The sequence below is a fragment of the Mustelus asterias genome, chromosome 15 (genome assembly GCF_964213995.1).
Source record: "Mustelus asterias chromosome 15, sMusAst1.hap1.1, whole genome shotgun sequence".
In the NCBI taxonomy this organism is placed as follows: Eukaryota; Metazoa; Chordata; class Chondrichthyes; order Carcharhiniformes; family Triakidae; genus Mustelus; species Mustelus asterias.
In genome coordinates, this window is record NC_135815.1 from 323,577 (window position 1) to 395,665 (window position 72,089).

Genomic DNA, 72,089 nt, shown 5'->3' on the forward strand with positions numbered 1-72,089 from the left:
ATTGATGACGCAAAGATCATCGCCAGAGGCTCAGCAATCTCTTCCCTCGCCTCCCACAGTAACCTGGGGTACATCCCATCCGGTCCCGGCGATTTATCTAACTTGATGCTTTTCAAAAGCTCCAACACATCCTCTTTCCTAATGTCCACATGCTCAATCTTCTCAGTCCACTGCAAGTCTGCACTGCAACTACCAAGATTCTTTTCCACTGTGAATACTGAAGTAAAGTATTCATTGAGTACCTCTGCCATTTCTGCCGGTTCTATACAGACTTTCCCACCATCACATTTGATAGGTCTTACTCCTTCACATCTTATCTTCTTGCTCTTAACATACTTGTAGAATGCCTTGGGGTTTTCCTTTATCCTGTCTGCCAAGGCCTTCTCATGTCCCCTTCTTGCTCTTCTAATTTCCCTCTTAAGTTCCTTCCTACTAGTCGTACACTCTTCTAGATTTCTAACATTACCTAGCTCCCTGAACCTTTTGCAGGCTTTTCTTTTCTTCTTGACTAAATTCGTTACAGCTTTCGTGCACCATGGTTCCTGTAACCTACCATAACTCCCCTGTCTCATTGGAACGTTGGTGTGCAGTGCTCCAGACAAATTTTCCTTGAAAATTTGCCACATTCCTTCTGTACATTTCCCTGAGAAAACCTCCTTCCAATTTATGCCTCTAATTTCCTGCCTAATAGCCTCATAATTGCCCTTACTCCAAATAAACACTTTCCTAGCTTGACTGATCCTATCTCTCTCCAATGCTAATGTAAAGGAGATAGAGTTATGATCACTATCCCCAAAATGCTCTCCCACTGAGAGATCTGACACCTGCCCAGGTTCATTCCCTAATACCAAATCAAGTACAGCCTCTCCTTTTGTAGGCTTATCCACATACTGTGTCAGGAAGCCCTCCTGAACACACCTAACAAACTCCTCCCCATCTAAACCCCTTACCCTAGGGATATTCCAATCGATATTTGGGAAATTAAAATCTCCCATCACGACCACTGTTATTATCACATCTTGAGAAAGAATATACTGGCACTGGAGGGGGTGCAGAGGAGATTCACTAGGTTGATTCTGGAGTTGAGAGGGTTGGCTTATGAGGAGGGACTGAATAGACTAGGGCTATAATCATTGGAATTCAGAAGAATGAGGGGAGATCCTATAGAACCATATCAGATTATGATGGGAAAAGATAAGATAGAAGCAGGGAAGTTGTTCCCACTGGCAGGTGAAACTAGAACTAGGGGGCATGGCCTCAAAATAAGGGAGAGCAGATTTAGGACTGAGTTGAGGAGGAACTTCTTCACACAACAGGTTGTGAATCTGTTTAATTCCCTGCCCAGAGAAGCAGTTGAGGCTACCTCATTGAATGTTTCGAAGGCAAGGATAGATACATTTTTGAACAGTAAAGGAATTAAGGGCTTTGGTGAGTGGGCAGGTAAGTGGAGCTGAGTCCACGAAAAGATCAGCCATGATCTTATTGATGGCGCAGCAGGCTCGAGGGGCCAGATGGCCTACTCCTGCTCCTAGTTCTTATGTTTTTATGATCTTATATAATGGGAACAGTTGGGGTCCTAACACAGATTCCTGTGAAACCCCACTAGTCACTGACTGCCAATCAGGAAAAGACCCATTTATGCCAATGCTTTGCTTCCTATCTGCTAACCAACTTTCTATTCATCTCAAGACATTAGCTGCAATCCTATGTGCTTTAACTTTACATAGTAGGCTGTTATGTGAGACCTTGCCAAAAGCCTTCTGAAAGTCTAAATAAACCACATCCACTGGTTCTCTTCGGTCAACTCTGTTAGTTACATCCTCAAAAATTTCTGATAGATTCGTCAAGCTTGTTTTCTCTTTTTAAGTACCAGAAGACTGGAGAATTTTAAATGTTGCACATTGTTCAGAAAAAGGTGTAAAGATAAGCCCAGCAACTACAGGTCAATCAGTTCAATCCCAGTGATTCAGAGAAACCCTACACTACAGAAGGAGGCCATTGGGCCTGCACTGGCAACAATCCCACCCTATCCCCGTAATCCCACATTTGTACCCTGCTAATTCCCCCAAAACTAGGATCAATTTGGCATGGCCAATCAACCTAACCAGCACATCTTTGGATTGTGGGAGGAAACCAGAGCACCCGGAGGAAACCCACGCAGACACAGGGAGAATGTACAGACTCCACACAGACAATGACCCAAGCCAGGAATCGAACCCGGGACCCTGGCACTGTGAGGCAGCATTGGTGACCACTGTGCCATCATGCCGCCCTGTGGGAAATTACTGGAAAAAAAAATTCTGGACAAAAGCAATAGTTACATGGACAAATATAGGTTAATTAAATAATTCTAACATGGATTAGTTAAGGACAAATTGTGTTTAACTTGTTGAATGTTTTTGATGAGGTAACAGAGAGGGTTGATGAGGGTAATGCTGTTGATGTGATGTGCAGAGACTTCCAAAAGGTTTTTGATACAGTGCCACACAACAGAATAGTGAAGAAAGCTATAGCTCATGCTATAAAAGGGAAATTAGCAACATGCATGCAATATTGGCTGAGTGACAGGAAACAGGGAATAGTACTGGATGGATGTTTTTTGGGCTGGAGGAAGGTTTGTAGTGGTGTTCTTCAGGGGTTATTTTGGACCCTTGCTTTTCCTGATATTTTTTATGATTTAGACCTTGGTGTGCAGGGAACAATTTCAAAATTTACGGATGATACGAAACATAGAAGTATTGTGAACTGTGAGGAGTATTGTGTGGAACTACAGAAAAACATATACAAGTTGACAGAGTGGATAGATAGGTGGCAAATGAAGTTCAATGCAGACAAGTGTGAAATGATTCTAATCATAGAATCTACAGTGCATAAGAAGGCCATTTGGCCCAAAGAGCCTGCACCAACAACAATCCCTTCCAGGTCCTATCCTCATAACTCCCAGTCCCCCTGACACGAAGGAGCAATTCATCATGGCCAATCAACCTAACCTACACATCTTTGGAATGTGGGAGGAAACTGGAGCACCCGGAGGAAACCAACGCAGACACGGGGAGAAAATGCAAAATCCACACAGACAGTGACCCAAGGCCGGAATTGAGCCTGGGTCCCTGGCGCTGTGAAGCAGCAGTGCTAACCACTGTGCCACCATGCCACCCACGATTCATTTTGGTATGAAGACCATGGAGAGACAATATAACGGGTACAATTCTAAAGGGGCTGCAATACGTAAGTCATTAAAAGTGGCAGGATAGGTTAAAAGAGTGGTTAATAAACAGTATCCTAGGCTTTATTAATAGGGACATCAATTACAAGAGTAAAGAGGTTATACTGACCTTGTATAGGACACTGGTCCAGCCTCAACTGGAGTATTGTGTCCCTGTTCTGGGTGCCACACTTTAAGAAAGATGTGAAGACATTAGAAGAGAATGCAGAAAAGATTCACAAGAATAGTTCAAGGGATTGAGTGTTTGAGAAGTTGGAACTGTTTGTCTTGGACAAAGTTGAGAGGAGTGATAGAGATGTTCAAAATTATTTGGGGTCTTGTCAGAGTAGATAGAGAGAAACTGTTCCCATTGGTGGAAGGGTCAAGAACCACAAGACACAGATTTAAAGTAACTTGCTAAGCAAACAATGATGACATGAGGGAAAACCTTTCCATTCAGTGAGTGAGCCAGGTCTGGAATGCACTGCCAGAGAGTATGGTGAACAGGTTCAGTCAAGGATTTCAAACGGGAATTGTACTGTCTGAAAAGAAAGACTGCAGGGTTACAGGGAGAAGGCGGGGAGTGGCACGAGGTAAATTTCTCCTTCAATGTTTTACACTATTCTCCTCACAGTTCACAATGTTTCTAAGTTGTATATCATTCAATATATTTTGAAACTGTGCCCTGTACACCAAGGTCGAGCTTCTTAATATATATAAGGAAAGGCAAAGATGCAATGGGCTGAATGGCCTCCTCCTGCTTCAGCTAAACATAACTGTAAAAATGCACTTTCGGAGAGTCCATTAGTGAACACAAAAGATTTTATTAATAAGAAATATGCAGCAGGCACACTGCTGCAGCTCCTAAACTGTCTCTTTACTCAAGAGGACTCCACCTCCTGGGATGATCCCCTATTCTGAGTCCCCATTGGTCACCCAGGCCAGGTGACCCATACTCTGTTGTCCCTTAAAGGGACAATTACCACAATAAACTGAGTGAGACCAAATGTGTGTACTATGTGCAGTTCAAGACACTGTGGGAAGGATTTGGAGGCAGTGCAGCAATGATAACTGGGCTCCAAGGATTGTATTACAGGAAGAGGGCTGCATTCTCTGGAATTTAGAAGGTTAATAGACATAGAACATAGAACAGTACAGCACAGAACAGGCCCTTCGGCCCACGATGTTGTGCCGAGCTTTATCTGAAACCAAAATCAAGCTATCCCACTCCCTATCATCCTGGTGTGCTCCATGTGCCTATCCAATAATGCTTAAATGTTCCTAAAGTGTCTGACTCCACTATCACTGCAGGCAGTCCATCCCACACCCCAACCACTCTCTGCGCAAAGAACCTACCTCTGATATCCTTCCTATATCTCCGTTAAGGACGGACAGAGCAAACCTTCCAAGATAATAATGGAATAACTATGATCGATAGAGAGAAACTATTTCTGCAGGGTGAGAGTCTAGCACTGGGGAAAATTACATAACGCTCTCAGGAGTGTAATTAGGAAGATTTCTACAAACAAGAGGGTGCTAGAAGTTTGGGACACTCTTCTGCAAACAACAGTTAATGATGGATCCATTGGATGGCTGTTGATTGGGAGAGGCTGTTCGAGGGTAAATCCACATCTGGCATGTGGGAGTCTTTTAAGGAGCAGCTGATAGGACTACAGTACAGGCATGTGCCTGTAAAGAGGAAGGATAGGAAAGGTAGGATTCAGGAGCCATGGATAACCAGTGAAAGTGTGGGTCTAATCAAAAAGAAAAAAGAGGCATACATGAGGTCCAGGCAGCTAAAAACAGATGGAGCACTGGAGGAATACAGAGAAAGTAGAAAAGAACTCAAACAGGGACACAGAAGGGCAAAAAGGGGTCACGAAATGTCCTTGGCAGACAGGATTAAGGAGAATCCTAAGGCATTTTATACGTACGTTAGGAACAAAAGGGTTGTTAGGGAAAGAATCGGACCTCTCAGGGACAAAGGAGGGGAATTATGCTTAGAACCAAAGGAAGTAAATTCTTGGAAGTGCAGGGTCGGATTAAGACAAGTCAGCATGGATTTAGTAAGGGGAGGTCGTGCCTGACAAACCTGTTAGAGTTCTTTGAAGAGATAACAAATAGGTTAGACCAAGGAGAGCCAATGGATGTTATCTATCTTGACTTCCAAAAGGCCTTTGACAAGGTGCCTCACGGGAGACTGCTGAGTAAAATAAGGGCCCATGGTATTCGAGGCAAGGTACTAACATGGATTGACGATTGGCTGTCAGACAGAAGGCAGAGAGTTGGGATAAAAGGTTCTTTCTCAGAATGGCAACCGGTGACAAGTGGTGTCCCGCAGGGTTCAGTGTTGGGGCCACAGCTGTTCTCTTTATATATTAACGATCTAGATGACGGGACTGGGAGCATTCTGGCCAAGTTTGCCGATGATACAAAGATAGGTGGAGGGGCAGGTAGTATTGAGGAGGTGGGGAGGCTGCAGAAAGATTTAGACAGTTTAGGAGAGTGGTCCAAGAAGTGGCTGATGAAATTCAACGTGGGCAAGTGCGAGGTTGTACACTTTGGAAAAAAGAATAGAGGCATGGACTATTTTCTAAACGGTGACAAAATTCATAATGCTAAAGTGCAAAGGGACTTGGGAGTCCTAGTCCAGGATTCTCTAAAGGTAAACTTGCAGGTTGAGTCCGTAATTAAGAAAGCAAATGTAATGTTGTCATTTATCTCAAGAGGCTTGGAATACAAAAGCAGGGATGTACTTCTGAGGCTTTATAAAGCACTGGTTAGGCCCCATTTGGAGTACTGTGAGCAATTTTGGGCCCCACACCTCAGGAAGGACATACTGGCACTGGAGCGGGTCCAGCGGAGATTCACACGGATGATCCCAGGAATGGTAGGCCTGACATACGATGAACGTCTGAGGATCGTGGGATTATATTCATTGGAGTTTAGGAGGTTGAGGGGAGATCTGATAGAAACTTACAAGATAATGAACGGCTTAGATAGGATGGACGTAGGGAAGTTGTTTCCATTAACAGGGGAGACTAGGACGCGGGGGCACAGCCTTAGAATAAAAGGGAGTCACTTTAGAACAGAGATGAGGAGAAATTTCTTCAGCCAGAGAGTGGTGGGTCTGTGGAATTCATTGCCACAGAGGGCTGTGGAGGCCGAGACGTTGAGCGTCTTCAAGACAGAAATTGATAAATTCTTGATTTCTCGAGGAATTAAGGGCTATGGGGAGAGAGCGGGTAAATGGAGTTGAAATCAACCATGATTGAATGGTGGAGTGGACTCGATGGGCCGAATGGCCTTACTTCCGCTCCTATGTCTTATGGTCTTATGGTCTAAGTAGGTGAGATCCTAAACGAATACTTTGCATCAGTATTCACAAAGGAGAGGGACATGTTGACTGGTAGTGTCTCAGAGAGATGTGTTGACCCGTTAGAAAAAATCTCAATTACAAGGGAGGAAGTGTTAGGTTGTTTAGAAAACATTAAGACACACAAATCCCCAGGGCCAGATGGCATCTATCCTAGACCCTCAGGGAGGCGAGAGATGCAATTGCTGGGCCTCTAACAGAAATCTTTGTCTCTTCACTGGACACAGGTGAGGTCCCAGAGGATTGGAGGATAGCAAATGTGGTCCCGTTATTTAAGAAGGGTAGCAAGGATAACCCGGGTAATTATAGGCCGGTGAGCTTGATGTCTGTGGTAGGGAAGTTGATGGAGAAGATTCTTAGAGATAGGATATATGCACATTTAGAACTGAATAATCTCATGATTATTGACAGGGATACAGCTGGCCAGGAACGATTCCATGCCCTGACAACTCATTATTTTCGAGGCTCAAATGGCCTTATGCTTGTCTATGATATTACAAATTTAAAGACCTTCATTAATATCACATATTGGATTAAAGATACTGATGAGGTGAGCTTTTTCATTGGTATGTTATTCCTCCCTTTTAGAACATAGATATAGAACAGTACAGCACAGAACAGGCCCTTCGGCCCACGATGTTGTGCTGAGCTTTATCTGAAACCAAGATCAAGCTATCCCACTCCCTATCATCCTGGTATGCTCCATGTGCCTGTCCAATAACCGCTTAAATGTTCCTAAAGTGTCTGACTCCACTATCACTGCAGGCAGTCCATTCCACACCCCAACCACTCTCTGCGTAAAGAACCTACCTCTGATATCCTTCCTGTATCTCCCACCACGAACCCTATAGTTATGCCCCCTTGTAATAGCTCCATCCACCCGAGGAAATAATCTTTGAACGTTCACTCTATCTATCCCCTTCACCATTTTATAAACCTCTATTAAGTCTTCCCTCAGCCTCCTCCGCTCCAGAGAGAACAGCCCTAGCTCCCTCAACCTTTCCTCATAAGACCTACCCTCCAAACCAGGCAGCATCCTGGTAAATCTCCTCTGCACTCTTTCCAGCGCTTCCACATCCTTCTTATAGTGAGGTGACCAGAACTGCACACAATATTCCAAATGTGGTCTCACCAAGGTCCTGTACAGTTGCAGCATAACCCCACGACTCTTAAACTCCAACCCCCTGTTAATAAAAGCTAACACACTATAGGCCTTCTTCACAGCTCTATCCACTTGAGTGGCAACCTTTAGAGATCTGTGGATATGAACCCCAAGATCTCTCTGTTCCTCCACAGTCTTCAGAACCTTACCTTTGACCCTGTAATCCACATTTAAATTTGTCCTACCAAAATGAATCACCTCACATTTATCAGGGTTAAACTCCATTTGCCATTTTTCAGCCCAGCTTTGCATCCTATCTATGTCTATCTTTTTCTGTTGCTTTTAAATTTCCCTCTGTTATGATTATCTTTTCATGCGGTAGACAGCATGGTTTTGTACGAGGGAGGCCATGCCTCACAAATTTGGTTGAGTTTTTTGAGGAGGTGACAAAAATGATTGACGAAGGAAGGGCCGTGGATGTAGTCTATATGGATTTTAGTAAAGCGTTTGACAAGGTCCCTCATGGCAGGCTGGTGCAAAAGGTTAAATCTCACGGGATAAAAGGTGAGCTAGCTAGATGGGTGGAGAACTGGCTTAGCCATAGAAGACAGAGGGTAGCAGTGGAGGTGTCTTTTTCCGGTTGGAGGTCTGTGACTAGTGGTGTTCCGCAGGGCTCTGTACTGGGACCTCTGCTGTTTGTGATATATATAAATGATTTGGAGGAAAATGTAGCTGGTGCGATCAGTAAGTTTGCGGACGACATGAAGATTGCTGGAGTTGCGGATAGTGATGAACATTGTCAGAGAATACAGCAGGATATAGATAGGCTGGAACGTTGGGCGGAGAAATGGCAGATGGAATTTAATCCAGATAAATGCGAAGTGATGCATTTTGGTAGATCTAATGTAAGGGGGAGCTATACAATAAATGGCAGAACCATCAAGAGTATAGACACACAGAGGGACCTGGGTGTACAAGTCCACAGATCCTTAAAGGTGGCAGCACAGGTGGAGAGGGTGGTGAAGAAGGCATATGGCATTCTTGCCTTTATTGGATGGGGCATAGAATATAAAAGTTAGGTATATGATGTTGCGGCTGTATAGAACGTTGGTTAGGCCACATTTGGAATACTGCGTCCAGTTCTGGTCGCCACACTATCAGAAGGACGTGGAGGCTTTGGAGAGAGTACAGAGAAGGTTTACCAGGATGTTGCCTGGTATGGAGGGTCTTAGCTATGAGGAGAGATTGGGTAAACTGGGGTTGTTCTCCCTGGAAAGACAGAGGATGAGGGGCGACCTAATAGAGGTGTATAAAATTATGAAGGGCATAGATAGAGTGAACAGTGGGAAGCGTTTTCCCAGGTCAGAGGTGACGAACACAAGGGGTCATGGGTTCAAGGTGAGGGGGGCAAGGTTCAACACAGATGTCAGGGGGACGTATTTTACACAGAGGGTGGTGGGGGCCTGGAATGCACTGCCAAGCACGGTGATTGAGGCGGACACACTGGGATCGTTTAAGACTTATCTAGATAGCCACATGAACAGACTGGGAATAGAGGGATACAAAAGAATGGTCTAGTGGGCACATGAGCGGCGCGGGCTTGTAGGGCCGAAGGGCCTGTTCCTGTGCTGTATTGTTCTTTGTTCTTTGTTCATTGTTAATTTTCATATTCGTTATCCAAAGGTATGAAGAGATTAGGAACAAAGGTAGGTAGATGGAATTTGTCACCTATCATGCACAATCTTATTGAGTAGCAGAACAGGATGAAGGGCTGAATGGTCGAGTACTGTTGTATGTCCCTTTGACAAGCACCTTATAATTGGGATCAGTTCTGGGTAAACCCAGTTTGAGCAGAAACTTTCTTTAAATGAACAGTGGGAGATATTGGTAAAAATGGACAATTACGTATGTGAATTACTGAGATGGGAACAGAGTAGATGCTCTTGGTAATGGAATGGAATAAAGTCAGAAGATAGCTGAGAGTCAGATAGGATACCAACATTATGAATGGTTTGGCTCAGTCAGAGGGGGATGTAATTTGTACTGGGACAAGAGATAATGGCTCCAGTTATCCTGGAGATATTTATCCAGTAAGAAGTCTCACACCAGGTTAAAGTCCAACAGGTTTATTTGGTAGCAAATACCATAAGCTTTCGGAGCGCTGCTCCTTCGTCAGATGGAGTGGAAGTGTGCTCTCAAACAGTGCACAGAGACACAAAATCAAGTTACAGAATACTGATTAGAATGCGAATCCCTACAGCCAGCCAGGTCTTAAAGGTACAGGCAATGTGGGTGGAGGGAGCATTAAACACAAGTTAAAGAGATGTGTATTGTCTCCAGACAGAACAGCCTGCAAGTCCAGGAGGCAAGCTGTGGGGGTTACTGATAATGTGACATAAATCCAACATCCCGTTTTAGGCCGTCCTCATGTGTGCGGAACTTGGCTATCAGTTTCTGCTCAGCGACTCTGCGCTAGCGTGTGTCGTGAAGGCTGCCTTGGAGAACGCTTACCTGAAGATCCAAGGCTGAATGCCCGTGACTGCTGAAGTGCTCCCCCACAGGAAGAGAACAGTCTTGCCTGGTGATTGTCGAGCGGTGTTCATTCATCCGTGGTCGTAGCGTCTGCATGGTTTCCCCAGTGTACCATGCCTCGGGACATCCTTTCCTGCAGCGTATCAGGTAGACAATGTTGGCCGAGTTGCAAGAGTAGGTACCGTGTAGATGGTGTACCGTGTACCTGGTAGATGGTGTTCTCACCATCTACCAGGTACACGGTACCTACTCTTGCAACTCGGCCAACATTGTCTACCTGATAGGCTGCAGGAAAGGATGTCCCGAGGCAGGAAAGGATGTCCCGAGGCATGGTACATTGGGGAAACCATGCAGACGCTACGACAACGGATGAATGAACACCGCTCGACAATCACCAGGCAAGACTGTTCTCTTCCTGTGGGGGAGCACTTCAGCAGTCACGGGCATTCAGCCTCGGATCTTCAGGTAAGCGTTCTCCAAGCCGGCTTCACGACACACGACAGCGCAGAGTCGCTGAGCAGAAACTGATAGCCAAGTTCCGCACACATGAGGACGGCCTAAACCGGGATGTTGGATTTATGTCACATTATCAGTAACCCCCACAGCTTGCCTCCTGAACTTGCAGGCTGTCCTGTCTGGAGACAATACACATCTCTTTAACTTGTGTTTAATGCTCCCTCCACCCACATTGTCTGTACCTTTAAGACCTGGTTGGCTGTAGGGATTCGCATTCCATTCAGTATTCTGTAACTTGATTTTGTGTCTCTGTGCACTGTTTGAGAGCACATTTCCACTCCAACTGACGAAGGAGCAGCACTCCGAAAGCTGATGGTATTTGCTACCAAATAAACCTGTTGGACTTTAACCTGGTGTTGTGAGACTTCTTCCTGTGTTCACCCCAGTCCAACGCCGGCATCTCCACATCATGATATTTATCCAGAGCAGGGGTTGGGGGAGGTGGGAGGAAGTGCAGATGGGAGGAAAGTAGGAGGTTAGGGAATGTGGGCAGTGGGGAGGGGAGGAGGGGGCTAGCATGGGGAAATGGGATCCAGGAGTTGGGAATGTGCAATGGGCCAGAGGGGAGATTGACAGATAAAGAAGCAGGGCACCAGGAAACGGGTAGATCAGGGAATTAGGGAATGGGTGCAGTGTGTGACTGTGGGAGCAGGGGTCCTGGTTGTGGCTATGCAGACTGGGAAATAGGAAGTGCAGAGTTGGGGAGTGGGAATGGAGCTGGGGAGTGGGAATGAGGCTGGGGAGTGGGAAAGGGGCTGGGGAGTGGGAAAGGGGCTGGGGAGTGGGAATGAGGCTGGGGAGTGGGAATGGGGCTGAGGAGTGGGAATGGGGCTGGGGAGTGGGAATGGGGCTGAGGAGTGGGAATGGGGCTGGGGAGTGGGAATGGAGCTGGGGAGTGGGAATGCGGCTGGGGAATGGGAATGCGGCTGGGGAGTGGGAATGGAGCTGGGGAGTGGGAATGGGGCTGGGGAGTGGGAATAGAACATAGAACATAGAACATTACAGCGCAGAACAGGCCCTTCGGCCCACGATGTTGCACCGACCAGTTAAAAAAAAACTGTGACCCTCCAACCTAAACCAATTTCTTTTCGTCCATGAACCTATCTACGGATCTCTTAAACGTCCCCAAACTAGGCGCATTTACTACTGATGCTGGCAGGGCATTCCAATCCCTCACCACCCTCTGGGTAAAGAACCTACCCCTGACATCGGTTCTATAACTACCCCCCCTCAATTTAAAGCCATGCCCCCTCGTGCTGGATTTCTCCATCAGAGGAAAAAGGCTATCACTATCCACCCTATCTAAACCTCTAATCATCTTATATGTTTCAATAAGATCCCCTCTTAGCCGCCGCCTTTCCAGCGAAAACAATCCCAAATCCCTCAGCCTCTCCTCATAGGATCTCCCCTCCATACCAGGCAACATCCTGGTAAACCTCCTCTGCACCCTCTCCAAAGCCTCCACATCCTTCCTGTAATGTGGGGACCAGAACTGCACACAGTACTCCAAGTGCGGCCGCACCAGAGTTGTGTACAGTTGCAACATAACGCTACGACTCCTAAATTCAATCCCCCTACCAATAAACGCCAAGACACCATATGCCTTCTTAACAACCTTATCTACTTGATTCCCAACTTTCAGGGATCTATGCACACATACACCTAGATCCCTCTGCTCCTCCACACTATTCAAAGTCCTCCCGTTAGCCCTATACTCAACACATCTGTTATTCCTACCAAAGTGAATTACCTCACACTTCTCCGCATTAAACTCCATCCGCCACCTCTCGGCCCAACTTTGCAACCTGTCTAAGTCTTCCTGCAAACTACGACACCCTTCCTCACTGTCTACCACACCACCGACTTTGGTGTCATCAGCAAATTTGCTAATCCACCCAACTATACCCTCATCCAGATCATTAATAAAGGAGGAGTGGGAATGGGGCTGGGGAGTGGGAATGGGGCTGGGGAGTGGGAATGGGGCTGGGGAGTGGGAATGGGGCTGAGGAGTGGGAATGGGGCTGGGGAGTGGGAATGGGGCTGAGGAGTGGGAATGGGGCTGGGGAGTGGGAATGGACTTGGGGAGTGGGAATGCGGCTGGGGAATGGGAATGCGGCTGGGGAGTGGGAATGGAGCTGGGGAGTGGGAATGGGGTTGGGGAGTGGGAATGGAGCTGGGGAGTGGGAATGGGGCTGAGGAGTGGGAATGGGGCTGAGGAGTGGGAATGGGGCTGGGGAGTGGGAATGGGGCTGGGGAGTGGGAATGGGGCTGGGGAGTGGGAATGGGGCTGAGGAGTGGGAATGGGGCTGGGGAGTGGGAATGGGGCTGAGGAGTGGGAATGGGGCTGGGGAGTGGGAATGGACTTGGGGAGTGGGAATGCGGCTGGAGAGTGGGAATGCGGCTGGGGAGTGAGAATGGAGCTGGGGAAGAGCAGGGATGAGGGATGAGAGGTGGGGGAGGGGAAACTGGCTGTTAGGAGTGTGAATCCCTGAATCTATCTCTTTCAGTTGTTCCGCATGTTCAGGAGCCTCCCACATCAATTCCAGACTGTTTTCCTTTTTTGGTTCTGTTTTGAAAGATTCCTGGAGATTGGAATTAAATTCTGGGAGCTGTGCTGACATCATCAACATTTTGACAGTCACACAGACCAGGCACAGATCCGAGGCCCCCCTCAGCCTCTCCCACCGCAAGCCACGCAGGGGCTCACTGAGTGAGTTCAACACAAGGGGGTTGAGAAAGTTACCAGCCTCTAAGCAGCTGTCAGGCAGGAAGTGAAGCCACAGCTTCTGGCTGGAGTGGGATTTAACTCTTTAACTACTGATTCAGCCCTGATCAGAAATTCTGAATATTAGTGGGACAGATTTTACATTTGGCGATAGTACATAATACAAAATGCATGTCCACCTGTCACCTCCCATTGCCAAGCCCTGCCATCAACTCCCCTTCCCAATGAACCTACAAAAATGCCCAAATCATCACCTCCCCATCAAACACTCTCGCTAATCAACCACCATCAAACACCCTAACTAATCACCTCCCCTCACTTTCTCCATCAACATTCTCCCCATCACCCATCCCCCACTCTCTCTTATTCCACAGAGACAAACTGAATGAAACTGGGTCCTGAGGCAAGGTTCAGCGAGATAATAGAGGATCTGGGATAAATGAAGTGGCCACAGTAAGAAGTCTCACAACACCAGATGAAATGACTCACCTGATGAAGGAGCAGCGCTCCGAAAGCTCGTGATACCAAATAAACCTGTTGCAATTTAATGTGGTGTTGTGAGACTTCTTACTGTGCCCACCCCAGTCCAACACCGGCAACTCCACATCATAAATGAAGTGGGCAGTAGGTCAACAATTAATAAACATTGCAGCAAGGTGTGGGACGATGGGTTGGACAACGAGGAAGGAAATACTAGCTTAAATCGAAGTGTGCAAATTTGTCTAAGGATGATACAAGGTAGGTAGAAGTTGACTGTTTCCAGTTGTTGAAGGTCTCAAAGGCAAGGCATCACAGATACAAGACTAACTATCAGGGAATTCATACAGAGAGCAGGAGAAACTTCTTCACAGAGAGCTGTGAGGCTGTGGGTTTCATTTCCAGGGTGAGTGGTTGAGGAAGAAACAATGTGAACATTCAGGAATAAATTTAAAATGTATTTATTTATTAGTGTCACAAGTAGGCTTTCATTAACACTGCAATTAAGTTACTGTGAAAATCCCCTAGTCGCCACACTCCAGCACCTGTTCAGGTACATGGAGGGAGAATTTAGCATGGCCAATGCACCTAATCAACATGTCTTTCAGACTGTGGGAGCAAACCAGAGCACCCGCAGGAAACCCATTCAGACATGGGGGGAACATGCAGACTCCACACAGACAGTGACCCAAGCTGGGAATCAAACCCGGGTCCCTGGCACTGTGAGGTAGCAGAGCTAACCACTGTGTCACCGTGCTACCTGTAAAGGAGATTAGATTGGAGAAGGGAATGGAGGAAAAAGGGGGTTTTGAGCGATATGGAACAAATGTGCCTGAGGTACAGAGTCCTGGGGAAATGGGTGTTTTTGACAGTAATGATTAATGAAAAGGCTTCACAGGTCAAGCGCTGCACAGTTTGATGATTCTGCTAACTGCGCAAATACAAATCTATAATGAATTGTTTATTGGTGTGGTAATTCTGGAATATGTTAGCTCCAGAGTTCAGAGTGCAGACAGGCAGCAAGCACTCCTGCTGCCTGCAACACTCTGCTTCAGCAGCCTTAGGTATTTAATCAAAGGCTAGATACAGTTCCCATCACACACTTGGCTCCTGCACTTAATGGGTGCAATTATCAAGTTTCCTGCTCTGCCCCAGGGCCTTGGGTCATGCGATTAGTAACACACTCAACTCATTTTATACACAGGCCGCTGGACAACAGCCAGGTATGAAAGAGAGCAGTTCCACACTGGACACAGCGCCAAGCCTTGGGTGGGGTGAATTCCAAACTGTGAAGGGGAGGGGCAGAAAAAAGAAACAGAGACAGAAAGCAGGAGAGAGAGAGAGATATATCAAGGGAGGTACAGAGAAAGAAAGAGAGAAGGTGGAGGTTGGGGAGAAATAATATGAATAGCAGCAGCAGTATATCATCCTACTCCTAGGGTCTGCTCTGCCCTTTAATGTAATCATGGCTAATCTCTGGCTTCAACTCCACTTTCCTGCCTCATTCTCATATCCCTGGATTCTCTGAGAATCCAAAAATCTATTAATCACAGTCTTGAATATACTTAATTATGGAGCAACTGCAACTCTTTAGGTTAGAGAACGCCAAACATTCGGAAACCTCTGAGTGAAGAAATTTCTTCTTATAAATTGAAACGATCAACCCCTTATCCATCAGCCTCTCACATCTACCTGGTCAAAACCGCTTCAGAATCTTGGGTTTCAATGAAATCACCTCTCATTCTTCTAAATTCCAGAGAATATAAATCCTTTCTGCTCAATCTCTCCTCAAAGGACATCCCCCTTGCCAAACAAACAAAGTTGGATACAAATGCATGCAATCTCTGCATCTTAGTCATTGATACAGAATGTAAATAACTGAGGCCCCAGCTCTGAAGCTCCAGCCAATCCAGCTCTAACTGCAAATCTAAGGATGACAGTTCTGAATGAAAGGTCACAGATCTGAAATGTTAACTCTGTTTCTCTCAAACCCGCTGGAGTGTGAACCTCAAAGCTTCAGGAAAAAGGGGAATCGGAACACCGAATGGCGCTGTGAGACGTAATCTCACATGGAGACTGGAGACATGTTGCAGATTAAAACCTACTTTTGTTGCCTCTCATTAAAATTCCAGCAGTTAAGCATGATTGCGTTTAGCAAACAACTCAATCACTCAGTTACAAACATCGCACATCCTCCTTCTACATCACGGACACATCCCTCAGGACACAAGAACAAAAGGTGCTTTCATTTCAGATCAATAAAATTCAACACAGCAGAGCTCAGAACTCCTGACAGGAACCTGTTCCTCCCATCCCCAGAGAGATGGACAGTAAGATGCGGAATACTGTCACACTGGGAATGTAGTCACACACTGTCCACTGTCACACTGGGAATGTAGTCACACACTGTCCACTGTCACACTGGGAATGTAGTCACACACTATCCACTGTCACACTGGGTACAGGGGCATGTCACACACTGCCCACTGTCACACTCGGTACAGGGGCATGTCACACACTGTCACACTGGGAATGTAGTCACACACTGTCACACTGGGTACAGGGGTGTGTCATGCACAGTCACACTGTCACAGTGGGCAGTGTGTGACCGCACTCCTTTACCCAGTGTGACAGTGGGCAGTGTGTGACCGCACTCCTTTACCCAGTGTGACAGTGGGCAGTGTGTGACCGCACTCCTTTACCCAGTGTGACAGTGGGCAGTGTGTGACTATACACCTTATGACTGCTCCAGTTCCAAGTAAGCCACAGACATGCATAAATCACAATCACTTTCAAATCAATAAAGTTAGCACACCCAGGCATACTCGCTTTCAGAAAGGGATAGAGGTCCAGAAGCACGCAATATCCTTCCAACTTCAACCAGGCTTCAGCTGCAACTAACTATTTTCTGCAAAAGTTTTTTTTCTCTCTGTTACAAACCCAACTCTGCACATAAACCACATCATCACATGGCCCTGTCAATCACTATAATCCGAAATCCCAGGGAAACTTAAGTAAAAAAAGTCAATGAGCTCTATTTAAACTAAACACTTGCAAGGCTGAAGTGAGTAATTATTCTGTTCAACAAAATCTGAACTGCATTCCTCCCAGACATACTGACTGCCTGTAGAATAAAACTGAATTTTTAAACATTCCCCTCAAATATAAAAAAGTAAAAATATATATATCACTTGCACTAGTATCATTATAAGGGGTTTAGTCACACACTGCCAGTGTCACACTGAGTACAGGGGGGTACACACACACTGCCAGTGTCACATTGGGTAGAGGTTTGTAGATGCATTGCCCAGTGTTGCACTGCCCAAGACTTCACAAGATTTCACTTTTTAAGACTTACACTACAACAAAATAGAATCAATACTGACCAAATCTTAATTAATATCAACTAATACATCAAACTAATGAAAAATATACGTTTCACATTTACCAACTAACACAATCAAAATATGATTTGCAAAATACTTTTGGGCAATGCATTGCTTCTGTCAGACATGTAGCATTACCAGATCAGTCCCCAGTTCTCCGGCAGAGATTCACTTCCCCTGGTGAGGTTGATTCTGAGATGTGGAGATATTGGCGTTGGACTGGGGTAAGCACAGTAAGAAGTCTCACAACACCAGGTTAAAGGCCAACAGGTTTATTTGGCAGCACAAGTTTTCGGAGTCTCAAGCTCCTTCATCAGGTGAGTGAGGACTTGTGTTCACAAACAGGTCATATACAGACACAAACTCAATTTATAAGATCATGGTTGGAATACGAGTCTTTACAGGTAATCAAGTCTTAAAGGTACAGACAATGTGAGTGGAGAGAGGGCCAAGCACAGGTTAAAGAGATGTGTGTTGTCTCCAGCTGGAGCCCCATCTGCTCTGACCCCTTTTGAACAGAAATTAAACTCTCACAAGCATCCTGCTTGATTGTTTATACAATAAAGTTCACTCTTCTTTTATAGCAATGACTCCTTTGTTTTGCAGTCATACATAACAGCTACCCTTTATTTTGAGATGCTCAACACTTTCTCCTTCGATATTTTGGCATTCTCTAGAGCATTCACACACCTTTCCCTGTCCTCAACATCCCTCATGCCCTTCTCCTTGGTGAATATCGATACAAAGTACTCATCAAGGATCTCACCTACTTCCTGTGGCTCCACGCATAACTTCCCTCCATTGTCCTTGAGTGGGCCTACTCCTTCTCTTGCTACCCTCTTGCTCCTAACATATGCATAAAAAGCCTTGGGATTCTCCTGGACCCTGTTTGCTAAAGACATCTCATTGCCTCTTTTGCCCTCCTAATCCCGTGTTTAAATTCCTTCTGACTTTTTCTATATTCCTCAAGGGCTTTGTCAGTTTTTAGATAGAAACATAGAAACATAGAAAACTACAGCACAAAACAGGACCTTCGGCCCCACAAGTTATGCCAAACATATCCCTACCTACAAGGCCTACCTATAACCCTCCATCCTTTTAAGCTCCATGTACTCATCCAGGAGTCTCTTAAAAGACCCTATTGAGTTCGCCTCCACCACCACTGACGGCAGCCGATTCCACTCGCTCACCACCCTTTGAAGGTGACGTCACAGGTGGAGAAGGTGGTGAAGAAGGCATATGGCATGCTTGCCTTTATAGGACGGGGCATAGAGTATAACAGTTGGGGTCTGATGTTGCAGATGTATAGAACGTTGGTTCGGCCGCATTTAGAATACTGCGTCCAGTTCTGGTCGCCACACTACCAGAAGGACGTGGAGGCTTTGGAGAGAGTACAGAGGAGGTTTACCAGGATGTTGCCTGGTATGGAGGGGCTTGGTTATGAGGAGAGATTGGGGAAACTGGGGTTGTTCTCCTTGGAAAGATGGAGGATGAGGGGAGACTTAACAGAGGTGTATAAAATTATGAAAGGCGTAGATAGGGTGAACGGTGGGAAGCTTTTCCCCGGGTCGGTGGTGACGTTCACGAGGGGTCATAGGTTCAAGGTGAAGGGGGGGAGGTTTAACACAGATATCAGAAGGACATATTTTACACAGAGGGTCGTGGGGGCCTGGAATGTGTTGCTGGGCAAGGTGGTGGAGGCGGACACACTGGGAACGTTTAAGACTTACCAAGACAGCTATATGAACGGAGTGGGAATGGAGGGATACAAAAGAGTGGTCTAGTTTGGACCAGGGAGCGGCGCGGGCTAATTGTTCTTTGTTGCTCGTTTCAAGGCTTCATTCTATGATCATCTTGCTGGTGCCAGTACAGAGCGAGACTGCAGATAGTTGGGAACCTGTCTCGGGGGCAGGGAATTCATATGGTGTTCGTGGAAGTGGAAATGAATAGGGTTGGGAAGCATTTTCCGATCAGGGCCAGTGTGATCTCCTGGACTCGTTTCGATCGCCTCAGGGGGTCGGAGAGGAATTTCCCAGATTTTTTTTCCCCATATTGGCCCTGGGGTTTTCACTCTGGGTTTTCGCCTCTCCCTGGAGATCACATGGTCTGGAATGGGGGGGTGGGGGTGAGTTACTAGGTTGTGATGAACAAAGCATCGTAGCTGTGAGGGACAGCACGGTGGATAGGATATTAGTATGTAGATAGGCTGGAAAATTGGGCGGGGATCCTGGATTCAGGATTCAATCCTGGACCGGGGAGCGGCGCGGGCTTGGAGGGCCGAAGGGCCTGTTCCTGTGCTGTATTGTTCTTTGTTGTTGTTGTTCTCTGTGTGAAAAACTTCCCCCTAACATCTCCCCTATACCTACCCCCCAGCACCTTAAACCTGTGTCCTCTCGTAGCAGCCATTTCCACCCTGGGAAAAAGCCTCTGAGAGTCCACCCGATCTATGCCTCTCAACATCTTATATACCTCTATTAGGTCTCCTCTCATCCTACGTCTCTCCAAGGAGAAAAGACCGAGCTCCCTCAGCCTATCCTCATAAGGCATGCCACTCAATCCAGGCAACATCCTTGTAAATCTCCTCTGCACCCTTTCAATCTTTTCCACATCCTGCCTGTAATGAGGCAACCAGAACTGAGCACAGTACTCCAAGTGGGGTCTGCCGAGGGTCTTATATAGCTGCATCATTATCCCCGGACTCCTAAACTCAATCCCTCGATTGATAAAGGCCAGCACACCATACGCCTTCTTAACCACCTCCTCCACCTGCGGGGCCGATTTTAGAGTCCTATGGACCCGGACCCCAAGGTCCTTCTGATCCTCCACAGTACTAAGAGTCTTTCCCTTTATATTGTACTCCTCCATCCCATTTGACCTGCCAAAATGGACCACTACGCATTTATCTGGTTTGAAGTCCATCTGCCACTTCTGCGCCCAGTCTTGCATCCTATCAATGTCCCTCTGTAACTTCTGACATCCCTCCAGATTATCTACAACCCCACCAACCTTCGTGTCATCGGCAAACTTACCAACCCATCCCTCCACTTCCTCATCCAGGTCATTTATGAAAATGACAAACAGCAAGGGTCCCAAAACAGATCCCTGGGGCACATCACTGGTGACCGACCTCCATTTAGAAAAAGACCCATCTGTATCCACTCTCTGTCTCCGTTGGGCAAGCCAGTTCTGGATCCACAGGGCAGCAGCCCCTTGGATCCCATGCCCTCTCACTTTTTCTAGAAGCCTTGCATGGGGGACCTTATCGAACACCTTGCTAAAATCCATATAAACCACATTCACCGCTTTCCCTTCATCAATGTGTTTAATCACATTTTCGAAGAACTCCACCAGGCTCGTAAGGCACGATCCGCCTTTGACAAAGCCATGCTGAGTATTCTTGAGCATACTAAACCTCTCTAAATGCTCATAAATCTTGTCCCTCAGGATCTTCTCCATCAGTTTACCAACCACTGAGGTTAGACTCACCGGTCAGTAATTTCCTGGGCTATCCCTATTCCTCTTCTTGAAAATAGGAACCACATCCGCAATCCTCCAATCCTCCGGCACCTCTCCCGTCTCCATCGATGACGCAAAGATCATCGCCAGAGGCTCTGCAATCTCTTCCCTCGCCTCCCACAGTAACCTGGGGTACATCCCATCCAGACCCGGCGACTTATCTATCTTGATGCCATTCAAAGATTCCAGCACAACCTCTTTGTTAAAGTCCACATACTCAATCTTTTCAGTCCACCGCAAGCCCACAGTACATCCACCCATGTCCTTCTCCTCTTTGAAAACCGAGGCATAATACTCATTAAGCACCTCTGCCATTTCTACTGGTTCCGTACTGATTTTCCCGCCTTCACCTTTTATAGGCCCTATTCCTTCATGTCTCATCCTTTTACTCTTCACATATTTATAGAACGCCTTAGGGTTTTCCTTAATTCTACTTGCCAAGGCCTTCTCGTGACCCCTTCTGGCTCTCCTAATTTCCTTCTTTAGTCCCTTCCTACAAGCCGTATACTCATCTAGATCCCTATCTTCGCCAAGCTCTCTGAACCTTTTGTATGATTTCCTTTTCTTCTCGACTAGGTCCCGCACAGCTTTCATGCACCACGGTTCCTTTAACCTACCAACTCCTCCCTGTCTGCTCGGAACATTGTCCTGTAGAACTCTAGACGGACATTCCTTGAAAAACTGCCACCTCTCTTCAGTACATTTCCCCGAGAATACCTCCTTCCAATTCACTCCTCTAATTTGCTGCCTTATGTCTTCATATTTCCCCTTACTCCATCTAAACGCTTTCCTAGCTTGCCTGATCCTCTCTTTTTCCAAATCAAGCATCAAGGAGATAGAGTTATGATCGCTATCCCCAAGATGCTCTCCCACTGAGAGATCTGACACCTGTCCAGGCTCATTGGTCAGTATGAGATCAAGTACAGCCTCTCCTCTTGTAGGCTTGTCCACATGCTGTGTCAGGAAACCCTCCTGAACACACCTGACGAACTCCTCCCCATCCAATACCCTTACCCTTGGGATATTCCAATCTATGTTTGTGAAATTAAAGTCTCCCATCACAGTAACTCTGCTATTATTGCAACTCTCCAGGATCTGTTTCCCTATCTGCTCCTCCACCTCTCTGTCACTATTGGGCAGCCTATAGAAAACTCCCAGCAAAGTGATCGACCCCTTCCCACTCCGAACTTCCACCCACAGAGACTCTGTAGACAATCCCTCCACAGCATACACCTTCTCTACAGCTGTGACACTATTCCTGATCAGCAGTGCCACTCCACCCCCTCTCTTGCCTCCCTCCCTGTCCTTCCTGAAACATCTGAATCCCGGCACCTGTAGTATCCAGTCCTGTCCCTGAGACATCCAAGTCTCCGTAATGGCCACCACATCACACTTCCAGGCATCGATCCACGCTCTGAGCTCATCCCCTTTATTCACTATACTCCTGGCATTAAAGTAAACACATCTCAATCCTTTGGTCTGAGCTCTCCCCTTCTCTATCCCCCGTCCATCTTCCCTCTTGCACCGTCTATAACCCTTCTCTGTTTGCGAGCTAACTTCCTCGCTCCCAGTCACCTTGTCTCGATCCCCTCCCCCCAACCTATCTAGTTTAACCTCTCCCCTGTAGCCTTAGACAACCTTCCTGCCAGGATATTGGTCCCCCTGGGATTCAAGATGCCTAAACCTATCGTAAGTTTCCTTTTTTCGTTTGACTCAGCTTACAATTTCCCTTGTCATCCATGGTTCCCGAATCCCGCCATTTCTATCGTTTGTTTTTGCGGGAACATGCCTGTCCTGCACTTCAATCAACCGGCAATTAAAAGCCTCCCACATGCCAGACGTGGATTTGTCCTCAAATAGCCGCTCCCAATCCACATTCCCCAGTTCATGTCTAATTTGGATGTAATTGGTCCTCGCCCTCAGCACCCTCACTCAAGGGCCCCTCTTGTCCTTATCCATGACCACCTGAAATCTTATGGGATTATGGTCGCTGAGCCCAAAATGCTCCCCCACTGAAACATCGAGAACCTGATCCGGCTCATTCCCCAATACTTAAGGTGAGGGGGGAAAAGTTCAAAGGAGATGTGAGGGGCAAGATTTTTACACAGAGAGTGGTGGGTGTCTGGAACGCGTTGCCAGCGTGGCGGTGCAGACAAATACAGTCGGGGCATTTAAGGAGCTTTTAGATAAGCACATGAATGTGCAAGGAATAGAGGATATGGACCAAGCGGAGGCAGAAGGGATTAGTTTAATTTGACATCATGTTTGGCACAACATGGTGGGCCAAAGGGCCTGGTCCTGTGCTGTACTGTTCTATATTCTCTCCCCATGGCAATGGATCACAATGGCATTTTTCTGAGCTGAGGTGTGTTTATCCATAATTCTCTGTCTTACTTTGAGTGAATGATACATTTCAGAACATGACCATCATATAAAATTCAGCATTCATGATAGAATGTACCCACACATCGCCCACTAGAGAACTGGGTATATGATTGCAGCCTTACATTGACCCACTATACAGTAAATGGCAGAACCCTTAAGAGTATTGATAGGCAAAGGGATCTGGGTGTACAGGTACACAGGTCACTGAAAATGGCAATGCAAGTGGAGAAGGTAGTCAAGAAGGCATACGGCATGCTTGCCTTCATCGGCCAGAGTATTGAGTTTAAAAATTGGCAAGTCATGTTGCAGCTTTATAGAACCTTAGTGAGGCCGCACTTGGAATATAGTGTTCAATTCTGGTCGCCACATTACCAGAAGGATGTGGAGGCTTTGGAGAGGCTACAGAAAAGATTTACCAGGATGTTACCTGGTATGGAGGGCATTAGCTATGAGGAGAGGTTGGAGAAACTTGGTTCTTTCTCACTGGAACGATGGAGGTTGAGGGGAGACCTGATAGAAGTCTACAAGATTATGAACGGCATGGACAGAGTGGATAGTCAGAAGCTTTTTCCCAGGGTGGAAGAGTCAATTACTAGGGGGCATCGGTTTAAGGTGTGAGGGGCAAGGTTTAAAGGAGGTGTATGAGGCAGATTTTTTACACAGAGAGTGGTGGGTGCCTGGAACTCGTTGCTGGGGGAGGTAGTGGAAGCGGATACGATAGTGACTTTTAAGGGGCATGAATAGGATGGGAATAGAGGGTTATGGTCCCCGGAAGGGTCGGGGGTTTTAGTTAAGTCGGGCAGCATGGTCGGTGCAGGCTTGGAGGGCCGAAGGGCCTGTTCCTGTGCTGTAATTTTCTTTGTTCTTTGTTGACCAGTAGAGAGGGTTGTCTTTCAAACTGGAGGCCTGTGACCAACGGTGTGCCTCAGGGATCGGTGCTGGGTTCCCTATTATTTGTCATTTATATTAATGATTTGGATGAGAATTTAGTAGGCATGATTAATAAGTTTGCAGATGACACCAAGATTGGTGGCATAGTGGACAGTGAAGAAGGTTATCTAGGATTACAACGGGATCTTGATCAATTGGGCCAGTGGGCTGATGAATGGCAGATGAAGTTTAATTTAGATAAATGCGAGGTGATGCATTTTGGTAGATCGAACCAGGGTAGGACTTTCTCAATTAATGGTAGGGCATTGGGGACAGTTATAGAACAAACAGATCTAGAGGTACAGGTACAGGTCCTTGGAATTGGAATCACAGGTGGACAGGGTGGTGAAGAAGGCATTCAACATGCTTCGTTTCATTGGTCATAACATTGAATACAGGAGTTGGGATCTCTTGTTGAAGTTGTACAAGACATTGGTAAGGCCACACTTGGAATACTGTGTACAGTTCAGATCACCCTATTTTAGAAAGGATATTATTAAACCAGAAAGAGTGCAGAAAAGATTTGCTAGGATTCTACAGGGACTTGATGGTTTGAGTGATAAGGAGAGGCTGGATAGACTAGGACTTTTTACCCTGGAGCTTAAGAGGCTTAGGGGTGATCTCATAGAGGGCTATAAAATAATGAGAGGCATAGATCAGCGAGATGGTCAATATCTTTTCCCAAAGAGAGGGGAGTCTAAAACTAGAGGTCACGAGATATTCTTGGCAGGCAGGATTAAGGAGAATCCTAAGGCATTCTATTCATACGTTAGGAACAAAAGAGTTGTCAGGGAGAAAATCGGACCTCTCAGGGACAAAGGAGGGGAATTATGCTTAGAACCCAAGGGAATAGGGGAGATCCTAAATGAATACTTTGCATCAGTATTCACGAAGGAGAGGGACGTGTTAACCGGGAGTGTCTCGGAGGGAGGTGTTGACCCGTTAGAGAAAATCTCCATGACAAGGGAGGAAGTGTTAGGTTTTTTAGGGAACATTAAAACTGACAAAGCCCCAAGGCCTGATGGCATCTATCCTAGACGGCTCAGGGAGACGAGAGATGAAATTGCTGGGCCTCTGACGGAAATCTTTGTCACTTCTTTGGACACAGGTGAGGTCCCTGAGGATTGGAGGATAGCGAATGTGGTCCCGTTGTTTAAGAAGGGTAGCAGGGATAACCCGGGTAATTATAGGCCAGAGAGCTTGACGTCCGTGGTAGGGACGTTGTTGGAGAGGATTCTTAGAGACAGGATGTATGTGCATTTAGAACGGAACAATCTCATTAGTGACAGATAGTATGGTTTTGTAAGAGGGAGGTCGTGCCTTACAAATTTGGTGGAGTTTTTTGAGGAAGTGACAAAAACGGTTGACGAAGGAAGGGCCGTGGATGTCATCTATATGGATTTCAGTAAGGCATTTGACAAAGTCCCACATGGCAGGTTAGTTAAGAAGGTTAAGGCTCATGGGATACAAGGAGAAGTGGCTAGATGGGTGGAGAACTGGCTTGGCCATAGGAGACAGAGGGTAGCGGTCGAAGGGTCTTTTTCCGGCTGGAGGTCTGTGACCAGTGGTGTTCCGCAGGGCTCTGTACTGGGACCTCTGATATTTGTGATATATAAAAATGATTTGGAAGAAGGTGTAACTGGTGTTATCAGCAAGTTTGCGGATGACACGAAGATGGCTGGACTTGCGGATAGCGAAGAGCATTGTCGGGCAATACAGCAGGATATAGATAGGCGCTGGAGAATTGGGCGAAGAGGTGGCAGATGGAATTTAATCCGGATAAATGCGAAGTGGTGCATTTTGGAAGAAGTAATGTAGGGAAGAGTTATACAATAAATGGCAGAGTCATCAAGAGTACAGAAACACAGAGGGACCTAGGTGTGCAAGTCCACAAATCCTTGAAGGTGGCAACACAGGTGGAGAAGGTGGTGAAGAAGGCATATGGTATGCTTGCCTTTATAGGACAGGGTATAGAGTATAAAAGCTGGAGTCTGATGATGCAGCTGTATAGAACGCTGGTTAGGCCACATTTGGAATACTGCGTCCAGTTCTGGTCGCCGCACTACCAAAAGGACGTGGAGGCATTAGAGAGAATGCAGAGAAGGTTTACCAGGATGTTGTCTGGTATGGAGGGTCTTAGCTATGAGGAGAGATTGGGTAAACTGGGGTTGTTCTCCCTGGAAAGACGGAGAATGAGTGGAGATCTAATAGAGGTATACAAGATTATGAAGGGGATAGATAGGGTGAACGGTGGGAAGCTTTTTCCCAGATTAGAAGTGACGATCACGAGGGGTCACGGGCTTAAGGTGAGAGGGACGAAGTATAACTCAGATATTAGAGGGATGTTTTTTACACAGAGGGTGGTGGGGGCCTGGAATGCGCTGCCAAGTAGGGTGGTGGAGGCAGACACGCTGACATCGTTTAAGACTTACCTGGATAGTCACATGAGCAGCCTGGGAATGGAGGGATACAAATGATTGGTCCAGTTGGACCAAGGAGCGGCACAGGCTTGGAGGGCCGAAGGGCCTGTTTCCTGTGCTGTACTGTTCTTTGTTCTTTAGAGGGCATAGGTTTAAGCTGAGAGGGGAGCGATACAAAAGGGTCCAGGGAAGCAATTGTTTCACACAGAGGGTGGTGAGTGTCTGGAACGAGCTGCTAGAGGTAGTAGTAGAGGCGGGTACAATTTTTTAAAAAGCATTTAGACAGTTACATGGGTAAGATGGGTATGGAGGGATATGGGCCAAATGCAGGCAACTGGGACTAGCTTAATGGCAAAAACTGGGCGGCATGGGCAAGTTGGGCTGAAGGGGTTGTTTCCATGATGCAAACCTTGATGACTCTATGGCTAGGTGCAGATACTAGCAACATACTGTTCACTGTTGTGCTGGTTAGAAGAATGTAGCCACACACTGCACATTGTAGCACTCGGTGTGGGGTGTGAGTGATTACACAAAGTAACAACACTCCGGATTTATTGTTCTCAGGAGTTGATCTGAACTTTTAGAAGGTCTGAGTTCATGGATGAGGTGAAAGTCAGTGTTTCATAGTTTTCCAGCTATCTAACTCTTACTCTGGGATGGTTTGTGCCCAATTAAGAGGCAATGAACGTCCAGAAAGAATGCAAGACATTTGTGAGATAGAAAGTGACTGAAAGGTCTTCAACCTCAGTTGGATCAGTAATGGTGCAATGACCTCAACATCCAATCAAGGCTGAACAGAATAATTGAGACGTGCTCACCCAAATTTTAATGCCATGTGCTCAAAGGAACAGAGACATAGTTGGTTAAAGTGATGGCAACTCTCAAATTAATATAATGTGAAGTTAAATCTTTGTCTAATAAATGTTTAGACCTAATCCTTTCACCCATGTTCCGAATCTGTCTCACTGCAAGTCCCAATTTGGACTTGGTCCAGCCTTGGCACTTCATCTGTATGTTTTGATTTGATTTGATTTATTATTGTCACATGTATTAACATAGTGAAAAGTATTGTTTCTTGCATGCTACACAGACAAAAGATACCATTCATAGAACCATAGAACATTACAGCACAGAAATAGGCCTTTTGGCCCTTCTTGGCTGTGCCGAACCATTTTTCTGCCGAGTCCCACTGACCTGCACCTGGACCATATCCCTCCACACCCCTCTCATCCATGTACCTGTCCAAGTTTTTCTTAAATGTTAAAAGTGAGCCCGCATTCACCACTTCATCTGGCAGCTCATTCCACACTCCCACCACTCTCTGTGTGAAGAAGCCCCCCCTAATATTCCCTTTAAACTTTTCCCCCTTCACCCTTAACCCATGTCCTCTAGTTTTTTTCTCCCCTAGCCTCAGTGGAAAAAGCCTGCTTGCATTCACTCTATCTATACCCATCATAATTTTATACACCTCTATCAAATCTCCCCTCATTCTTCTACACTCCAGGGAATAAAGTCCTAACCTATTCAACCTTTCTCTGTAACTCAGTTTCTCAAGTCCTGGCAACTTCCTTGTAAACCTTCTCTGCACTCTTTCAACCTTATTAATATCCTTCCTGTAATTAGGTGACCAAAACTGCACACAATACTCTAAATTCGGCCTCATCAATGTCTTATACAACCTCACCATAACATTCCAACTCTTATACTCAATACTTTGATTTATAAAGGCCAATGTACCAAAAGCACTCTTTATGACCCTATCTACCTGTGACGCCACTTTTAGGGAATTCTGTATCTGTATTCCCAGATCCCTCTGTTCTACTGCACTCTTCAGTGTCCTACCATTTACCTTGTATGTTCTACCTTGGTTTGTCCTTCCAAAGTGCAATACCTCACACTTGTCTGCATTAAACTCCATCTGCCATTTTTCAGCCCATTTTTCTAGCTGGTCCAAATCCCTCTGCAAGCTTTGAAAACCTTCCTCACTGTCCACTACACCTCCAATCTTTGTATCATCAGCAAATTTGCTGATCCAATTTACCACATTATCATCCAGATCATTGATATAGATGACAAACAACAATGGACCCAGCAGTGATCCCTGTGGCACACCACTAGTCACAGGCCTCCACTCAGAGAAGCAATCCTCCACTACCACTCTCTGGCTTCTTCCATTGATGTGGAGATGCCGGCGTTGGACTAGGGTAAACACAGTAAGAAGTTTCACAACACCAGGTTAAAGTCCAACAGGTTTATTTGGTAGCAAAAGCCACAAAAGCTTTCGGAGCTCCAAGCCCCTCTAACCTACTTGGAGCTTAGAGCTCCGAAAGCTTGTGTGGCTTTTGCTACCAAATAAACCTGTTGGACTTTAACATGGTGTTGTTTAACTTCTTACTGTGTTCTTCCATTGAGTCAATGTCTAATCCAATTTACTACCTCTCCATGTATACCTAGTGACTGAAACTTCCTAACTAACCACCCATGCGGGACCTTGTCAAAGGCCTTACTGAAGTCCATGTAGAAACATAGAAAAACTACAGCACAAAACAGGCCCTTCGGCCCCACAAGTTATGCCGAACATATCCCTACCTTCGAGGCCTACCTATAACCTTCCATCCTATTAAGACCCATGTACTCATCCAGGATTCTCTTAAAAGACCCTATTGAGTTTGCCTCCACCACCACTGACGGCAGCCGATTCCACTCGCCCACCACCCTCTGTGTGAAATACTTCCCCCTAACATTTCCACTGTACCTACCCCCCAGCACCTTAAACCTGTGTCCTCTCGTAGCAGACATTTCCATCCTGGGAAAAAGCCTCTGAGAGTCCATCTGATCTATGCCTCTCAACATCTTATATACCTCTATTAGGTCTCCTCTCATCCTACGTCTCTCCAAGGAGAAAAGACCGAGCTCCCTCAGCCTATCCTCATAAGGCATGCCACTCAATCCAGGCAACATCCTTGTAAATCTCCGCTGCACCCTTTCAATCTTTTCCACATCCTTCCTGTAATGAGGCGCCCAGAACTGAGCACAGTACTCCAAGTGGGGTCTGACGAGGGTCTTATATAGCTGCATCATTATCCCCGGACTCCTAAACTCAATCCTTCGATTGATAAAGGCCAGCACACCATACGCCTTCTTAACCACCTCCTCCACCTGCGGTGCCGATTTTAGAGTCCTATGGACCCGGACCCCAAGTCCCTTCTGATCCTCCACAGTACTAAGAGTCTTTCCCTTTATATTGTACTCTTTCATCCCATTTGACCTACCAAAATGGACCACTACGCATTTATCTGGTTTGAAGTCCATCTGCCACTTCTGCGCCCAGTCTTGCATCCTATCAATGTCCCTCTGTAACTTCTGACATCACTCCAGATTATCTACAACCCCACCAACCTTCGTGTCATCGGCAAACGTACCAACCCATCCCTCCACTTCCTCATCCAGGTCATTTATGAAAATGACAAACAGCAAGGGTCCCATAACAGATCCCTGGGGCACACCACTGGTGACCGACCTCCATTTAGAAAAAGACCCATCTATACCCACTCTCTGCCTCCTTTGGGCAAGCCAGTTCTGGATCCACAGGGCAGCAGCCGCTTGGATCCCATGCCCTCTCACTTTTTCTAGAAGCCTTGCATGGGGGACCTTATCGAACGCCTTGCTAAAATCCATATAAACCACATCTACCGCTTTCCCTTCGTCAATGTGTTTAGTCACATTTTCGAAGAACTCCACCAGGCTCGTAAGGCACGATCTGCCCTTGACAAAGCCATGCTGAGTATTCTTGAGCATACTAAACCTCTCTAAATGCTCATAAATCTTGTCCCTCAGGATCTTCTCCATCAGCTTACCAATCACTGAGGTTAGACTCACCGTTCGGTAATTACCTGGGCTATCCCTATTCCCCTTCTTGAAAATAGGAACCACATCCGCAATCCTCCAATCCTCCTGCACCTCTCCCGTCTTCATCGATGACTCAAAGATCATCGCCAGAGGCTCTGCAATCTCTTCCCTCGCCTCCCACAGTAACCTGGGGTACATCCCATCCAGACCCGGTGACTTATCTATCTTGATGCCATTCAAAGATTCCAGCACAACCTCTTTGTTAAAGTCCACATACTCAATCTTTTCAGTTCACCGCAAGCCCGCAGTACATCCACCCAGGTCCTTCTCCTCTGTGAAAACTGAGGCAAAATACTCATTAAGCACCTCTGCCATTTCTACTGGTTCCGTACAGACTTTCCCACCTTCACCTTTTATAGGCCCTATTCCTTCACGTCTCATCCTTTTACTCTTCACATATTTATAGAATACCTTAGGGTTTTCCTTAATCCTACCTGCCAAGGCCTTCTCGTGTCCCTTTCTGGCTCTCCTAATTTCCTTCTTTAGTCCCTTCCTACAAGCCGTATACTCATCTAGATCCCTATCTTCGCCAAGCTCTCTGAACCTTTTGTACGCTTTCCTTTTCTTCTCGACTAGGTCCCGCACAGCTTTCGTGCACCACGGTTCCTGTCGGCTCGGAACGTTGCCCTGTAGAACTCTAGACAGACATTCCTTGAAAAACTGCCACCTCTCTTCAGTACATTTCCCCGAGAATACCTCCTTCCAATTTACTCCTCTAATTTGCTGCCTTATGTCTTCATATTTCCCCTTACTCCATATAAACGCTTTCCTAGCTTGCCTGATCCTCTCTTTTTCCAATGCAAGCATAAAGGAGATAGAGTTATGATCGCTATCCCCAAGATGCTCTCCCACTGAGAGATCTGACACCTGTCCAGGTTCATTGGTCAGTATCAGATCAAGTACAGCCTCTCCTCTTGTAGGCTTGTCCACTGCTTTCCTTCATAGAGAAGAAACGAGAGCGTGCAGAATGGAGTGTTACAGTCATGGCTAGGGTGTAGAGAAAGATCAACTTAATGCAAGGTAAGTCCATTCAAAAGTCTGACAATAGTAGGGAAGAAGCTGTTCTTGAGTCGGTTGGTACCTGACCTCAGACTTCTGTATCTTTTTCCCGATGGAAGAAGGTGAAAGAGAGAATGTCGGGTGAGTGGGGTCCTTAATTATGCTGGCTGCTTTGCCAAGGCAGCGGGAAGTGTAGACAGAGTCAACGGATGGGAGGCTGGCTTGCGTGATGGGTTGGACTACATTCATGACCTTTTGTTGTTCCTTGGGGTCTTGAGCAGAGCAGGAGCCATACCAGGCTGTGTTACAACCAGAAAGAATGCTTCTAAGGTGCATCTGTAAAAGTTGGTGAGATTCGTAGCTGACATGCAAAATTTCCTTAGTCTTCTGTGAAAGTAGAGGCGTTGGTGGACTTTCTTAACTAGTGTCGGCTTGGGGGGACCAGGACAGGTTGTTGGTGATCTGGACACCTAAAAACATGAAGTTCTCGACCCTTTCTACTTCGCCCCCATTGATGTAGACAGGGGCATGTTCTCCTTTACGCTTCCTGAAGTCAATGACAATCTCCTTCATTTTGTTGACATTGAGGGAGAGATTATTGTTGCCGCACCTGTTCACCAGATCCTCTATCTCTTTCCTGTACTCTGTCTCATCATTGTTTGAGATCTGACCCACTACAGTGGTGTCCCTTATGACCCTTAGGGACTAGACCAAGCGTACACAGCTCAAACACAGAGAATCAAGGCTTTTACAAAAGAAACATCAACATGCTAAACTTTTATAAAACATATGCTCAGCCTCAGCTGAGTTCAGTTCTGGGCACCAGAACCTGGCCTTAGAGAGGATGTAAAAAGGTTCACTAGAAATATACCAGGGATAACAGATGTGATTATACTGCACCTTTAAGAAATGTAGTTTCATCATGTGTCTTGTGAGGGATATGTTTAAATTTCAGTTCGGTTCACAGTACCTATTTGTCTTTTTCAGGCAATCCACCTGCTGAGAATGCAGAGGAATAATTGATCCTAGATAATGAGATGTTGGTTTAATTTGAGTGAATGCATTTTTTGTTTATTTTTGGTTTTCCCCTTGGGGTTTCAGAGTATGGTTTAATTAGATTGATTGAGAAAAGATAGAGTCATGTGAATGGGTGGTGCTAACCTTCTCGAGACAAGCAGGCAGTTGCATGGGTCCGCAAGGAGCAAGAAGTGTTTTCTTCCTCTTTCTCAGTAGGCTGCTGTTTGAGTGTGAGAATACAGGTCTCTCTCTCTCTCTCTACAAGTGTTCAAAGGCTCTAGGACTATTAACAAGTAACAGCACGTAAGCCTGTGTTGTTTGCTAAGAGGATTTTGAAAAGTTTAAATCTATGAGGAATATTGCTTAAATTGGAACTAATAGAGATAGTCTAGCAGTTAGGAATTGATTTCATAGCGTCCCTAGAGCAGAAATGCGGCAAATCGAGTCCACACCAACGACAATCCCACCCAGGCCCTATCCCCGTATCCCTACATATTTACCCCGCTAACCCCTCTAACCTACACATCCCGGGACACTAAGGGACAATTTAGCATTGCCAATGCCCCTAACCTACACATTTTTGGACTGTGGGAGGAAACCGGAGCACCCAGAGGAAACCCACGCAGACACGGGGAGAACGTGCAAACTCCACGCAGTGACCCAAGCCAGGAATCAAACCCGGGTCCCTGGTGCTGTGAGGCAACAGTGCTAACCACGTCACTGTGCGCCCTTGTATCTTGTCATGTTTAAGTATTTCAATTGGTACAAGTTAAACTCGTTAATTTTGTTATAGTTAAACGGTATAATTAAATAAAGTTTGTTTTGATAAAAGCTTCCTAGTGTGTCAATAGAATCAGAGAACCGGAGTGAAACACTTTGTCCTCATATAAATACCCAAATTAAAAATAGTTGGGGTTTAGTCTAACTTCGAAATATACCTTGGGGTTCCTGATCTGGTCCCTAAGACAGAGCAAAGGTTAAGATGAAATTTAATGGACTTAGTCAAAATCAGGAAGGCTTTTAACAGAGTAATTTTGGAGAAACTCTCTATTTGCACTGACACAAGGGTAAGCAATCAAAGGGGACACAGATTCAAAGAGCCTGAGGAATAACAAAACAGATTTTTGAAAAAGTGAGCTGCTGCAATCTGGAATTCACTGCATGGAAGGGAAGTGGAAATAGATTCAATTGTAACTTTGAAAAGGGGAATTGGATAAATACTTGAAGGGAAATATTTTCTGGAATATGGGGAAAGAGCAGGGAGAGTGGGGATGATTAGACAATTCTTTCAAAGAGCCAGCATGCTGATGATGGGCTGAATGGATGTTTTGTTTTATTCTATGATTCTAAATCTGGCTGTAAAGTCTGAACATGCAGAAGCCCTGGGCAGCAGGAAGCTGTGTTCAGAGGTGCCCTGGCCTCAGCTGCTTGTAAGTAATCATCGGAAGCAGTATCCGGGAGTGCCTGGTGCAATGTTTACATTCCTATTCCGTAATATGCCAGCACAGATTCCCATCACTGCTGTTTCAAACAAGTGAGGAAGCTCAGAGTGGGAAAGGAAGCGACTGCAAGCGACACTGCGGAGGCTCACAGGCAGAATAGGAAGCCACGAGGAAGCTCAGCATGGATAAGGTCTGGCAACTGATATTAATCAAGCATTTTGTTAAACCAGAGACAATCCAACACAAAATATCTCTGAGTCAGACAGTGTCAGAGAGCAGAGATTCACATCAACGTCCTTAGTAAGAGGAGCTGCACAGAGAAATCAGGAGGCTGGAGATGGAATGTAATCAGTTTCAGAGTCAGACATTACCAATGAATTTGTGCTGTTGGCTGGGTTTGAGCTAACTTGGCAAGGGAATAGGCACCCGGATGAAACATTAACAAAGAGATACAAAATGCACAGAGGACTAGCAGAGGCAAGAGTAAAAAATTGTCCAGAAATAGAAATCAGACAGAATTGGAAAATGTGAGATCTAATAAGAGGGTTGGAGTACATATTTGTAAATACACAAAGTATGGTCATTAGGTTTTGTGAGTTGGAAGTACATATTGTCACATATGCAACTATGATATAGCAGTGATATAGAGGTCTGGCTCAAAAAGGGGGAGCATTGGGAACTTTGCCACTTCAATGAACTCAGGCATGATAGAGAAGGAAAAAAGGGGTGTTGGTGGCAGTAGTAAAGGTGATGCAATTGAGGGGCCAAAGACTGAGGACAGAATCTTGTGGAGGCAACGAGGCACTCAGCTGGAGAGCCAGCAAGAGCCCTGTGTCACCTCTTTTGATGAAGACCCACCACAGCTTATTCCACTCAGGCACTGAACAGGCCAACTGTGGATCTTCTCCCAGAGTCAAGGACTTGCCCGGGTGAAGGTCTCTCCTGTAAAAAGCTGCCAGCCAATCAGTGTCCTAGGTCCAACCACATTCAGCTGCTTCATCAATGACCACCCGTCCATCATAAGGTCAGAAGTGGGGATGTTCGCTGATGACTGCACAATGTTCAGAACAATTTGCGACTCCTTATGTACTGAAGCAGTCCATATCCAAATGCAGCAAGACCTGGACAATATCCAGACTTGGGCTGACAAGGGGCAAATAACATTCGTGCCACACAAGTGGCAGGAATGACCATCTCGAACGAGAATGAATGTAACCATCTCCCGTTGACATTCAATGGCATTACTATCGCTGAACCCCCACAATCAACATCCTGGGGTTAGCACTGACCAAAAACTGAACTGGACTAGCCACATAAATACATAGAATCATAGAATCCCTACAGTGCAGAAAGAGGCCATTTGGCCCATCGAGCCTGCACCGACAACAAACCCACCCAGACCCTGTCCCGTAACCCCACATATTTATCCTGCTAGTCCTGCTGACACTAAGAGGCAATTTAGCATGGTCAATCAACCTAACAAGCACATCTTTGGACTGTGGGAGGAAACCAGAGCACCCGGAGGAAACCCACACAGACACGGGGAGAACAGAATCACAGAATACTACAGTGCAGAAGAGGCCCCTCAGCCCATCGAGTCTGCACCAACGCATGAAATGTCCTGACCTGTCCTCCTAATCCCACTTGCTAGCACTTGGCTCATAGTCTTGAATGTTATGGTGTGTCAAGGGTGGCATGGTGGCACAGTGGTTAGCACTAGTGCCTCACAGCGTCAAGGACCCAGGTTCAATCCCGACCTCTGGTCACTGTCTGTGTGGAGTTTGCACATTCTCCCCTTGTCCGTGTGGGTTTCCTCCAGGTGCACCAGTTTCCTCCCACAGTCCAAAGATGTGCAGGTTAGGTTGATTGGCCGTGCTAAATTGGCACTAGTGTCAGGGGAATTAGCAGGGTAAATATGTGGGGTTATGGGAATAGGGTCTGGGTGGGAGTGTGGTCGGTGGGCCAAATGGCCTCCTTCTGCACTGTCTGGACTCTATGATTCAAGTACCCATCCAGCTACTTTTTAAAAGATGTGAGGCATCCCGCCTCCACCACCCTCCCAGGCAGTGCCTTCCAGACCATCACCACCTTCTGAGTAAAAGAAATTTTCCTCAAATCCGCCCTAAACCTCCCACCCCTCACTTTCAACTTGTGTCCCCTCATAACTGACCCTTCAAATAAGGGGAACAGCTGCTCCCTATCCACCCTGTCCATGCCCCTCATAATCTTGAGCACCTCAATCAAATCGCCCCTCAGTCTTCTCTGCTCCAGAGAAAACAACCCAAGCCTATCCAACCTCTCTTCAGAATTTAAATGCTCCATCCCAGGCAGCATCCTGGTGAATCTCCTCTGCATCCCCTCCAGTGTGTTCACATCCTTCCTATAATGTGGTGACCAGAACTGCACACAGTGCTCCAGCTGTGGCCTCACCAAAGTTCTATACAACTCCATCATGACCTCCCTGCTTTTGTAACCTATACCCCGATTGATAAAGGCGAGTGCGCCATATGCCTTTTTCACCACCCTATTAACCTGCCTTTCCACCTTCAGAGATCTATGGACAAACACGCCAATGTCCCATTGTTCTACGGAACTTCCCAGTATCAGACCTTTCAGAGTTTACTTCCTTGTCAAATTATTCCTTCCAAAGTGTATCACCTCACACTTTTCAGCGTTAAATTCCATTTGCCACTTATCCACCCATTTAACCATCTCGTCTATATCTTCTTGTAGCCCAAGACATGCAACCTCACTGTTAACCACCCGGCCAATCTTTGTGTCATCGGCAAACTTACTGATCCTACCCCCACATAGTCATCTATGTCATTGATATAAATGACGAACAACACGGGGCCCAGCACAGATCTCTGTGGCACGCCACTGGTCACTGGCCTCCAGTCACTGAAGCAACCGTCTGTCACCACCCTCTGTCTCCTACCATAGAAACCATAGAAACTATAGAAAATTACAGCTCAGAAACAGGCCTTTTGGCCCTTCTTGTCTGTGCCGAACCATTTTATGCCTAGTCCCACTGACCTGCACTTGGACCATATCCCTCCACACCCCTCTCATCCATGAACCCATCCAAGTTTTTCTTAAATGTTAAAAGTGACCCCGCATTTACCACTTTATCCGGCAGCTCATTCCACACTCCCACCACTCTCTGCGTGAAGAGGTCCCCCCTAATATTCCCTTTAAACTTTTCTCCTTTCACCCTTAACCCATGCCCTCTGGTCTTTTTCTCCCCTAGCCTCAGCAGAAAAAGCCTGCTTGCATTCACTCTATCTATACCCATCAAAATCTTATACACCTCTATCAAATCTCCCCTCAATCTTCTACGCTCCAGGGAATAAAGTCCCAACCTATTCAATCTCTCTCTGTAACTCAGCTTCTCAAGTCCCGGCAACATCCTTGTGAACCTTCTCTGCACTCTTTCAACCTTATTTACATCCTTCCTGTAACGAGGTGACCAAAACTGTACACAATACTCCAAATTTGGCCTCACCGATGCCTTATATAACCTTACCATAACACTCCAACTTTTATACTCGATACTCCGATTTATAAAGGCCAATGTACCAAAGGCACTCTTTACGACCCTATCCACCTGTGATGTCACTTTTAGGGAATTCTGTACCTGTATTCCCAGATCCCTCTGTTCAACTGCACTCTTCAGAGTCCTACCACTTACCCTATACGTTCTACTTTGGTTTGTCCTTCCAAAGTGCAATATCTCACACTTGTCTGCGTTAAATTCCATTTGCCATTTTTCAGCCCATTTTTTTAGTTGGTCCAAATCCCTCTGCAAGCTTTGAAAACCTTCCTCACTATCCACTACACCTCCAATCTTTGTATCATCAGCAAACTTGCTGATCCAATTTACCACATTATCATCCAGATCATTGATATAGATGACAAACAACAATGGACCCAACACCGATCCCTGCGGCACACCACTAGCCACAGGCCTCCACTCAGAGAAGCAATCCTCCACAACCACTCTCTGGCTTCTTCCATTGAGCCAGTGTCTAATCCAATTTACTACCTCCCCATGTATACCTAGCGACTGAATAGGGTTCATGGTGGGAGATATAGGAAGGATATCAGAGGTAGGTTCTTCACGCAGAGAGTGGTTGGGGTGTGGAATGGACTGCCTGCAGTGATAGTGGAGTCAGACACTTTAGGAACATTTAAGCGGTTATTGGATAGGCACATGGAGCACACCAGGATGGTAGGGAGTGGGATAGCTTGATCTTGGTTTCAGATGAAGGTCGGCACAACATCGTGGGCCGAAGGGCCTGTTCTGTGCTGTACTGTTCTATGTTCTATGTTCTATGAACCTTCCTAACTAACCTCCCATGAGGGACCTTGCCAAAGGCCTTGCTGAAATCCAGGTAGACAACATCCACCGCCTTCCCTTCATCCACTTTCCTGGTAACCTCCTCGAAAAACTCTAATAGATTGGTCAAACATGACCTGCCACCGCTAAGCCAATTATGAATCCACCTTGTCAGATCACCCTGTATCCCATGTGCATTTGCCTTCTTAATAGGTCTCCCATGTGGCACTTTGTCAAAGGCTTTGCTGAAATCCATGTAAACTAGATCAACCGCACTACCCTCATCCACACACTTGGTTACATGCTCAAAACATTCTTCAAATTTTTAGGTATGACCTCCCTCTGACAAAACCGTACTGACTATCCCTGATCAAACCTTGCCTCTCCAAATACTGTGGCTACAAGAGCAGGTCAGAGGCTGGAAATCCTGTGACGAGTAATTTATCCCCTGATTCCCCAAAGCCTGTCCACCATCTACAAGACACAAGTCAGGAGTGTGATAGAATACTCTCCACTTGCCTGGATGGGTGCAGCTCCAACAACACTCAAGAAGCTCAACACCATCCAGGACAAAGCAGCCTGATTGATTGGCACCCCGTCCACAAACATCCACTCCCTCCACCACCAGCACACAGTGGCAGCCATGTGTGCTATCTATAAGATGCACTGCAGGAACTCACCATGTTCCTTAGTCAGCAACTTCCAAACGCACAACTACTACCATCTAGGACAAGGGCAGCAGATAAATGGGAAAACTACCATCCGGAATTCCCCTCCAAGCTACTCACCGTCCTGACTTAGAAATATTTTGTCACTCCTTCACTGTCACTGGGTCAAAATCCTGGAGCTTCCTCCCTAACAGCACTTGGGGGTTACCTGCACTTCATGGACTGCAGCAGTTCAAGAAGGCGGCTCATCACAGTCTCCCAAGGGCAATTAGGGATGGAAAATAAATGTTAGCCTAGCTAACGATCCCACATCCCATGAGTGAATAATAAAAAACAATTGTTTAGGTACACAGAAAACACATCACCATGACGGGGAAGGAAGGCCATTAAAAGATCGGCATGGTAGCACAGTGGTTAGCACTGCTGCTTCACAGCTCCAGGGACCTGGGTTCGATTCCCGGCTTGGGTCACTGTCTGTGTGGAGTTTGCACATTCTCCTCGTGTCTGCGTGGGTTTCCTCCGGGTGCTCCGGTTTCCTCCCACAGTCCAAAGATGTGTGGGTTAGGTTGATTGGCCATGCTAAAAAAAAATTGCCCCTTAGTGCCCTGAGATGCGTAGGTTAGAGGGATTAACAGGGAAATATGTAGGGATATAGGGGTAGGGCCTGGGTGGGATTGTGATCGGTGCAGACTCGATGGGCCAAATGGCCTCTTTCTGCACTGTAGGGTTTCTATGTTTTCTATGTTTAAAAGCTAGAGCTCCTTGGATAGTACAGAGGATATAATGAAACAGAAGAAGATGGCTTATAATGAATATTAGGTTACAGAACCAAGCTGATTCAGAAAAATGAAGAGGAAATCTAAAAAGGGAATAAGAGGGGCCAAGGCAGAGTATCAGGATTGATTATCAGATAACTAAAAGAAAAAGTATCAAAGTAGTAAAGTACCCTGGTCAGAATGGGCCAAAGCACAGGGTTTGAACATAATCTTCCAATCCACGGATCTTGACGTCCGTGGTAGGGAAGTTGTTGGAGAGGATTCTTAGAGACAGGATGCATGCGCATTTAGAACGGAACAATCTCATTAGTGACAGACAGCATGGTTTTGTAAGAGGGAGGTCGTGCCTTACAAATTTGGTGGAGCTTTTTGAGGAAGTGACAAAAACGGTTGACGAAGGAAGGGCCGTGGATGTCATCTATATGGATTTCAGTAAGGCATTTGACAAAGTCCCTCATGGCAGGTTGGTTAAGAAGGTTAAGGCTCATGAGATACAAGGAGAAGTGGCTAGATGGGTAGAAAACTGACTTGGCCACAGGAGACAGAGGGTAACAGTCGAAGGATCTTTTTCCAGCTGGAGGTCTGTGACCAGTGGTGTTCCGCAGGGCTCTGTACTGGGACCTCTGCTATTTGTGATATATATAAATGATTTGGAAGAAGGTGTAACTGGTGTTATCAGCAAGTTTGCGGATGACACGAAGATGGCTGGACTTGCGGATAGCGATGAACATTGGCGGACAATACAGCAGGATATAGATAGGCTGGAAAATTGGGCGGAGAAATGGCAGATGGAATTTAATCCGGATAAATGCGAAGTGATGCATTTTGGGGGGAGTTGTACAATAAATGGCATAGCCATCAAGACAGAACACAGAGGGACCTAGGTGTGCAAGTCCACAAATCCTTGAAGGTGGCAGCACAGGTGGAGAAGGTGGTGAAGAAGGCATATGGTATGCTTGCCTTTATAGGACAGGGTATAGAGTATAAAAGCTGGAGTCTGATGTTGCAGCTGTATAGAACGCTGGTTAGGCCACATTTGGAGTACTGCGTCCAGTTCTGGTCGCCACACTACCAGAAGGACGTGGAGGCTTTAGAGAGAGTGCAGAGAAGGTGGACGTATTTTACACAGAGGGTGGTGGGGGCCTGGAATGCACTGCCAAGCAAGGTGATTGAGGCCGACACGCTGGGATCGTTTAAGACTTATCTAGATAACCACATAAGAACATAAGAAATAGGAGCAGGAGTAGGCCATCTGGCCCTTCGAGCCAGCCCCGCCATTCAACAAGATCATGGCTGATCTGAAGCGAATCAGTTCCACTTACCCGCCTGCTCCCCATATCCCCTAATTCCCTTATCAATCAGAAAACTATCTACCCGTGATTTAAACATATTCAACGAGGAAGCCTCCACCACTTCAATGGCCAGAGAATTCCAGAGATTCACTACCCTCTGAGAGAAGAAGTTCCCCCTCAACTCTGTTCTGAACCGGCCCCCCCTTATTTTGAGGCTGTGCCCTCTAGTTCTGGTTTCCCTTCTAAGTGGAAAGAATCTCTCCACCTCTACCCTATCCAGCCCCTTCATTATCTTATATGTCTCTATAAGATCACCCCTCATCCTTCTAAACTCCAACGAGTACAGACCCAATCTGTTTAATCTCTCCTCATAAGCCACACCCCTCATCTCCGGTATCAACCTGGTGAACCTTCTCTGCATTCCCTCCAAGGCCAATATATCCTTTCGCAAATAAGGGGACCAAAACTGCACACAGTACTCCAGTTGCGGCCTCACCAGTGCCTTGTACAGTTGCAGCAAGACCTCCCTGCTTTTATATTCTATCCCCCTCGCGATAAAGGCCAACATTCCATTCGCCTTCTTGATCACCTGCTGCACCTGCAGACTGAGTTTTTGCGATTCGTGCACAAGGACCCCTAGGTCCCTCTGCACAGTCGCACGATGTAATTTTTCTCCATTTAAATAATATTCCAATTTACTATTATTTCTTCCTAAGTGGATAACCTCACATTTGCTAACGTTATATTCCATCTGCCAGATCCTCGCCCACTCGCTCAGCCTATCCAAATCTCTCTGCAGATTTTCCGCGTCCTCCACGCAATTCGCTTTCCCACTCACCTTCGTGTCATCAGCAAACTTGAATACCCTAGATTCAGTCCCCTCCTCCAGATCATCTATGTAAATGGTAAACAATTGAGGCCCCAGCACCGATCCCTGCGGCACGCCACTGGTCACCAACTGCCAACCAGAAAAGCACCCATTTATCCCAACTCTCTGCTTCCTGTTAGATAGCCAATCCCCAATCCACGCCAACACCTTACCCCTAAATCCGTGTACCCCAATCTTCTGCAGCAACCTTTTGTGAGGCACCTTATCGAACGCCTTCTGGAAATCTAAAAACACCACATCCACCGGTTCCCCTCTGTCAACTGCACTAGTGACATCTTCATAAAAGTCCAGTAGATTCGTCAAACACGACTTTCCCTTCATGAATCCATGCTGCGTCTGCTTGATCGAACCATTCTTATTCAGGTGCTCTGTTATTTCCTCTTTAATAATGGACTCTAGCATCTTCCCAACTACAGACGTTAAGCTAACCGGCCTGTAGTTACCCGCCTTTTGTCTACTTCCTTTTTTAAACAGTGGCGTAAAAGTAGCTGTTTTCCAGTCAGCCGGCACTACCCCAGAGTCCAGCGAATTTTGATAAATTACTACTAACGCATCTGCTATTACCTCAGCCATTTCTTTCAGTACCCTGGGATGCATTCCATCCGGGCCCGGGGACTTGTCTACCTTCAGTCCTATTAGTCTACCAAGCACCACCTCCTTAGTAACAGTAATTGTATTAAGGACCTCCTCTCCCTACAACTCTCGGTCTCTAATATTCGGCAAACTATTTGTGTCTTCCACCGTGAAGACCGACACAAAGAACTTATTTAAAGTCACAGCCATTTCCTCGTTTTCCACTATTAAATCCCCCCTCTCATCTTCCAAGGGTCCAACATTCACTCTAGCCACTCTATTCCTTTTTATATACTTGTAAAAACTTTTACTATCATTTTTTATATTTTGAGCTCGTTTAGTTTCATAATCTATCTTTCCTTTCTTAATCGCTTTCTTAGTTGTTCTTTGTTTTTCTTTAAAGCTTTCCCAATCCACTAATTCTCCACTATTTTTGGCCACTCTGTACGCATCTGATTTTATTTTAATACTCTCCTTTATTTCCTTCGTTATCCACGTCCGGTTATCCTTTTTCTTACAGTCCTTCTTTATCGCCGGAATATATTTTTGCTGAGTACTTTAAAAAATCTCCTTAAAAATCCTCCACTGTTCCTCAGCTGTCCTACCTACCAGTCTGCTCGCCCAGTCTACATTAGCCAATTCCACCCTCATCCTATCGTACTCCCCTCTGTTCAAGCAGAGGACACTGGTTTGGGACCCTACTTTCTCACCCTCCATCTGTATCAGAAATTCCACCATATTATGATCACTCATCCCAAGAGGATCCTTGACAAGAAGATCCTTAATCCTACCTGTCTCATTGCACAGAACCAGATCCAAGATAGCTCGCTCTCTCATGAACAGACTGGGAATAGAGGGATACAAAAGAATGGTCTAGTGGGCACATGAGCAGCGCAGGCTTGTAGGGCCGAAGGCTTGTAGGGCCTGTTCCTGTGCTGTATTGTTCTTTGTTCTTTGTTCTAATCCATATCCTGCTGTATCCTCTGATGGTCCTCATCGCTATCCGCAAATCCACCAATCTTTGTGTCATCCGCAAACTTACTAATCAATCCAGTTACATTTTCCTTCAAATCATTTATATATATTACAAACAGCAAAGGTCCCAGCACTGATCCCTGAGGAACACCATTGGTCACAGCCCTCCATTCAGAAATGCACCCTTCCACTGCTACCCTCTGTCTTCTTTGACCGAGTAAGAGTTTTAACAACACCAGGTTAAAGTCCAACAGGTTTATTTGGTAGCAAATACCATTAGCTTTCGGAGCGCTGCTGCTTCGTCAGATGGGGTGGAAATGTGCTCTCAAACAGGGCACAGAGACACAAAATCAAGTTACAGAATACTGATTAGAATGCGAATCTCTACAGCCAATCAAGTCATGGAATTCCAACCATCTCTACAGCCAACTTCTTTGACCTAGCCAGCTTTGTATCCACCTTGCCAGCTCACCTCTGATCCCATGTGACTTCACCTTCTGCACTAGTCTGCCATGAGGGACCTTGTCAAAGGCCTTACTGAAGTCCCTGTAGACAACAGCCACTGCCCTACCCTCATCAATCATCTTCGTCACTTCCTCGAAAAACTTGATCAAGTTAGTGAGACACGACCTTCCCTTCACAAAACCATGTTGCCTCTCACTAATACGTCCACTTATTTCCAAGTGGGAATAAATCCTGTCTGGAAGAATCCTCTCCAATAATTTCCCTACCACTGATGTAAGGCTCACCGGCCTGTAATTACCTGGATTATTCTTGCCACCCTTCTTAAACAAAGGAACAACATTGACTATTCGCCAATCCTCTGGGACTTCCTCTGTAGCCAGTGAGGATACAAAGATTTCTCTCAAGGCCCCAGCAATTTCCTCCCTTGCCTCTCTCAGTATTCTGGGGTAAATCCCTGTGGTGGACCTCAGTTGTGCCTTTGTCCTATATGGACCACCGTTGTGTGTGCTTGTCATACCTGGACACATCCCCTTCCAGTTTGGTTCCTCCCCTCGGCACCTAGTATAAAGGTGGCTGTCTCCTCCCCCTTGTTCAGTCCAGGTTGGTTATATGTTGGGATCTGCTCCTGATCCTGTTGTGAATAAAAGCCTACACTTATATTGGCATGTCGGTAGTCTTTCGCCTTATTGATAGCGCATCAATTTTATTCACAACAGTTACTAGTATGGAGCAGTTTCTAAAACCCGACAAGTTAGCATTAGACCCTCAAGAGGTTGGAGCCTCTGATAAATTTGATCATTGGTTGGACTGCTTCGAAGCATTCGTCGACACCGCTACAGCCATCGACACCGACGCCGCTAAACTCCACGTGCTCCGCGCCCGGGTAAGCGAAGCTGTCTATGGAATCTTCCGGGACGCTGCTACTTACGCGGACGCTATCGAACTCCTAAAAGGGCAGTTCCGAAAGAGCCCTAACGTGGTTTACGCCAGACACCTCCTAACTACCCACAAGCGGCAGCCAGGAGAATCGAGCGCCCAATTTCTGTGCGCCCTGCGGGTCCTAGCTCGAGCATGCGATTGTAAGGCTGTTACAGCAGCTCAGAACATGGAGGACCTGATCCGCGACGCCTACGTTGCGGGCATTGAGTCTACATACATCCAGCAGCGTCTGCTGGAACAAGATGACCTCGATCTCCGAAGAACAGCCACAATGGCTGAAACGTTAGAAGCGGCCTCCCATAATCTCGGGTCTTACCTCGCATCCCGTTCCACCGACGGCTCCACCGCGACTGCTGTCCCGGCGGGGCCCAAATGTTACTTTTGTGGCCTACCTAAGCACCCTCGGCGTTGCTGCCCGGCAAAGGACACGATTTGCTCCGGATGCGGTAAGCTAGGCCACTTCGTTAAAGTCTGCCGAACAAAGCCGTTTCCGAAGCCTCGTGGAGCCATGTGTGCTCCGAGGGCGCGGCCATCTTTGATGCAGGTGGCAGCTGCGCGCGAATCGCCATCTTGGATGCGGTCACCGGAAGTGCGGGAATCGCCATCTTTGAGACTGGCATCAAAGCGAGCTGAGCAGGAAGCTTCATCCGTGACGTCCTCAGACGGCGACGAAGATGGATTCTTCTTTAATTCAACGGTGGCATCGATTTGCCTGGACCAGTCGCAGCCACATCAACTCTCCAAGTCCATAATGGAGATCAAGGTAAATGGTCATGCAGAAAACTGCCTGTTTGACTGTGGGAGCACAGAAAGTTTTATACACCCTCGCACAGTGCGTCAATATGCCCTTCCCGTGCGACCCTGGAGCCAGACCATCTCCATGGCCTCGAATTCCCACTCAGTGGAGGTCCTCGGGTGCTGCTTGGTGACGCTGACGGTACAGGGCACAGTCTACGAGCGTTTTCGGCTCCTCGTGCTGCCGCGACTCTGCGCAGCTGTACTGCTGGGGTTAGATTTCCTCAGCCATCATAGGAGCGTCACCCTGCAGTACGATGGCCCTTATCCCCCGCTCTCCGTCTGCCAGGCGCCGTCACGGCAGCGCCCCTCGCGCACCACCTGCAGTCTCTCGACCCTCAAGATCACCCCCCCACCTGTTATTTGATAACCTCACCCCGGATTGTAGGCCTATAGCCACCAAGAGTAGGCGCTATAGTGCGGATGACCGGGCCTTCATTCGGTCCGAGGTACAACGGCTGCTCCGGGAAGGGATTATCCAGGCCAGCACCAGCCCCTGGAGGGCGCAAGTGGTCGTAGTTAAATCGGGGGAGAAACACCGCATGGTGATTGACTACAGCCAGACCATAGATAGGTATACTCAACTAGATGCGTATCCTCTTCCCCGTATCGCGGACATAGTCAACCGCATCGCGCACTATAGGGTTTTCTCGATGATCGATTTGAAATCGGCTTACCACCAGCTCCCTATCCGCTCGGAGGATCGCCCATATACTGCCTTTGAGGCGGATGGCCGCCTCTACCAGTTCCTCCGAGTCCCCTTTGGTGTCACCAATGGGGTCTCAGTCTTCCAACGGGCCTTGGATCAAATGGTAGACCAGCACGGGCTACGGGCCACTTTCCCGTATCTGGATAACGTCACCATCTGCGGCCATGACCTGCAGGATCATGATGCCAACCTACAAAAATTCCTCCGTACGGCCACTCTCCTGAATCTGACATATAATGAGGCGAAGTGTGTTTTCCGGACACGCCGCCTCGCCATCCTTGGGTACGTGATAGAAAATGGTGTCCTTGGTCCCGACCCAGCCCGTATGCGTCCCCTTATGCAGCTTCCCCTCCCTACTACCCTCAAAGCACTGAGGAGATGCCTGAGCTTCTTCTCCTATTATGCCCAGTGGGTTCCCCGTTACGCAGATAAAGCCCGTCCACTCCTAAAATCGACCTCTTTTCCCCTGGCGGAGGAGGCCCGTTGGGCCTTCGACGACATCAAAGCGGACTTCGCGAAGGCCGCGATGCACGCTGTGGACGAATCCATCCCATTCCAAGTGGAAAGTGATGCGTCTGACTTTGCCCTAGCTGCCACCCTTAACCAGAGGGGCCGTCCGGTGGCCTTCTCTTCCCGGACCTTACAAGGCCCTGAGATTCGACACTCCTCGGTCGAGAAGGAGGCCCAGGCCATCGTGGAAGCCGTCCGGCACTGGCGCCATTATCTCGTGGGCCAACGATTCACCTTAATTACGGACCAGCGGTCCGTTGCCTTCCTGTTTAACACCAGGCCAAAGGGCAAGATTAAGAATGACAAGATCTTGCGGTGGAGGATTGAGCTCTCCACCTACAGATATGACAACATGTACCGGCCTGGGAAGCTCAATGAGCCCCCAGATGCCCTGTCCCGTGGATCATGTGCCAGCGCCCAACTAGACCAGCTACAGTCCCTCCATAACGACCTCTGTCACCCGGGTGTCACCAGATTTTTCCATTTTGTCAAGTCCCGTAACCTGCCCTTCTCCCTCGAGGAAGTCCGGACGATTACCAGGCAATGCAGGGTCTGCGCTGAGTGCAAACCGCAGTTCTACTGGCCAGGTAGGGCGCACCTTGTAAAGGCCACTCGCGCGTTCGAGCGCCTTAGCATTGATTTTAAAGGCCCCCTCCCCTCCTCTAACCGCAATGTTTATTTCCTGAATATCATTGACGAATACTCACGTTTCCCTTTTGCCTTCCCCTGCTCGGACATGACCACGGCTACAGTGACTCGGACCCTGAACAAGCTCTTCACCCTGTTCGGCTTCCCAGCCTATGTCCATAGCGATCGTGGGTCCTCTTTCATGAGCGGCGAGCTGAGGCAGTACCTACTCGCCAAAGGCGTTGCCTCCAGCCGCACCACTAGCTATAACCCCAGGGGCAATGGTCAGGTAGAGCGGGAGAACGCAACCGTCTGGAAGGCCGTTCTATTAGCGTTACGGTCTAGGGGCCTTCCAGTCAGCCATTGGCAAGACGTCCTTCCGGACGCATTACATTCCATTAGGTCACTCCTGTGCACAGCGACCAATACGACCCCTCACGAGCGGATGTTTTCATTTCCCAGGAAGTCCTCCTCGGGTACTTCGCTCCCGGATTGGCTGATGTCCCCGGGGCCCGTCCTGCTTCAGAAGCATGTCCGGACCCATAAGGCAGATCCCTTGGTCGAGGAGGTCCAATTGCTCCACACTAATCCTCAATATGCTTACGTAGCGTACCCTGATGGGCGGGAGGACACGGTTTCTGTCCGTGACTTGGCACCCGCAGGTGCTCCTGAGGTCACCACGTCCTTCCGCCCCACGGTTCCTGGTGTCGTCCATTCGGGGACTGCTGCGCCTCTTCCTCCCTCAATCCCCGTCCCCAATGTAGTGCGCCCTGAGCCTGTTGCGGCCCCCCACCCCCCAGCTCCGGTTCCCACTGTTCCCCATACGCCACCAGGGCCACTGCTCGCTCCTCTCGCCCCTGTGTACAGCTCGCTTGAGTCGCCGGAGCCGTCGCCACGCAGTACCCGACGACTGGACGGGACGACGGATCGGTCTGCTTCACACCACCTGGCACCTTCTCTCGACGCTCACTGTACGGAGCCTGGGCCGACATCGCTCCCTGCTCGGACGACTCTGCGACCTGCACTACGACGATCGCGACGGCGGATCAAGCCACCCGTTCGTCTGGACTTGTAGTATTGTTTCCGCTTCACCCCCGTGTTGTTTTTTAAAGGAAGGGGTGAATGTGGTGGACCTCAGTTGTGCCTTTGTCCTATATGGACCACCGTTGTGCGTGCTTGTCATACCTGGACACATCCCCTTCCAGTTTGGTTCCTCCCCTCGGCACCTAGTCTAAAGGTGGCTGTCTCCTCCCCCTTGTTCAGTCCAGGTTGGTTATATGTTGGGATCTGCTCCTGATTCTGTTGTGAATAAAAGCCTACACTTATATTGGCATGTCGGTAGTCTTTCGCCTTATTGATAGCGCATCAATCCCATCAGGCCCTGGGGACTTTCTACCTTAATGTTTCTCAAGAACCCCAATACCTCCTCCTTTTTGATCTCAACATGACTCAAACTATCTACACATCTTTTCCCAAAGGATTGGTCAGCTAACATGAACCAGGGATAAATGTGTCTTTTTCAGCTAGACAATTGTACATTAACAATCTAGATGTAAATGTGGGAGGTATAATCACTAAATTTGCAGATGACACAAATATCGGTGGTATGGGAAATAGTGAAGAGGAAATCCTTAGATTACAGGATGATATAGACAGGCTGGTCAGATGGGCCGAACAGTGGCAAATGGAGTTTAAATCTGAAAAGTGTGAGGTAATGTATTTTGGGAGGACTAATGAGGCAAGGGAATACACAGTGAACATCAGGACGTTCGGAAGTATGGAGGACCAGTGGGACTTTGGGGTGCATGTCCATAGTTCCCAGAAGGCAGCAGGACAGGGAGATAAGGTGGTTAAGGAAGCATATGGGATACTTGCCTTTATTGGCCACAGCTTAGAATAAGAGCAGGGAGGTTATGATGGAGCTGTATAAAATGCTCATTAGGCCACAGCTAGAGTACTGTGCAGTTCTGGTCACTACACTATAGGAAGGACGTGATTGCACTAGAGAGGGTGCAGAGGAGATTCTCCAGAATGTTGAAACAAAAACAAAAAAAGCTGGAGCAATTCAGCAGGCTTGACAACATCTGTGGAGAGAGAATAGTGCCAATGTTTCGAGTCTGGATGATTCTTCATCAGCGCTGTCCAACATCTGCAGTGTTTTGCCTTCACCAGGATGTTGCCTGAGCTGGCGTGTTTCAGCTGAGGGGGTACCTCAATGAGGTGCATAAAATTATGAGGGACATAGATATGATAGATAGGAAGAAACTTTTCCCCTTAGTAGAGGGTCAATAGCCAGGGGGCAGAAATTTAAGGTAAGGAGCAGGAGATTGACGGGATTTGAGGAAAACATTTTCACTCAGAGGATGGTGGGAATCTGGAACTCACTGCCTGAAAGGGTGGTAGAGATGAGAACCCTCACAAGATTTAAGAAGCATTTAGATGAGCAGTTGAAATGCCACAGCATACAGGCTACAGACCAACTGCTGGAAAATAGGATTAGAAAAGAACCTTGATGGCTGGCGCAGACATGATGGGCTGAAGGGCCTCTTTCTATGCCGTAAAACTCTATGACACGATGTAGCCAGTGGAATGCTGGGGCTTCAACTATTTACAATTATATCAATGATTTGGATGAAGGCACTGAATATACAGTCACTAAATTTGCCAATGGCACCAATATAGGTCAGAAAGTAAGTTGTCAAGAGGAGGTAGAGAGTCTGCAAAGGAATATAGTTAAGTGAGTGGGCAAAATTTAGCAGATGCAATATAATGGCCTATATTGCGAAGGGGATAGAATATAAAAGCAGGGATGTCTTGATGCACCTGTACAGGGCATTGGTGAGGCCGCAGCTGGAATACTGTGTGCAGTATTGGTCCCCTTATATGAGGAAGGATATATTGGCATTGGAGGGAGTGCAGAGAAGGTTCACCAGGTTGATACCGGAGATGAGGGGTTTGGATTATGAGGAGAGGCTGAGGAGATTGGGTTTGTACTCGTTGGAGTTTAGAAGGATGAGGGGGGATCTTATGGAGACTTATAAGATAATGCGGGGGCTGGATAGGGTGGAGGCGGAGAGATTCTTTCCACTTAGTAAGGAAGTTAAAACTAGCGGACACAGCCTCAAAATAAAGGGGGGTCGGTTTAAGACAGAGTTGAGGAGGAACTTCTTCTCCCAGAGGGTGGTGAATCTCTGGAATTCTCTGCCCACTGAGGTGGTGGAGGCTACCTCGCTGAATATATTTAAAGCGCGGATGGATGGATTCCTGATCGGTAAGGGAATTAAGGGTTATGGGGATCAGGTGGGTAAGTGGTACTGATCCACCTCAGATCAGCCATGATCTTATTGAATGGCGGGGCAGGCTCGAGGGGCTAGATGGCCTACTCCATAATAGGTTTTCGGTGCTGGAGGCTACAGTTGAGGAGGAATCAACTGAGCATAGAGAGCAGATCTCTGGGGGTGAGCCGAGTGAGAAAGCTCAGGTGGTTAGGGGCTGTAAAAGACTGGGCCTTGTGATTGGGGACTCCACAATTAAGGGGACAGATAGGAGGGTCGGAACTAAAGGTAGGGACTCAGGGTTGGTGTGTTGCCTACCAGGGGCTGGGGTCCGGGATGTGTCTGACAGGGTATTCAGGACTCTTAGGGGGGAGGGAGATAACCCACAAGTTATTGTACATGTGGGGACACACGACATAGGGAGGATAGGGGAAGGGGATATTAGGCAGGGATTTATGGAGTTGGGGTGGAAACTAAAGGCCAAGACTGACAGAGTGGTTATCTCTGGACTCTTGCCTGTACCACGGGATAGTTTAGAGAGGAATAGGGAGAGGGAAGGTTTGAATTCATGGCTGAGGGGATGGTGCAGGAGGGAGGGGTTCAGGTACTTAAGCAATTGGGGCTCGTACTGGGGAAGGTGTGACCTCTATGAGAAGGATGGTCTACACCTTAATCAGAAGGGGACCAATATCCTGGGGGGTAAATTTGCTAAGGCCATGCAGGGAGGTTTAAACTGATTCGGGGGGGGGGAGGGATCCTGAGTAGTGGGGCTGAAAGTGAGGGATGCATGGATGGGGACTGCAATGCACGGCATTGCAGAGGTGGGGTGGAGCAGGGTTTGAAATGTGTATACTTCAATGCCAGGAGTATTCGCAATAAAGTGGGTGAACTTGCAGCGTGGATCAGTACCTGGGACTTCGATGTTGTGGCTATTTCAGAGACATGGATAGAGCAGGGGCAGGAATGGATGCTGCAGGTCCCGGGGTTCAAATGTTTTAGTCGAAGTAGGGAAGGAGGTAGAAGAGGGGGAGGGGTAGCATTATTGGTCAGAGATTGTATCACAGTGTCAGAGAGGAGGTTTGATGAGGACTTATCTGTTGAGGTAGTATGGGCGGAGATTAGAAATAGGAGAGGAGAGGTCACCCTGTTGGGAGTCTTTTATAGACCTCCTAAAAGTTCTAGAGAGGTTGAGGAAAGGATTGCGGAGTCAATCCTGCTTAGGAGTGAAAGTAATAGGGCAATTGTTATGGGGGATTTTAACTTGACTAATATTGACTGGAATTGTTATAGCTCTAGCTCGTTAGAGGGGTCAGTTTTTGTTCAAAGCGTGCAGGAAGGTTTTTTGACTCAGTATGTAGACAGGCCAACTAGAGGTGAGGCTATATTGGATCTGGTGCTGGGAAATGAGCCAGACCAGGTGCTAGACTTGGAAGTTGGTGTGCATTTTGGTGATAGTGACCACAATTCGGTTACGTTCACCTTAGTGATGGAAAGGGATAGGCATGAACCTCGGGCCAGTGGTTTTAGCTGGGGGAAGGGTAATTATGAGGCTATTAGGAGAGAATTAGGAAACATAGGTTGGACTAGGAGATTACAGGGACTGGGAACGTCCGACATGTGGAGTTTTTTCAAGGAGCAGCTACTGCGAGTCTGTGATAGGTATGTCCCTGTCAGGCAAGGAGGAATTGGTAGGGCTAGGGAACCGTGGTGCACCAAAAAAGTTTCTTTGTTGGTTAAAAAGAAAAAGGAGGCTTATGTTCGGATGAGACGTGAGCACTCGGGTAGTGCACTAGAAAGCTTTAGATTGGCTAAGAGGGAGTTGAAGAGCGAGCTTAGAAGGGCTAAAAGGGGACATGAGAAGACTTTGGCGGATAGGGTTAAAGAGAATCCTAAGGCGTTCTATAGGTATGTCAAGAACAGAAGGTTGGTTAGGGCAAGTTTAGGGCCAGTTATAGATGGCAGAGGGAAGTTATGTGTGGAACCGGAGGAGATTGGTGAAGCATTGAACCAATATTTCTCTTCGGTGTTCACGCAAGGGGACATGAATATAGCTGAGGAGGACACTGGGTTGCAGGGGAGTAGAATAGACAGTATTACAGTTGATAAGGAGGATGTGCAGGATATTCTGGAGGGTCTGAAAATAGATAAATCCCCTGGTCCGGATGGGATTTATCCAAGGATTCTCTGGGAGGCAAGAGAAGTGATTGCAGAGCCTCTGGCTCTGATCTTCAGGTCGTCGTTGGCCTCTGGTATAGTACCAGAAGATTGGAGGTTAGCGAATGTTGTCCCATTGTTTAAGAAGGGGAACAGAGACTTCCCCGGGAATTATAGACCGGTGAGTCTCACTTCTGTTGTCGGCAAGATGTTGGAAAAAATTATAAGGGATAGGATTTATAGTTATTTGGAGAGTAATGAATTGATAGGTGATAGTCAGCATGGTTTTGTGGCAGGTAGGTCGTGCCTTACTAACCTTATTGAGTTTTTTGAGAAAGTGACCAAGGAGGTGGATGGGGGCAAGGCAGTGGACGTGGTATATATGGATTTTAGTAAGGCGTTTGATAAGGTTCACCATGGTAGGCTTCTGCAGAAAATGCAGATGTATGGGATTGGGGGTGATCTAGGAAATTGGATCAGGAATTGGCTAGCGGATAGGAAACAGAGGGTGGTGGTTGATAGTAAATATTCATCATGGAGTGCGGTTACAAGTGGTGTACCTCAGGGATCTGTTTTGGGGCCACTGCTGTTTGTAATATTTATTAATGATCTGGATGAGGGTATAGTTGGGTGGATTAGCAAATTTGCTGATGACACCAAAGTCGGTGGTGTGGTAGACAGTGAGGAAGGGTGTCGTAGTTTGCAGGAAGACTTAGACAGGTTGCAAAGTTGGGCCGAGAGGTGGCGGATGGAGTTTAATGCGGAGAAGTGTGAGGTAATTCACTTTGGTAGGAATAACAGATGTGTTGAGTATAGGGCTAACGGGAGGACTTTGAATAGTGTGGAGGAGCAGAGGGATCTAGGTGTATGTGTGCATAGATCCCTGAAAGTTGGGAATCAAGTAGATAAGGTTGTTAAGAAGGCATATGGTGTCTTGGCGTTTATTGGTAGGGGGATTGAATTTAGGAGTCGTAGCGTTATGTTGCAACTGTACACAACTCTGGTGCGGCCGCACTTGGAGTACTGTGTGCAGTTCTGGTCCCCACATTACAGGAAGGATGTGGAGGCTTTGGAGAGGGTGCAGAGGAGGTTTACCAGGATGTTGCCTGGTATGGAGGGGAGATCCTATGAGGAGAGGCTGAGGGATTTGGGATTGTTTTCGCTGGAAAGGCGGCGGCTAAGAGGGGATCTTATTGAAACATATAAGATGATTAGAGGTTTAGATAGGGTGGATAGTGATAGCCTTTTTCCTCTGATGGAGAAATCCAGCACGAGGGGGCATGGCTTTAAATTGAGGGGGGGTAGTTATAGAACCGATGTCAGGGGTAGGTTCTTTACCCAGAGGGTGGTGAGGGATTGGAATGCCCTGCCAGCATCAGTAGTAAATGCGCCTAGTTTGGGGGCGTTTAAGAGATCCGTAGATAGGTTCATGGACGAAAAGAAATTGGTTTAGGTTGGAGGGTCACAGTTTTTTTTTTAACTGGTCGGTGCAACATCGTGGGCCGAAGGGCCTGTTCTGCGCTGTAATGTTCTATGTTCTATGTTCCTGCTCCTATTTCTTATGTTCTTATAATGTGGGAAAATGCAAACTTGTTCACTTTGGCAGGAAGAATAGAACAGTATATTTAAATGGAGAAAGATTATAAAACTTGGTGGTAAGAGGGGCATCCTGATCCATGAATCATAAAGGTTAGTGCGTAGGTACAGCAAGTGATTAGAAAGACAAATGGAATTCTGGCATTATTGCAAGAGGAATGGAACTTCGAAGTAGGGAAGTTATTCTGCAGCTGTACAGAGCCTTGGTGAGACCACATCTGGAATACAGTTTTGGTCTCTTTATTTGAAAAAAATATATAATTGCTTTAAAAGCAATTCAGAGAAGGTTCACTGGATTTATTCCTGGGATAAGGAGCTTATCTTATGAAGAAAGGTTGAACAGGTTGGGCCTATACCCACTGGAGTCTTGAAGAGTGAGAAGTGATGTATTGAAATAAAAGCTCCTGAGGGAGCAATGGATATCTGGAGGATGTCTCCAGAATCATGGGAGATTGTCTAAGAATGAGGTGCTCTGTTTAAGTCGAAGATGAAGAGGATTTGTTTCTCTCAGCAGGTCATTGGTATGTGGCATTCCCTTCCCCAGAAAACAGTGAAGGCTGAGTTATTGAATTTATTCAAGACAGATTTAGACTGATTTTTGATGGACAGGGAGTCAAGTGTTCTGGGGCAACTGATGTTATTGAATGGCGATGCAGGCTCTAAGAGCCGAATGTCCTATTCCTGTTCCTAAGTGCTATGTTCTTATTGCCTGAAGGGGATTGACAGGGTTAATACACAGAGGTTAATTTCCCAGCTAGGGAACACAGTATCAGGATAAGGGGCTGGTCATTTAGGACCGAGATGTGGAGAAATTTCTTTATTCGACAGATCACGAATCTTTGGAATTCCTCTACCCAGAGGGTTCTGGATGTTAGAATCATAGAAATCATAGAAACCCTACAGTGGAGAAAGAGGCCATTCGGCCCATCGAGTCTGCACCGACCACAATCCCACCCAGGCCCTACCCCCATATCCCTACACATTTACCCGCTAATCCCTCCAACCTATGCATCTCAGGACACTAAGGGGCAATTTTAGCATGGCCAATCAACCTAACCCGCACATCTTTGGACTGTGTGAGGAAACCGGAGCACCCGGAGGAAACCCACGCAGACATGAGGAGAATGTGCAAACTCCACACAGACAGTGACCCAAGCCGGGAATCGAACCCAGTTCCCTGGAGCTGTGAAGCAGCAGTGCTAACCACTGTGCCACTGTGCCGCCCAAATATGTTGTTGTCAAATATATTTAAGGCTCAAATAGACAGATATTTGTTCTGTCAGGGAATTACATATGAGGAGAGGGTGGGAAAGTCAAGTTAAGACAGAGATCAACCATGTTGGTGACTAGAACTAGGAGAAACAGTTTAAGAATAAGGAGGCTATTGTTTAAGACTGAAGGATTTTTTCCCCTTCAAGAGAGTCATTAGTCTGTGGAATTCCTTTCCCCACAGAGCAGTGAAGGTTGGGCCACTGAATTTATTCAGGGCAGAGTTAGACAGATGTTTTCTTAAACAAGGGAATCAAGAGTAATGGAGACAGACAGAAAAGTGGAGCTAGGGGCACAGCTAAATAAGCCATGATTTTATCAAATGGTGGAGGAGGCTCAAGGGGTTGAATGGCCCATTCCTGCTCCTATTTCTCATATTGTTAGAATGATGCAGTACAGAAGGGCGGCATTCAGCCCATCAGGCTTATATTGGCCTTTTGAAAGCAAATTCAGTGGTAGCTTTGTAAATAGAATTGAATAAATTTAAAGTGTTCTGGGAAAAGAAGAGATGACTGAGGCTAATTAATAGGGGGAGATGGTGGTGTAGTGGTGATATTACTGAACTAGTAATTGATAAGCTCAGAGGACACAGCTTCACATCCGACCATGACAAGTGGTGAAATGTAAATTCAAGTAATAAATCTTAGTAATGGTGACCAGGAAACTCAGTAAGAAGTCTCACAACACCAGGTTAAAGTCCAACAGGTTTATTTAGTCGCAAAAGCCACTAGCTTTCGGAACGCTGCCCCTTCGTCAGGTGAGTGGGAGTTCTGTTCACAAACAGGGCATATAAAGACACAAACTCAATTTACAAAATAATGGTTGGAATGCGAGTCTTTACAGGTAATCAAGTCTTAAAGGTACAGACAATGTGAGTGGAGAGAGCGTTAAGCACAGGTTAAAGAGATGTGTATTGTCTCCAGACAGGACAGTTAGTGAGATTTTGCAAGTCCAGGCAAGTCGTGGGGGTTACAGATAGTGTGACATGAACCCAAGATCCCAGTTGAGGCCGTCCTCATGTGTGCGGAACTTGGCTATCAGTCTCTGCTCAGCGACTCTGCATTGTCGTGTGTTGTGAAGGCTGCTTTGGAGAATGCTTACCCGAAGATCAGAGGCTAATACACTAGATACATCGATGACGTTTTCTTCCTTTGGACTCATGGTGAACAATCACTGAAACAACTATATGATGACATCAACAAGTTCCATCCCACCATCAGACTCACCATGGACTACTCTCCGGAATCGGTTGCATTCTTGGACACACGCATCTCCATTAAGGACGGTCACCTCAGCACTTCACTGTACCGCAAGCCCACGGATAACCTCACGATGCTCCACTTCTCCAGCTTCCACCCTAAACACGTTAAAGAAGCCATCCCCTACGGACAAGCCCTCCGTATACACAGGATCTGCTCGGATGAGGAGGATCACAACAGACACCTCCAGACGCTGAAAGATGCCCTCATAAGAACAGGATATGGCGCTCGACTCATCGATCGACAGTTCCGACGCGCCACAGTGAAAAACCGCACCGACCTCCTCAGAAGACAAACACGGGACACGGCGGACAGAGTACCCGTTGCGTCCAGTACTTCCCCAGAGCGGAGAAGCTACAACATCTTCTCCGGAGCCTTCAACATGTCATTGATGAAGACGAACATCTCGCCAAGGCCATCCCCACACCCCCACTTCTTGCCTTCAAACAACCGCACAACCTCAAACAGATCATCGTCCGCAGCAAACTACCCAGCCTTCAGGAGAACAGTGACCACGACACCACACAACCCTGCCACAGCAACCTCTGCAAGACGTGCCGGATCATCGACACGGATGCCATCATCTCACGTGAGAACACCATGCACCAAGTACACGGTACATATTCTTGCAACTCGGCCAACGTTGTCTACCTGATACGCTGCAGGAAAGGATGTCCCGAGGCATGGTACATTGGGGAGACCATGCAGACGCTACGACAACGGATGAATGAACACCGCTCGACAATCACCAGGCAAGAGTGTTCTCTTCCTGTTGGGGATAACCTCAGCGGTCACGGGCATTCGGCCTCTGATCTTCGGGTAAGCGTTCTCCAAGGCGGCCTTCACGACACACAACGCACGTTGTTGCACGTTGGGTGGCACAGTAACACAGTGGTTAGCACTGCTGCTTCACAGCTCCAGAGACCTGGGTTCGATTCCCAGCTTGGGACACTCTCTGTGTGGAGTTTGCACATTCTCCGCGTGTCTGCGTGGGTTTCCTCCAAGTGCTCCGGTTTCCTCCCACAGTCCAAAGATGTGCGGGCTAGGTTAATTGGCCATGCTAAAATTGTCCCTTAGTGTCCTGAGATGCATAGGTTAGAAGATTAGCGGGTCAATATGTAGGGATAAGGGGGTAGGGCCTGGGTGGGATCGTGGTCGGTGCAGACTCGATGGGCCAAATGGCCTCTTTCTGCACTGTAGGGTTTAGAAACATAGAAACATAGAAAAACTACAGCACAAACAGGCCCTTCGGCCCACAAGTTGTGCCGAACACATCCCTACCTTCTAGGCCTACCTATAACCCTCCATCCTATTAAGCTCCATGTACTCATCCAGGAGTCTCTTAAAAGACCCTATTGAGTTTGCCTCCACCACCTCTGACGGCAGCCGATTCCACTCACCCACCACCCTCTGTGTGAAAAACTTACCCCTAACATTTCCCCTGTACCTACCCCCCAGCACCTTAAACCTGTGTCCTCTCGGAGCAGACATTTCCACTCTGGGAAAAAGCCTCTGAGAGCCCACCCGATCTATGCCTCTCAACATCTTATATACCTCTATTAGGTCTCCTCTCATCCTTCGTCTCTCCAAGGAGAAAAGACCGAGCTCCCTCAGCCTATCCCCATAAGGCATGCCACTCAATCCAGGCAACATCCTTGTAAATCTCCTCTGCACCCTTTCAATCTTTTCCACATCCTTCCTATAGTGAGGCGACCAGAACTGAGCACAGTTGGGGTGGGGTCTGACGAGGGTCTTATATAGCTGCATCATTATCCCCGGACTCCTAAATTCAATCCCTCGATTGATAAAGGCCAGCACACCATACGCATTCTTAACCACCTCCTCCACCTGCGGGGCCGATTTCAGAGTCCTATGGACCCGGACCCCAAGGTCCTTCTGATCCTCCACAGTACTAAGAGTCTTTCCCTTTATATTGTACTCCTTCATCCCATTTGTCCTACCAAAATGGACCACGACGCATTTATCTGGGTTGAAGTCCATCTGCCACTTCTCCGCCCAGTCTTGCAACCTATCTATGTCCCTCTGTAACTTCTGACATCCCTCCAGACTATCCACAACCCCACCAACCTTCGTGTCGTCGGCAAACCTACCAACCCATCCCTCCGCTTCCTCATCCAGGTCATTTATGCAAATGACAAACAGCAAGGGTCCCAGAACAGATCCCTGGGGCACGCCACTGGTGACCGACCTCCATTTAGAAAAAGACCCATCTATACCCACTCTCTGCCTCCTTTGGGCAAGCCAGTTCTGGATCCACCGGGCAGCAGCCCCTTGGATCCCATGCCCTCTCACTTTTTCTAGAAGCCTTGCATGGGGGACCTTATCGAACGCCTTGCTAAAATCCATATAAACCACATCTACCGCTTTCCCTTCATCAATGTGTTTAGTCACATTTTCGAAGAACTCCACCAGGCTCGTAAGGCACGATCTGCCCTTGACAAAGCCATGCTGAGTATTCTAAAGCATATTAAACCTCTCTAAATGCTCATATATCCTGTCCCTCAGGATCTTCTCCATCAGTTTACCAACCACTGAGGTTAGACTCACCGGTCAGTAATTACCTGGGCTATCCCTATTCCCCTTCTTGAAAATAGGAACCACTATGATTCTATGATTCTATGAACGCAGAGTCGCTGAGCAGCGACTGATAGCCAAGTTCTGCACACATGAGGACGGCCTCAACTGGGTTCTTGGGTTCATGCCACACTATCTGTAACCCCCACAACTTGCCTGGACTTGCAAAATCTCACTAACTGTCCTGTCTGGAGACAATACACATCTCTTTAACCTGTGCTTCACGCTCTCTCCACTCACATTGTCTGTACCTTTAAGACTTGATTACCTGTAAAGACTCGCATTCCAATCATTATTTTGTAAATTGAGTTTGTGTCTTTATATGCCCTGTTTGTGAACAGAACTCCCACTCACCTGACGAAGGGGCAGCGTTCCGAAAGCTAGTGGCTTTTGCGACTAAATAAACCTGTTGGACTTTAACCTGGTGTTGTGAGACTGCCTACTGTGTTTACCCCAGTCCAACGCCGGCATCTCCACATCATGACCAGGAAACGAGCATTGATTGTTGTAAAAATCCATTTGGTTCATTAATGCTGTTCAGGGAAGGAAATGTGTTGTCCTTACCCCAGCCTGGTTTGCATGCGACTCCAAACCCATAATAGGAATCATAGAAATCCTACAGTGCAGGAAGAAGCCATTTGGCCCATTGAGCCTGCACCAACAATCCCACCCAGGCCCCATACCCATGACCGCATATACCTCCCTGACATCAAGGGGCAATTTAGCAAGGCCAATCCACCTAACCCGCACATCTTTGGACTGTGGGAGGAAACCCACATGGACAAGGGGAGAACGTGTAAACTCCACATAGACAGTCAACTGTAATTGAACCCGGGTCCAAGCGCTGTGGCAGCAGTGTTAGAGTTAATAAGAGTTAGAACATAGAACATAGAACATTACAGCGCAGTACAGGCCCTTCGGCCCTCGATGTTGCGCCGACCAGTGAAATCAATCTAAAGCCCCTCTAATCTACACTATTCCAATATCATCCATATGTTTATCCAATAACCATTTGAATGCTCTTAATGTTGACGAGTCCACTACTGCTGCAGGCAGGGCATTCCACGCCCTTACTACTCTCTGAGTAAAGAACCTACCTCTGACATCTGTCCTATATCTCTCACCCCTCAATTTAAAGCTATGTCCTCTCGTGCTAGCCATCACCATCCGAGGAAAAAGGCTCTCACTATCCACCCTATCTAATCCTCTGATCATCTTGTATGCCTCTATTAAGTCACCTCTTAACCTTCTTCTCTCTAACGAAAACAACCTCAAGCCCCTCAGCCTTTCCTCATACGATTTTCCCACCATACCAGGCAACATCCTGGTAAATCTCCTCTGCACCCTTTCCAACACTTCCACATCTTTCCTATAATGCGGCGACCAGAACTGTACGCAATACTCCAAATGCGGCCGCACCAGAGTTTTGTACAGTTGCATCAAGAGTTAATAAGAGTTGCCTTTTAACCATCCTCTGAAATGGCCTAGTAAGCCACTTAGTTCAAGGGCAATTAGGGATGGTTATCAAATGCTGGTCTTTTCAGCAATGCCCACATTGCATGAAAGAATAAGAAAATTGGATAGCTCTTTCAAGCAGCCAGCACAGCCCAATGGGCTGAATTACCTCCTTCTATTGATTCTATATCTTCCCGAGTCAACACATCATTGGAAATTCCGGTACTTAATGCAGAGATAATTATAGCTCTTTGAAAAACAGTGGCTGTGAAAAGAGACCATTTAAAGAAAAGCAAAAGGGATTGTACTGGAGACAAGGGTTCTTTATACACACAGCAGTGCAGACTGCTGGTCTCAGCACAGGGCAACTCCCAATGGGATTATTATTCATTTTTGTAGCCTCTGTTATTACTGCATTTACTGTATCCACCCCTCTCTCACACAGGCATACAAACACAAAGTGCCCTTCACACAGCAAGATGTGCGTTTCCATTCACACATTTCACACCCCTCCCACAGGGGATCAGCTTTAGCCTCGCCTTTCCAGAGTGCAATAAAATAAATATTTGGAAATTCCATGGAATTAATATATCTTTATTTACAGATTACAGTCAGAAACAGCAAATGGCAATAGAGCCTTAATGGACAGAAGGTGGCCATTCAGTCCATCATATCTGTATTGCTCTTTGACAGAGCAATCCAATCAGGTTCCAGTGCTTTGTCTCTTCATGATCAGATTCTAAATGAATCAGCGACATGCTTCACTGACACAGACTGAGATCACCACTCAAAGCCAATCAATTTCCACTTTACAGGAACAATTTACATTTACAGGGGGCTGTACTGTGGCACAGTGGTTAGCACTGCTGCCTCACTGCACCAGGGACCTGGGTTCGATCCCCGGCTTGGGTCACTGTCTGTGTGGAGTTTGCGCGTTCTCCCTGTGTCTGTGTGGGTTTCCGCCGGGTGCTCCGATTTCCTCCCACAGTCCAAAGATGTGCTGGTTAGGTGCATTGGCTGTGCTAAATTTTCCCTCAGTGTAGAACCATAGAATCCTACAGTGCAGAAAGAGGCCATTCGGCCCATCGAGTCTGCACCAACCACAATCCCACCCAGGCCCTATCCACATATCCCTACATCTTTACCCAGTAACCCCTCTATCCTATGCATCCTGGGACACTAAGGGGCAATTTAGAATGGCCAATCAACCTAGCCTGCACATTTTTGGACTGTGGGAGGAAACCGGAGCACCCGGAGGAAACCCACGCAGACACAGGGAGAATGTGCAAACTCCACACAGACAGACCCGAGCCGGGATTCGAACCCAGGTCCCTGGAGCTGTGAAGCAGCAGTGCTAACCACTGTGCTACCGTGCCGCCCAACTGTACCCAAACAGGCACCGGAGTGTGGCGGCTAGGGGATTTTCACAATAACTTCATTGCAGTGTGAATGTAAGCCTACTTGTGACTAATAAATAAACTTTAACTACTTTTCATATAATGCATCTAAAAAGTAGTAAAACATCCCAAGGCATTTTACAGGAGCATATTCAAATTAATTTTGACATTGAGCCACAGAAGGAGATTATAGGGCAGGTGATCAAACTTTTGTTAAAGAGGTAGGCCTCAAGGGCTATCTTAAAGGAGAGGAAAGTTCAGGGATGAAATTACAGAGTTTAGGACCTGGCAGCTGGAGGTGTGGCTACAAATGATGCAGCAATTAAAACCAGGGATGTGAAAGAGTACAGATATCTTGAAGGAGGTGGGGCTGGAGGAAATTGTGGAAATAGAGGGTTCTATAGTCACAAATTCATCAGAGTAAAGGAAGCTGTCATTTGGCCTATTGTGTCTGTGCCTACACTTTGCAAGAGCCATTTAACTAGTACCACTACCCACCATTTCCCAGTGTCCTGCATAGAATGCTCCAATTCTCTTTGAAATCTATGATTACACCTGCTTCCAATATGTTCTCAGGCAGTGCATTCCAATCCTAAACACATGCTACGTAAAAATGTTTTTCTTCATGTCTCCATTGCTTCTATTGCCAATTACCTTAAATTGGTGCCCTGTAGTTCTCGGTCCTTCCAATAATGGCAAGTTTTTCCCAATCTACTCTATCCAGACCGCTCTTTCAAACCTCCTCTCGGCCTTCTCTTCTCCAAGGAAACAGTCTCAGCTTCTCCAATCTATCTTATTAACCAGTGAGCTTGCGCAGGACCAGTCACCGGAGTGAGTTTCAGCCAGAGTGAGGGTATCGGGAATTTGGAGCTGCGTGGGAATTGGTGCTGAGGGGAAAGAGGTGCTCATCTTCGGGAGGAGCGAAGAGGCGGACCCGCGAGGGAGACTCGAGGGCAAGTGAGAGGTAGAAAGAAATAGAACCGTGACGTCACAGCCAGCAGGTAAGTGATTGGCTGGTGACTGGTAAGTAGTTTTTCTTTTTTCACTTGGCAAGTGGCAGAGCGATAGTGATAGGGGACTCAATTGTAAGGGGAATAGACAGGTGTTTCTGCAGACGCAAACGAGAATCCAGGATGGTATGATGCCTCCTTGGTGCAAGGGTCAAGGACATCCCAGAGAGGCTGCAGGACATTCTGGAGGGGAGGTTAGCTGTCGTGGTGCATTTAGAGGGCGGCATTTTGGCACAGTGGTTAGCACTGCTGCCTCACAGTGCCAGGGACCTGGATTTGATTCCCGGTTTTGGTCACTGTCTGTGTGGAGGTTGCACGATCTCCCCATGTCTGCGTGGATTTCCTCCGGGTGCTTCAGTTTGCTACCACAGTCCGAAAGACATGCTGGTTAGGTGCATTGAGTCAAAGAGTCACAGAGGTTTACAGCATGGAAACAGGCCCTTCGGCCGAACTTGTCCACGCCGCCCCTTTTATTAACCCCTAAGCTAGTACCAATTGCCCACGTTTGGCCCATATCCCTCTATACCCATCTTACCCATGTAACTGTCTAAATGCTTTTTAAAGGACAAAATTGTACCCGCCTCCACTACTACATCTGGCAACTCGTTCCAGACACTCACCACCCTCTGTGTGAAAAAATTGTCCCCCTGGACTCTTTTGTATTTCTCCCCACTCACCTTAGAAACACAGAAACATAGAAAACTACAACACAAAACAGGTCCTTCGGCCCCACAAGTTGTGCCGAACATATCCCTACCTTCTAGGCCTACCTATAACCCTCCATCCTATTAAGACCCATGTACTCATCCAGGAGTCTCTTAAAAGACCCTATTGAGTTTGCCTCCACCACCACTGACGGCAGCCGATTCCACTCGCCTGTGTGTGAAAAACTTCCCCTTAACATTTCCCCTGTACCTACCCCCCAGCAACTTAAACCTGTGTCCTCTCGTAGCAGCCATTTCCACCCTGGGAAAAAGCCTCTGAGAGTCCACCCGATCTATGCCTCTCAACATCTTATATACCTCTATTAGGTCTCCTCTCATCCTACGTCTCTCCAAGGAGAAAAGACCGAGCTCCCTCAGCCTATCCTCATAAGGCATGCCACTCAATCCAGGCAACATCCTTGTAAATCTCCTCTGCACCCTTTCAATCTTTTCCACATCCTTCCTGTAATGAGGCAACCAGAACTGAGCACAGTACTCCAAGTGGGGTCTGACGAGGGTCTTATATAGCTGCATCATTATCCCCGGACTCCTAAACTCAATCCCTCGATTGATAAAGGCCAGCACACCGTACGCCTTCTTAACCACCTCCTCCACCTGCGGGGCCGATTTTAGAATCCTATGGACCCGGACCCCAAGCTCCTTCTGATCCTCTACCGTACTAAGAGTCTTTCCCTTTATATTGTACTCCTTCATCCCATTTGACCTGCCAAATTGGACCACTACGCATTTATCTGCCACTTCTCTGCCCAGTCTTGCATCCTATCTATTTCCCTCTGTAACTTCTGACATCCCTCCAGACTATCCACAACCCCACCAACCTTCATGTCGTCGGCAAACTTACCAACCCATCCCTCCACTTCCTCATCCAGGTCATTTATGAAAATGACAAACAGCAAGGGTCCCAGAACGGATCCCTGGGGCACACCACTGGTGACCGACCTCCATTTAGAAAAAGACCCATCTATACACACTCTCTGCCTCCTTTGGGTTTAGTTGTAAGTATTCCCATTCCAACCATTATTCATGTAAATTGAGTTTGTGTCTTTATGTGCTCTGTTTGTGAACAGAATTCCCACTCACCTGAAGAAGGGGCTTGGAGCTCCGAAAGCTTGTGTGGCTTTTGCTACCAAATAAACCTGTTGGACTTTAACCTGGTGTTGTTAAACTTCTTCCTTTGGGCAAGCCAGTTCTGGATCCACAGGGCAGCAGCACCTTGGATCCCATGCCTTCTCACTTTTTCGAGAAGCCTTGCATGGGGGACCTTATCGAACGCCTTGCTAAAATCCATATAAACCACATCTACCGCTTTCCCTTCGTCAATGTGTTTAGTCACATTTTCGAAGAACTCCACCAGGCTCCACCTTAAACCTATGCCCTCTAGTTTTAGACTCCCCTACCTTTGGGAAAAGATATTGACTATCTAGCTGATCTATGCCCTTCATTATTTTATTGACCTCTATAAGAATACCCCTCAGCCTCCTACGCTCCAGAGAAAAAAGTCCCAGTCTATTCAGCCTCTCCTTATAACTCAAACCATCAAGTCCCGGTAGCATCCTAGTAAATCTTTTCTGCACTTTTTCGAGTTTAATAATATCCTTTTTATAATAGTGACCAGAATTGTACACAGTATTCCAAGTGTGGCCTTACCAATGTCTTGTACAACTTCAACAAGACTTCCCAACTCCTGTATTCAATGGCTATGCTAAATTCTCCCTCAGTGTACGCAAACAGGTGCCGGAGTGTGGCAACATGGGGATTTTCACAGGTGCTTCATTGCAGTGTTCATGTAAGCCTACTTGTGACACTAATAAGTAAACGTTTAAAAAAATGATATCGGTAAAAAATGGGATGAACTTCTACAAACTAAAAAGGAGGACCTCAAAGGTAGTAATCTCAGGATTGCTACCAGTGCCACGTGCTAGTCAGAGTAGGAATGTCAGGATAGCTAAGATGAATAAAAGAATGACCAGGGTGAGGTTAGGGCCGGTCAAGGACAGTAGTGGGAACTTGTGTATGGAGTCAGTAGAGATAGGCGAGGTGATGAATGAATACTTTTCTTCAGTGTTCACCAAGGAGAGGGGCCATGTTTTTGAGGAACAGAAGGTGTTACAGGCTAATAGGCTGGAGGAAATAGATGTTCGGAGGGAGGATGTCTTGGCAGTTTTGAATAAACTGAAGGTCGATAAGTCCCCTGGGCCTGATGAAATGTATCCTAGGATTCTTTGGGAGGCAAGGGATGAGATTGCAGAGCCTTTGGCGTTGATCTTTGGGTCCTCGCTGTCCACGGGGATGGTGCCAGAGGACTGGAGAATGGCGAATGTTGTTCCTCTGTTTAAGAAAGGGAATAGAAATGACCCTGGTAATTATAGACCGGTTAGTCTTACTTCGGTGGTTGGTAAATTGATGGAAAGGGTCCTTAGGGATGGGATTTACGACCATTTAGAAAGATGCGGATTAATCCGAGATAGTCAGCACGGATTCGTGAAGGGCAAGTCGTGCCTCACAAATTTGATAGAATTTTTTGAGGAGGTAACTAAGTGTGTTGATGAAGGTAGGGCAGTTGATGTCATATACATGGATTTTAGTAAGGCGTTTGATAAGGTCCCCCATGGTCGGCTTATGATGAAAGTGAGGAGGTGTGGGATAGAGGGAAAGTTGGCCGATTGGATAGGCAACTGGCTGTCTGACCGAAGACAGAGGGTGGTGGTCGATGGAAATTTTTCGGATTGGAGGCAGGTTGCTAGCGGTGTGCCGCAGGGATCAGTGCTTGGTCCTCTGCTCTTTGTGATTTTTATTAATGACTTAGAGGAGGGGGCTGAAGGGTGGATCAGTAAATTTGCTGATGACACCAAGATTGGTGGAGTAGTGGATGAGGTGGAGGGCTGTTGTAGGCTGCAAAGAGACATAGATAGGATGCAAAGCTGGGCTGAAAAATGGCAAATGGAGTTTAACCCTGATAAATGTGAGGTGATTCATTTTGGTAGGACAAATTTAAATGTGGATTACAGGGTCAAAGGTAGGGTTCTGAAGACTGTGGAGGAACAGAGAGATCTTGGGGTCCATATCCACAGATCTCTAAAGGTTGCCACTCAAGTGGATAGAGCTGTGAAGAAGGCCTGTAGTGTGTTAGCTTTTATTAACAGGGGGTTGGAGTTTAAGAGCCGTGGGGTTATGCTGCAACTGTACAGGACCTTGGTGAGACCACATTTGGAATATTGTGTGCAGTTCTGGTCACCTCACTATAAGAAGGATGTGGAAGCGCTGGAAGGAGTGCAGAGGAGATTTACCAGGATGCTGCCTGGTTTGGAGGGTAGGTCATATGAGGAAAGGTTGAGGGAGCTAGGGCTATTCTCTCTGGAGCAGAGGAGGCTGAGGGGAGACTTGATAGAGGTGTATAAAATGATGAAGGGGATAGATAGAGTGAACGTTCAAAGACTATTTCCTCGGGTGGATGGAGCTATTACAAGGGGGCATAACTATAGGGTTCGTGGTGGGAGATACAGGAAGGATATCAGAGGTAGGTTCTTTACGCAGAGAGTGGTTGGGGTGTGGAATGGACTGCCTGCAGTGATAGTGGAGTCAGACACTTTAGAAACATTTAAGCGGTTATTGGATAGGCACATGGAGCACACCAGGATGATAGGGAGTGGGATAGCTTGATCTTGGTTTCAGATAAAGCTCGGCACAACATCGTGGGCCGAAGGGCCTGTTCTGTGCTGTACTGTTCTATGTTCTATGAATACGTGGCCTGACGGATGGTGCAAGATGGAGGGATTCAAATTCCTGGAACATTGGAACCAGTTCTGGGGGAGGTGGGACCAGTACAAATCGGACGGTCTGCACCTGGGCAGGACTGGAACCAATGTCCTAGGGGGAGCGTTTGCTCGTGCTGTTGGGGAGGGTTTAAACTAATGTGGCGGGGGATGGAAGTCAGAGGGAAGTAAAGTGGGGACAGAAACAAAGGGCAGTAAGGGGAAAAGTGGAAGGCAGAGAAAAAACAAAAATCAAAAAGGGCCACAGTACAGAGACTGTGAAGAACTCAGTGAATGGGTCCAGTAAGGCTCAGAGAAATAAAACACAGGGAGAGTGTACAAAACATGACAGGACAGATAGCCTGAGAAAGCAGGGCAGAGAGCAAGGGAAGTCCAGATTAAACTGACGGGCAAGGCAGATGAACTCAGGGCATGGATGGGTACATGGGACTGGGATATTATAGCTATTGCTGAAACATGGCTAAGAGAGGAGCAGGACTGGCAGCTCAATGTTCCAGGGTACAGATGCTATCGGAAAGATAGAACAGGAGATAAGAGAGGAGAGGGAGTTGCGTTTTTGATAAGGGAGAACATCACGGTAGTACTGAGAGGGGATATATCTGAGGGTTCGCCCACTGAGGCTATATGGGTAAAACTGAAAAATAAGAAGGGAGAGATCACTTTGATAGGATTGTACTACAGGCCCCCAAATAGTCAGCGGGAAATTGGGGAGCAACTATGTATGGCGATTACAGATAGCTGCAAGAAAAATAGGGTGGCAATAGGAGACTTTAACTTTCTCAACATTGAGTCGGGATATTGAGGCCCTGGTCAAAAAGAAAATGACATGCATAGGCAGCTGGGATCAAGTGGGTCCCTTGAAGAGTATAGAGATTGTCGGAGTAGAGTTAAGAGAGAAATCAGGAGGGCAAAAAGGGGACACGAGATTGCTTTGGCAGATAAGGCAAAGGAGAATCCAAAGAGCTTATTTTCCCAAAGGTAGGGGAGTCTAAAACTAGAGGGCATAGGTTTAAGGTGAGAGGGGAGAGATACAAAAGGGTTCAGAGGGGCACTTTTTCACACAGAGCGGGGTGAGTTTCTGGAACAAGCTGCCCGAGGTAGTACTAGAGGCGGGTACAATTTTGTTTTTTAAAAAGCGCTTAGACAGTCACATGGGTAAGATGGGTATAGAGGGATATGGGCCAAATGCGGGCAATTGGAACTAGCTTAGTGGCTAAAAAGAATGGGCGGCATGGACAAGTTGGGCCGAAGAGCCTGTTTCCATGCTGTAAACCTCTATGACTCTAAATATATAAAGGGCAAAAGAGTAACTAAAGAGAGAGTAGGGCCTCTTAAGGGTCAACAAGGTCACCCACATGGGTGAGATCCTAAGTGAATATTTCTCATTGGTATTTAGCATTGAGAAAGGCATGGAGTTTAGGGAACTTGGGGAAATAAATAATGATGTCTTGAGGAGTGTATGTATAACAGAGAAGAAGGTGCTTGAAGTCTAAAAGCGCATCAAGGTAGATAAATCCCCGGGACCTGATGAAATGTATCTCAGGGTGTTGAGGGAGGCTAGGGAGGAAATTGTGGATCTCTGAGCAGAGATATTCAAAGAACAAAGAACAGTACAGCACAGGAAACAGGCCCTTCGGCCCTCCAAGCCTGTGCCGCTCCTTGGTCCAACTAGACCAATCGTTTGTATCCCTCCATTCCCAGGCTGCTCATGTGACTATCCAGGTAAGTCTTAAACGATGTCAGCGTGCCTGCCTCCACCACCCTACTTGGCAGCGCATTCCAGGCCCCCACCACCCTCTGTGTAAAAAACGTCCCTCTGATATCTGAGTTATACTTCGCCCCTCTCACCTTGAGCCCGTGACCCCTCGTGACCGGCACCTCCGACCTGGGAAAAAGCTTCCCACTGTTCACCCTATCTATACCCTTCATAATCTTGTACACCTCTATTAGATCTCCCCTCATTCTCTGTCTTTCCAAGGAGAACAACCCCAGTCTACCCAATCTCTCCTCATATCTAAGATCCTCCATACCAGGCAACATCCTGGTAAACCTTCTCTGCACTCTCTCTAACGCCTCCACGTCCTTCTGGTAGTGCGGCGACCAGAACTGGACACAGTACTCCAAATGTGGCCTAACCAGTGTTCTATACAGCTGCATCATCAGACTCCAGCTTTTATACTCTACTCCAGCTTTTATACTCTAACTCCAGCTTTTATACTCTAACTCCAGCTTTTATACTCGAGGAAATAAAGGCTTTTATTGACTACTACAATAGAGCTACCATATATGATACACGATCCCAGACTGAGGGGTCCCAGACAGAGCAGTGACCTTTATACCTCTCCCAGGAGGCGGAGCCCGACAGGGATGTACCATAATAACTATAATACAGGTAGAACAGCCCAACCCTAACCCCAACAGTAACATGTAGAACAACCCAACCCTAACCCCAACAGCAACATATATACAGACTCATAGTACTGGCCAGACCCTGGCTCAGTACTACCTGGTGGGAACCAACGATGGTTCACCACATTCACCCCTCCTTTGAAGACAAAGGCTGGTGGGGTACAAAAAAAACCCACAGAACAATTGGTCATCAGTCTATAAGTTCAGACGGTCAGGGGGACCGCACCGTCGTTGTGACCTCCTCAACACCGGCGATGACACCGGAGTAGGCACTCGCAGTGGCGTTCTCCCCAAGGTTGTGTCCAACGGCTCCTCCAATGTCTCACGGGCAGGTTGACCCCGAGGTGGTGACAATCCACTGAGCTCGGACACGCCTTGAAGTGGCGACCATCTCCTGGACTCAGGCAAGCTGTAAAAGGGTTAAGTGATGGTCCCGATGCTGCCCGCGCCGTGTCAGGAGGGGAAACAATAGTTGGGGGGTCTCTAACAGGAGGTATGGGAGCGACAGGGGTTTCCAAGTCCCCTGCTGGCGCCAGGTCTCGAATCGAGACCGTGTCCTCTCGCCCGTCAGGGTTTGCCACATAGGCATACTGAGGGTTGGCGTGGAGGAGATGGACCTGTTCAACCAAAGGGTCGGACTTGCGGGCCCTAACATGTCGCCGCAGGAGGACAGGTCCCAGAGGAAGACTTCCGAGGGAATGAAAACAGCCTCTCATGGGGAGTAGCGTTGGTTGCCGTACACAGGAGTGAGCGTATGGAGTGGAGCGCATCAGGGAGCACCTCTTGCCAACGGGAGACTGGAAGGCTTTTTGACTTCAACGCCAGTAAGACAGCCTTTCAGACTGTAGCATTCTCACGTTCCACCTGTCCGTTACCCCTAGGGTTGTAGCTCGTGGTTCTACTAGAGGCAATCCCGTATGAGAGCAGGTATTGCCTCAAGTCATCGCTCATGAACGACGAGCCCCTATCGCTGTGGATGTTGCAGGGGTACCCGAACAGGGTGAAAAGATCACGAAATGCCTTGATAACCGTGGCAGTGGTTGTGTCAGAGCAGGGAATGACAAAAGGGAATCTCGAGTACTCATCAATGATGTTGAGGAAGTACACATTCCGATCTGTCGAGGGAAGGGGGCCCTTAAAGTCCACACTCAGTCTTTCGAAGGGACGAGTGGCCTTGACGGGTTGTGTCCTGTCAGGTCGGTAAAAGTGCGGTTTGCATTCCGCGCATACCCGGCAGCTTCTCGTTATGGACCTGACATCCTCCACCGAGTAGGGTAGATTCCAGGCTTTTACGAAGTGGTAGAGCCGAGTGACCCCTGGATGGCAGAGATCATTGTGGAGAGCCTGCAAACGGTCCTCCTGCATACTGGCGCATGTTCCACGCGACAGGGCATCCGAGGGCTCGTTGAGTTTCCCTGGACGATACATGATGTCGTAATTATAGGTGGAGAGTTTGATTCTCCACCTCAAGATCTTGTCGTTCTTGATCTTGCCCCGTAACGTGTTATTGAACATGAACGCCACGGACCGCTGGTCGGTGATCAGGGTGAACCGTTTTCCCGCCAAGTAATGGCGCCAATGCCGGACAGCCTCCACAATGGCCTGGGCCTCCTTTTCCACCGCTGAATGTCGAATTTCGGGGCCTTGGAGGGTGCGAGAAAAAAAGGCGACCAGGGCG